A 60948-nucleotide genomic window follows, 5' to 3' on the forward strand; every position below is an offset into this window, starting at 1 on the left:
ATAAACATCCACCTTCATTTCCTGTCAAAACAATCAAGAGTCATCCTTGTGTGTCACCAACAGAAAATTTCCCAATTGAGTTGTTACTAAAAAGACTCGTCTCTTCCTAAGTGTTGAAACTTAAAGGTCATTTTCACAGAATGCATTATGTCATTGGCCTTGTTGGCTTTGTTTATGGTCGGTATGGTGAGATGTACTAGATGCTAAACTGCAGGCATCAAACATGACATCAGGTCTACTTTTCTGGCAACTGAAAATCTGAGCTATTTTTGATTTTAATTGTTCCAGTTCAATTGAAGTGAGGGAGCCATCCTTCTGTATGACTCATGAAGGTTCCATGAAAATAGATAGAGAATTTTCAATGTAGCTTTTTTGCTGTATTCATACTGCTCACAAAAAAAATGACAAAATCCAGTCACACATAGCAGAAGTGATCGTGCTCTTTAAGCAAAACCTAGAAGGTAGATCTGAGGTAACAAACAACTACTAGTATGAGGTCATCTACATGGCAAGTAAGTATTCCACTCAAAATAAGTCTTCATCCAACCAGTAATAAGCTTGATCTCCTTTATTATGTTATACCAGTAGCCTGATGCATCTGTAAGACCCTCACTCATTTCCAGAATCTACAAGCTTTCCTTTACTTTTTGCCTCAGTAGTTGGACAAATGCAAATATTATAAGACATTGTTGTAACCTTTAGAAATGCACATTTAATTCCGATGAAAAGAAATTTCCGTTGTCTGACAGAATCACAGCCAGAGGAAGGTGAAGTGAATCTAATTCACGTGTTGGAGAATCATTTTGGAAGCCCATTTCTGTACAGCTTCTCAAATTCTGTTCAGGTCCACTGTAGCAATGTAGATATATTATTAACAATTTGTTTTTTGAATGGGCTCCACCATTTTGGGGTATGTTGCTGGGACGCAACACTTTAGAAGTTAATTCTACATGTTTTACAGAAAGTCCATCCATCCATCCATTTTCCAACCCGCTGAATCCGAACACAGGGTCACGGGGGTCTGCTGGAGCCAATCCCAGCCAACACAGGGCACAAGGCAGGAAACAATCCTGGGCAGGGTGCCAACCCACTGCAGTACAGAAAGTCTCTTTACTAAAAAATCTATTTGTGTTAATCTCTTGGTACGATAACATTTGCTTTCAAATTTAGACAATGGTTTTGGGATTAATTTTCTGTTTGCGATGAAAGTATAACAGAAATCCAAGTTATGAATTTGGCTAGTTTTTTGGTTACACGCTTATCTTCTGGTCCTCTTATGCACCCTAGTGGCTTGCCACTGTCATTTTAAGTGGTGTAACACTTGCATCCAGGCATGATCCTTCAAAGTACATGCCCACTTTGTGGAAACACATTCTATCCAGCGTTTTTAACCAACTCAAAAGCACCATTACTTCTCCAGTTGTTTATTTTTTTCTTGCTTTGCTAACTCACATGACTTATCCTGGATTTGAAGCACAGTATTTTCTGAAAAATGAGCCTCTGTTTCAATGTACAGACGATCTACATGTAAAATGTCAACAGATATTTTTGTATCTGCAATATTGCCAGGGTCCAGGAACTCCCAAGTAGTACTACTTTATGTTTTCTCCTAATGTTTTGCCAGCCCACCCTACTTTAGCTGTATGTTGGATCTCCTACTATTGTCTTTCCAAATATCTCGCAGTGTGACTTTTTTTTAGGTTGACACAGTGACTCATGAGGATGCTCAATTTCAACATCCGCCTTGTCTGTAGAGTCTCCCTTTTATTTTCATTGTTTTCATTATTTGGTATTGTGTCTCATGAATGTCTTTTCTTAGCTATATCATACCTGACCGCATGCTATGTCTCAGCTTCAGTGTTGACTTTATGCGGTCTAGAATGGCGCACCCTCACCCACTTCCATCACAGCTCCATCCTGCCCAATGACAGCTCCAGCTCATTTCCATTCTGAACACTCAACTCTTTTGTAGTACACTTAATCTACTGTCTCAGATTTCTTGCCTACAGTTGCCTCCTGAGTACTCTCTGTATTCTGTCAGAGTATGCAGCTTCAAGAAGTGCTGTAAAAGGTTCTCCCATTGATGCAGTCCTAGTGTTGCTTGCTAGTGCAGGTGGCCTGTCTACGAGAACAAAAAGAAGATTTGGATTTTGGCTCAATAAAAGCAGATATGGCCCATAGCCATAAATGTTTTATATTATATTTTTTGCCATTAGCATCCAATCCAATGCCATTTCTCAGTCACATCCATTGCTTTTAACTTTCAGTATTATTTTCTTACTGTGAACATCTGAATGTGTCTTATAAATAGCTGATTGCACACACCACTGTTCTTTGTTTCAGTGTTAAAATCCTGGTTGCTGTATAGACCCTGATCTGCTCCATGTTCGTGAATCAATGGACTGTTTTCACAATTTCTGATGGTTTTCCTTGCATTTACAATGCTTCCAGAACTGAAATGTATGAATGCCTTGCCCAGCACAAGTTCATGTAAGTCCAAAGCCACAGTTTCATTGTTTTTGGAGGCCAGCAACTAGAAAACAGCTGGTCTGCATTTCATTTGGTCATGTTTTTTTCATGTCTCACAAGTGTCAACAATCTGCTGAAGGATGGGAACACACACTCTGCCTTCTTGGTTCCTGAGCGATGGAGGAGTTTCTGTAAGCTGCCCACTGAAGCATGTCCAAATTACAACTGAGGTGTCTAAATGACCTTCTCTCCTGTAACCATGTGTTGTGAAACTGCCTGCATCACTTTTTCACAGTGGCTCTCAATTTTGTCTAAAACGTTCACATAGTAGTGACCACATCAGGTTAAATCAATAGTCATAGGCTGGTTAAGCATCACTGGTTTAACATGTTCAAAGTCCAGAACTATTCCTGCCCTTTTTAGAGATACTTTACTTAAAGGTGTTGGGATGTCATCTAGAACAACATCTTTTTCAATGATACATTGAGTCTGTCCGGTCTTTGCAGGAATGTTTTCTTGTTTTTCTATCTCCAGTTTGAAAGCTGTGTTTGCTTGGTGTGTTTGCATTCAGCATTTTTTTTTACTTCATTACTGTTCATTTTACTGATGTAGTTCTTTAACCATTTCTCTCTTGACTGTGCATGTTTCAATCTTAAAGATTCTAAGAAAAAAGTCCCTATATTTGAATGTGATATTGTATTCTTCAAGGCCATGCAGCTTAACATTATCTTTGGGTATTTAAACCTGTCCATTCTTAAGTGGTCAATACTCGACCCAGTGATAGGTTCTCTGACAAATAAAGCATTTTGATCTCCTAACATATTTGTCTGCTAGATTTGTTCCTGGCAAAAGTGACCTCTTCTGGCTGTTTTGCAAATGCAACATGCTACATTTTTTTTGTTTTTTGTTTTTTTTTTGTTCTGTGAAATATCCTGTTTTTGACTGACTACTGCCCATTGTTATCTCAGCTGTTTTTTCTCCAAAAATCCTCCTTAATATAGATTTTATCAAGGTAGAGGTAAGTTCAATGTCAGTTGTCTTTCATTTGAATTTAAACACGTAATATCCAACAGCCTAAAAACTAGCATTGCATCTGGGACAACCATGTTGTATTTACACATTTGGGTATATTGTATCACTGCTTAAATTAATTATATTATCCACCACCGAAACTGTGCAGCACAGTGATGCAGTGATAGTGCTGCTGCCTCACAGTAAAGAGACCAGATCCCAGGTCCCCCCTGTGTGAAACTTGCATGTGCATGTTCTACCTGTGTCTGCGTGGGTTTGCTCTGGTTTCCTCCCACAGGCCAAAGACATGCAAGCTGGTGGTTTGGCAATACTACATTGGCCCTAGCATATGGCTGGGGTGTGCGTTTGCCCTGCGATCTTGTTGATTCTCACACTGATCTATAGACACGCCACGTGTCTCTTCTCAATGAGCCCCCAAAAACAAAGCCAAAATGTCCTTGCTGTGCACTAGTTAACTGCTACCTGCCCGGCTTTACCTTTTGTTCTATCTGAGAACCCCTGCTGCCTAGAGAGTGGCCATAACAAAAGCTGGAAAAAATCCTTCTACTCCCAAGGGTAAGCAAGTGCCATGCCATAAAAGAATAGATGTCAATCCATAACAGAGCTTGATACAGCTGCTGTGCAGAGTCCAGCCTCACTAAAGGATAGTGAGGTACACAAGTAAGTGAGAACATATGTAAAAGCAAAAATCACCTGTCAAAGGGAAAAAAGTTGACTGATCACTGACTCAACAGCAAGGATATACTTTATATGAGGAGAACTGAAACACTGCATGCAAAACCTCATAAGCCTGTAACTATATATAACTAGCAACCACCAAGAAAGGAGAAAATGATCTGGACTAAGACAGACCAAGTACACTGAACATCCTTCTATGTATGCCACAGAACAGCTAACCATGAATAAATTAGCACAAAGCACTGTCTTTACTCAGAGACTACTGGAATCAAACAGACAAGACACTTTACTTTTGATTCTGAGACTGTTGTTTATACTGTAACATCATAGTTAGAGCAAAGCCAGAAACTTATAAACTTGTGTGATTCTGGTAATTGGTATTTCTGTAACAGAAAGTATATGAAAGAAAAGTTTTATCTTTTATAGGTTTCTGGTCATAAACTCCATAGGAAAGCTAAACTAACCTTCCATTAACTCACAGCAGCATCAGTCACACAGCTGTTTTAAACAGTGTGTGGCACGAACACATGCAAATCCTTGCTGAGAACCTCGATGTGGCACCAAGTGCAGAGGAGCTATTAAGGAAATCAATGCCACGATAAAAAAGACCTTATAACAAGCTGAAAACTGATCCATCCTACCATCTGAAAGATTAGAATTTAAAAGCTGGTTCTGAATGAATAAGGTTATTCAGATAAATATTAAGGAAACAGAACTTATGGATTTTGTGCCTTTTTTATAGAAGAGAAAAAGATCAAGCAAAACTACATTAGATTTATGTTTTGTGGTGTTCGGTATTGGATATACTTGCATATGTCAGTCTTCGATTATCCTTATCTTATGAAAAAAATTGTATTATTTTATTTATTCCAAAAAGCATGTCTGGGTTATTTGTTGAAAAATAGTCTATAACTTCTGTAAGAGCCATGAATTATTTCTAACCCTGTTTGTGTTAGTTTTTCACAAAAGGCACTATATAAGTCTTTTAGGTCTTTTTTGTAATTGCTGAACAGGTAGTGTCCTTAAACAATCCCTTAGCCTATTAACCTTGAGTTACATTCACATCCTGCAGTACATGCCTCTGGAAACCTCAACAGTGATATGCTGGATGCGTATGGGACTACGGCTTTGAATCAATCATTCACCTTTCCTTTGGCTTTCACCACTACAAAGGCTGCACAAAGGCATATCTTTGCATTCCTGGAGGACCTGGATGAAGTAGGAAAGTGACCCTTAATCCCTAAGTGACTGATAATATCAGTGAACATGAGGTTCTTAGTGAGGTTAAAACAAACTTCATTTCATCTTAACCTGTATGTGTTTATTTTGCATATCTAACACTAGGAGTTAAATAAATGAAATCATACAACCCAATTGATTTAAATTAAAGTCCACATAGCAAATTTCATATTAGGTGGTTTTCTCTGAGCAGTCATTGTTGCTCCTGATCGTTGAGACGCTGTTGTGTCAAAAAAGTGTAGTCAAACTGTTCCTGTTTTACAATGCCTCGAAGAGACCATTCAATTATAAAAGAACTGGTGAAACAGGATGACACAACTAGTCACACAGTTTAAGCAAAAATTGCATCATACTAAAATGGGAGAACTAATGCCTTGATAATGGTGTTGCTATTCATTAATGAGACTACTCTGATGATTACCTTATAGCCATGAAGGTTATAGTCAGACTAACCAGAAAAAGTCCCAAACACTTATTTTATATCTTCTTTGATCACACAATAGTTATTTTATCTGGGCATAAAGCTCGCACATTCTATAATCATGGCACTATAAAAACATTTGCTTTTTCATCTGCATAAATCCTATCAGCCCTCAGGCTGCTCCTTATCAGTAATATGCACACTACTAACATCCTGCATAAAAAACTTACCCAACCCAGTCATGTCAAACTCCTGCCAAATGCAACATCAGTCACAATGTTACTCTTTCCATTATGAGCTCTATTTTATTTTTATACTTTATTCAATTAAATACGGCATCTCATCTAAATAATCTGCTATTCCTATATTAAAACACCATGCAAATTTCAATTATTTTTTCCACATAACTTAAAAAGCATTATTTTAACCTCTTTACAACAGTGTCTGATCCACAAATTGAGAAACCTAAGGATGATTTGCATAGATATTCACCAATTTATACAGTAAACATTGGTCTTAACTTTGTTCATAAATTGAAGCAAATCTCTTCATAATTCTGGCATACTGGCAGTAGCATGAAACAGAGATATCATACACATCTGTCCATTATCAAACCCATTTAATCCAATTTAGGGTTGTGGGAGCCAGGATATATTTAGCCCCCCACACAACCATGAATTCCCCTGTTTGGGTTTTGCTACATAATCAATGCATCAGAAAATTTAAATAATGCATTTTACAAAATCAAATGAAAAAAGTTAAAAGACAATTCAATCAAATTAGAATTTACCTTACATGTTGGAGTATTGCATTATATTAGCAAAATGATCTACTGTATATTCTGTCCTAGGATAATGCACTGTTGAAAGGCATATGACACATAAATATATCCCTACTGTAAATTATATACAATTAAAAACAGAAAAAGGATATGAAGGGAGAGCAACTTTAAACCTCACCCTGACAGCGGTACTGAACATTGCTGATTTTGTAAATGGCCAAATATTAGTTCCTGATTTCTAAAATATGTGAATTCCAAGTTCCTACCGTTTCCGATTCACGGTGTGTGTTTCTTTTCATACAACCAAGTCAACTTGGATAAAAGTCACTAAATCATATAAAATACTCATAGTTAGAGAAAGGGCAATCTGTGCTATGATTGTATTTCTAATACTACAGAATAGTGTGCCTTTGGTTATTCAGTATGGCCTAGTCATATGTGTATCAAGACCAACCTCATTCATATTCTACAATCAAGACATGGGGTGCAGAATTCTATTATGGCAGGATATCTATCAAAAACTGACAAAAAGTTTAGCCAACACTGAACACTGACAACAGAAAAAACACTACACCATTGTGGGGCTATCTATAATGGAGAATGAAAGAGTGATAATGCACAAGGTGGCAGACACTTTAAGTGATTAGTTATGAGTCTGTTGAATGAATTCTTCATGAACCATTAAACATAAACAATATCTATGAAAATTGTGTGTCCAGAATGTTGACTCCTGTAATAAAGCATTACCACATCCAATGTTCCAATAAATTCAGATTAGGACAAAACTGGATGTCACTATGAATCTAAACAGCAATCAAAACAATGGAAGTACTGTATAAGGATACTTCCAACATCAATGTAATTCACATGCTTGCAAGATCAAATGCATAATTTGTTTGAGATATTGACTATGTTGATTAAATGCTTCAAATGGTCAATATTATGCAGAACTGCTTTGCTGTTTATAGCAGCAAATCAGAAAAAAGTACCAAAGAAAGCTGCTGACCATCACTCTTCTGCGTCACAATAACGCACTCTGTCACACTGCCCTGTGAAAATTCGGATTCTAAGAAGATGACACACCATATTCTCCAGACCTGGCTCCATGCGACTACCATCTGCAGCGATCTGAAGGACACCCCATGGGAAACACTAGGAGATCAATGACGAAGATGTCTAGTTAGCTACATAAGAGCTTTATTAGATTGGGCAGGCTGTGCAATTTCGGGCTAATTAGGCGGTTGCCTAAAGCGACAAAATTTGAGAAGTATTTTAGAAACACAAAGACTCAACATAACTGGCCACCCCCTATTAACCTATGTTACATTGCTTTATATTATTTTGCATACTATTAACTGTATTGTCTTAACGTCTGATAGCCTGCCTCTTTGTGGGTGGTCTTCCAAGTCCCGTCTGTACGCTGAAAACTCACGTTTCATCATTTGCCTGAGGTTCAAGTTTGTAGGTTTATTCTCATTTTAGTACCACTTCCCTTTCATCACGTTTGCTCGTTATATACTGTAACGTCCCGGCCAGGTTGAAGGCCATTGGGAGAGACTGTTGGGCTTGACTGAGGGAGGGCGGAGTACAGCGTGGAGGACTGACAGCAGGGTATGATTGACGCTGAAAGAGGGCGGGACCTAGAACGGAGGGGACTGAGGCAAAGTCTTGGGGGGAGGTCTCGAAGGAAGGTGTTGTTGCTTTACGAAGTCGGCGTTTTTCTCCGTTTTTTATTTGGGCTAGAATAATGAGAGATTCATAGGCAATTGTAAATAGTTCAAGTTCAAAGACGTACTTTTTTTTGCTGCTCCAGTAAACTGTTCTCTGATCCCTATTTCGTCCTTCTGTGTTTCTTCATCTTCGAACCTGACGTGGAGGTCGCTACAATATTTTTGCCATCCTTATTTTGACACAGGATTATGCAGATCTTGCATACAGACATATACTGCATTTTTGCAAGCACAGTGCGCTGCCATTAAAAGCAGTTTTAAAAGGACTGCGTACGTGCCTGTTACGAATCCTCATAATAATTAACCCTACCACAAGACAAACAAAAATACTCCAAGCCAGCAGTTCGGCCCAGTCGCTGGACAAGATGGCATACACTTCACAACCTTGACATTTCTTGAATTTCATTTTTTAATCATATTTTATTTGTTGTTTTCATTTTAATAACAGCCAGAGACAAAATAAAATGAGAAAATGCCATTTTCATGTCATTTCAATCCACCACATCCAAAGTATACATATTAAATCTTCACGTACATGAGTTTAACTAAGCGTTACACAGACCTCAAGTATGTAGTTACCTGATGACATCATGCAATCCTTAATTTATGTAAACCTTAAAATTAAATTAAATACACATAATGTTATAAGTCTCTATGTTCCATGTACTGGAATATCAGACTAGCCTCAAAAGAAGGGTCTATATAAGCTGTTTACTGTATATTCAGCTGTACCTCGCGCTCTTTGACGCAGCACACATAACGTGGATACTCAATTATATTTCTACCCGTCGATCTAAAATAACAAGTAATCGCTGACTTAAATCTCCGAGGAAGACCATTCCCCGGGTGGTAAGCCTGTGAGGTCTTAATCTGGTCTTTCTGTAATTAATTTCCCAATTAGGTAAATGACACAGAAGAGTTGCTACTTTTCATTCATATGCTCCCAGCTTTTCCTAATAATCGAATTAATCCAATAGTCACTAAATCGTATAAAATACCCATAGTAAGAGAAAGGACAGTATTCGTAAAGAACGTCTCATCGAAGCGCAAACTGCACAATAGAGCACATGTGATGAGTACATATGATGAGAGAGCTCATATAAGATTTGGTGGGCACGCCCAAAGACACCTCCACGACACTCCGAAGGAATACATGGAAGAAACTGGCAGCATCTTTCAGTGCGCACTTTCTGAACCTGCGGCCGGGCAATTTTTTAATTAGGGACGCCAACTCTGTGTTTTTTTAACTGAGGATTAATCGCTAAATTTACGTTTATACGTATTTTTGTTTGTTATATTCACCTCATACTGTTCTATTCCATCAGAACCAGTGTGGTGCTGAGGTGTCTCCCGTTGCACGGCTGCACTCTGGTCCTAATTTGGTATCCTGAGGTGGTTCGATGTGCGGTGGGTGCGGCAAGGCAATTGTACCAGCGCATGCTCCCAACCTACTGGGTGTGTTTATATTCTGCAAGTGTTGCTATCCATCACTTGTCCTTTTCGGTGGCACTGAATTTAGTATATTTGGTTATATATCACGATATCTCCTTCAGTCCAAATAAAAATATAAAATATGGTTTCCATATTTTAATGATCCATAAGTTTGTTTGATGCTTGCGGAATTCATTTTATAACATTACCCAAGGTAGTAGGTTCTTGAAACTTGCTCATTAGGTGGTCTAAGTTAGTAGGCAACTTTGATCTCCTTCTCCGACTCCAGGTAGCACACTGCACCTATACTTTGTCTTAGCCTTGATCCGTGACTATAGCGCTGCACCCCTCCTGTTATCGTAAATGCGTACTATGAACAACACTGGATCATCTTCCACTAATACCATCCTGCAACTGACTCAGCATTATTTTTTATTTTTAAAAACTGGGTTGCACGGTAACGTAGTGGTAGCGCTGCTACTTCGCAGAAAGGAGACCAGAGATTCGCATCCCGTGTCCTCCCTGCATAAAGTTTGCTTGTACTTCCCGTGTCTGTGTGGGTTTGCTCTGGTTTCCTCCTATCGTCCAAAGACATGCTGGTTAGGTGAATTGACGACACTAAATTTTCCCTTGTCTGTGGTTGGTGTGTGTGTGTGTTTTCACCTGGCGATGAACTGGCACCCGGCTGTTCAGTGTTTCTTTTCCTGCCTTGCGCTCTATGCTAACTAGGATAGACTTAAGTCGCCCCTGCCACCCTGGTCTGGGTTAAGCGGGTTACTGAAATACATGACTTTTTAAAACTAGTATTCTGTTTATAAAATGAACCTGCCATTAGGCTATTAACTGATTTATTATTATGTTATATTTGTAAATTATTATAGTTGTGTTTACACATTTTGTAAATAAAATACAGTACTCAGTTTTAAAATGCTAAGTAAAATGTATATTGATTAAAATATCTACAATTTTCTTTTTTTAATTTACCAAGAACTGTAAAAATTCCTTAAAACGTATGTATCAATAGTCTACATAAACAGCATATATCTATTCATTCACCCATCTTCCAAACCCGACCATGGACGCGGGGCAGCTGGAGCCAAACACAGAAAGCATCGGGAGCAAGGCTGGAACAACCTCTGGACGAGGCGCCGGAACATTACAGAATAAATGCACACACTTCCATGCACACATGAATGTGAATATATAAACCATTTAAACTACCAGATTACAAACAAACTGTTATTTATCAAAGGGTAAAACAGCAACAACCCCACATATATAAAGCTCTTGTCAAAGAAAGATTCATATTTAGTGGCAAAGTGTCTTCACAGGGATTATGTTGAAAAATAAAAAGTGTTTGATTTTACCGGGGATTCTATTAAAAAGGTTCAAACCTTTCTGATCACCACTCATACTTCTAGAATTTGCTGTCTGACCCCAGCAAGTACAGGTGTCCGCATTTAAAGTCAAGGAGAAGGATCATATTTGTATCTAACCAGGTCAGCCTTGTGACCTGAAAATCTGTTTTGCTTATTGTTTATACTGCATGCATGCATATGCATGTTCTTGCTCAGTGTGATGCTTCTCAAGTTTATACAGAGGGATGATTCTGTTGACAGTGCAGTGATCCATGCTTCTGCCGAGAACATTCTGCTCCTGCTGGACTGTGGTGTTAATGAAGCTATACAACACCTTCCTCAGATCGCTGCACTCACTTTCTCTCCTTTTGCCCTTCACCCATTAATTATAAACTCTGAGTTATGAGATGACTTCATAATCCACCCCCTGAAAAAAACAGGTCAGTTACATCTTACATTTGCATCACAGGATACTCAGACTGGCATGTTTGCTTTTCTGTTTCTGTTGTTCTCTCTTCGACTCTGAAACATTTGTGCCTGGATGATGTATTTTCATCACAAACAGGTGTCTTTTCCAGAAATATATTTATTCTCTCTCTTTACTCCTCCTCGTTTTCCTGTGTTCCATTTCTTTTTAAATGTGCCTCCTACTTCACAGCTGCAATTTAGCAGATGGAATTTTGCTTTTGTTTCGTGCTGTTTGTGGGCGTCTAATGAAATGGGGGAAGAATGAAAGGAAAAGCTCACCGGTTCCTTTACACACGCAAACTCTGCAACGCGCCTTCTTAACGCTGCTGCTTCCAATCCATCACACGTACTCTGGCTCAACCCTCTGCAATAGCGGAGCACAGAGCACCAATTAATACCCTCAAGCATGATATCACGGCGCCCCTTCGAGCGAATGCTGTTACTGCACTTTACTAATAAAGGGCAATAAATGAACATTTTTCTTAACACCTTCCTCTCCAATCAGCAATGAAAAATAACAGCGTTAATTACCACGTCATATCCAATGGATGGAAAGAAAGTAACAAAAACACAATCCACATGTTACCCTTAAGCCGTTGTGATTTGCCCGGCTGTTAAAATTCTACTGTTTCATTGATGTCAAGGCCAACAAACAGACCACCTATCGAATCAGAGACAAGAACGTACCCTAAATCCCACCCCATTGGTTGTCCATCAGGAGTCCTTCGCCAATCCTAAGCAAACTTCTCCAACTACTGTGCAGCTTATTCTTCAATGCGAAAGCATCACCGTCAATCAACCCGTTTTATACGCCCTCTAAACATTTCTGACCAATCACGAATTGAAGAAGCTCCCCCATCCACTCGTTGGCCGTCCCCAGATTCTGTCTGCCAATCAGGAAAGAAGCTGCGCAACACGGCTCTGACGCGAATGACTGTGGGGCTTCTGCAGAGAAAAGTGAAAATAAATCGTCCAGATCTCGGGGACAGGTAGGCATTTTGACAAGAAAAGAAGATGTACCCGCTTGTGCCGGGAAAGGCTAGTCTGTTTAGAGTACTTCTGGGTGGCTGTCTTGTGCTTGTGCGCCTCCTTGGCCTGTGGTCCCCTGGGAACCGCGGTCTTGACTGTCAAGACACGGCGCTTCAGTAGCTGGCACTCGTTTACTTACAAATAACAGAATTGAGTATGCGAGGAAGTGGTGTAGTACGCTAGTCTTTTTCGCCTTTAACTGTGTTTCTTAAAAAATATATGAAGCGTGTTTGTTTTTTAATCCCCAAGCTTAAAGTCGAGCGTTGTGGTGGTATATCCAACCATCTAAGTTAATAAACATTACATGGAAAGTAAAACGAGCCACTTCCCGTAAATGACCCAGTAGTGGAGTCACGTGGTTTCATGTTGTTTCTGTGTTGGTAGGTTGCGTGTCTCCTGTCGGTGACAATGTCCGCTGCCGAGGTCAAGGCGGGCTCACAGAATCTGGAGCAGTTCCTGCTTTTGGCCAAGTCTACGCGTGGTGCCGCCCTGGTAGCACTCATTCATCAGCTGCTGGAGTGTCCAGGGGTGTATTTGTTTGGGGAGGTGTTGGACATGCCCAATGTCCGGGAGGTGAGCAGCAAACGGTGCATGGGTGCATTGTGGGAGAAGGGTCCCCATTGAAAGCAGCTTTAATATTTGTTGTGATTTTTCAGCTGGAGTCTGGTCCACATGCCCCTGTCTACCAACTTCTTAACTTGTTTGCCTATGGCACATACTGTGACTACCGGGGTAAGTGTATTTCAGTCTTTTTTGCATCGCTGCTGAAGTTACTTTTGCCCAATGTTTGTATAACGCATTTCATTGAGAACTGGACTGAAAAGTTATTCACAGCACACGAAAGTGCAAATTTAATAAAGTACATGGTAGGTCAGCAGCAGCAACAAAATCAAGAAGAAGGTGGATGGATAAAATACGTTTTAAAAGCCAGTTTTAAAATCTAAATTTAAATGCTAGGTCAGAAAGAGCTTCACAGACAAATATCAAGAAGAAGTTCCATTAAGTTCCAACAGTAGGGTACTATGTCAGTTCAAAAATGTAATATGGGGAAACCTTGGTACAAAGGAGAAGATTTTTGCATAGCAGTAACATGTTGTTGAGACTTTTAGGATTAATGTATTAAGCTAGTTACAATTTATGGATTATAAGAACTTTTAAGTTAGACAAACATTCACCAAGCAAGTGAGAATTTTGAATGGAAATGGGCAGCTTGTTCCACCAGCTAGGAGCTACACATGAAAAGAATCTGGATTGAGACTTGATGCCATGCTGAGGTGGCATCATCAGACCTGAGTGGTCAAGAAAGAGCATAGGACCTCACCAGTGTTTCCATATATATAGGTACTGACTTTTGATTACTCTGTAGGAAAGCTTTAAGAATTTGAACCTAATAAATATCTTAGAAGGAAGCCAATGTAATGATCTGAAAAGAGGAGTGACATGTGTCCTCCTTGGCTGGTTGAACACCAGCCATGCTGCTGCATTTTGAATCATCTGCAGTGGCACGGTGACATATGGCGATACTCCTGCCAGTAGAGAGTTTCCGTAGTCCAGATGTGACATGAGAAAAGGCCTGAACCTACTAGAGTAGGTTTTTTAGAGTAGGCAGCAGTAAACCCTTTTTACACCCATTGTATTATTTCTTTCTACTCAATAGAGAATGCTTCATCACTTCCGGAACTTAGTGAAGCTCAGAAGAACAAACTTCGCCATTTATCTATTGTCAGCCTGGCTGCCAACTTGAAGGTAAGGCTATTGAAATATCTGGGAAGACATGCTTCTACATTTTGGGTGGTTTAGATCAGGTGTTGGTAAAGGCATGGCAACTTCATGAAAGGAAACTTTTTCTTTCTTTTTCCTTAGTGCCTCCCTTATTCACTGCTTCTTAAGGAGCTGGAAATGAAGAATGTACGACAACTAGAAGACCTCCTCATTGAGGCTGTCTATGCAGACATAATACAAGGCAAGCTGGACCAACGCAACCAGCAGGTGGAGGTTGACTGTAGCATGGGAAGGGATTTGCGAAGAGGTGAACTAGCTGGCATCTCTCAAACTCTGCAAGAGTGGTATGTTTACTGTGAAAGAGTATCTCATAAGAGCATTTTAGTGATTTTTTTTTTTTAATTTATATTTTTTTGGGTTTTGTTTTCATGACGCTTTTTAAGCTCCCTTTTGTTGCTGGACAAACAAAATACCTTTATTAGCAAGCACTGTGCCAAACATTACAAGTACAGATATGCAGCCTAGCTATTTACAAACATTTTTTCATAGCTGGACAGAGGCAGGTGAAGTGACTTGCTCGGTTGGAGGTAACAAATAGACTGTGTTAACCGTGTAGTTTTGGAGTATAATTTGTTAACCACTACATTACACTTTGGCTTTCCTAGTAAATACATAATACTTTCTAAAGTAATTCCAATTTTGTATTTCACAAAAATGTGTTTGAGACTGTAACGCTTTTTGTTTGTGAACTAACAGACTTTTTTTTGGCTATTTAATGATTAATCAATTGTTCTAAACATTTTGGCTGGCATGAGAAACACGCCTAGTTAGGTGCATCTCCTACATTAATCCCAGGCACTTCTGCTTGCTGAATAAGTTCTTGTCTGTCTTCATGCAGTATCTATATAGTTACTGAGTGGCTTACTGCGCCTCAGTTTTTTACTTAAACCAACCAGTTTGCAAGCCTGGCTTTCTAGTGCATTGACCATTATGTTTTTCAGGCTGGTATTATACAAGACACCTAGCTGGAAAAAAATAATTTTGATTAATTTTTCATATTCCAGGTGCTCGGGGTGTGAAGCAGTGCTTGCAGGGATTGAGGAACAAGTTACAAGAGCAAACCAATACAGAGAGCAACAGCTGAAAGTGAAACAGCAGGTTGAAACAGAGGTAAATCATTGTGAAGTAAATAACATAATATATTTTATTCACTATTGTTTTAATTCTTTGTAATATATAACAGCACACTGTAAAGATATTTTGAGAGTCTTAGTAATTTACATTTGAAGTTTGTGCAGGTTCCATTCGTATTTTACAGTATGGCACAAATTGCAGCTTCATCCTCACAATACATAGAGTGAACATGGGTTGATATACATTAAAGGTAAGTCTGATTCACCCCTCCTAATTATTGAGTCTAGGTGTTTCAACCTGCCCGTTTTTAGCTGGTGCATAAAATCAAACCCATAGCCATGCAATCCCCACTGACAAACATTATCAGTCTAATGAGTAGAATGACTTGGTGACTTTAAACGTGGCACTGTCATTAGATGTCACGTACTGACTTATGACAAAGATCACATTTCTGCTCTGCTAAGTCTGTCCTGGTCAATTGTAAATGCTATCAATGCGCATCTGAAACATCTATAAGCAACCGTAATACAGCCATGAAGTGGTTTACCATGCAAACTCGCAGAGTAGGATTGCCAAGTGCTGAATGGCATAGCATGTAAAAATCACCTGTCCTCTGTTACATTGCCCATAAGAGAGTTCCAAACTGCCTCTGGAAGCAACATCAGCTGCTTCATGAAATGGTTTTCTATGGCTGAGCAGCTGTATACAAGCCTAAGATCACTATGCGCAATGCCATGTGTCAGCTGAAGTGGTGTAAGGCACACCACCATTGGACTCTGGTGCAGTGCAAACATATTCTCTGGAGTGATGAATCACACTTTCCTGTCTGGCACTTTGATGGATGAATCTGAATTTCGTGGATACCAGGAGAATGCTACTTTGTGGACTTCATACTGCCTACTGCAAAGTTTGGTGGAGGAGGGATAGTCGTCTGAGGCTGTTTTTTAAGAGTTTGGGCAAAGCCCTTTGGTTCCAGTGAAGGGTACTCACTACATCACACAAAGACATTTTAGTGCTCCTGTGCACAAAGCCAAGTCCATAAAGACATGGTTTGACGAATTTGGTATGGAGGAATGTGAGTGACCTACACAGAGCCCTGGCATCAACCCTGTTGAACACCTTTGGGATGAATTGGAATGCAGATTATACACTAGGTCTTTGCATCCAACATCAATACTTAACCTCACAAATGCTCTTTTGGCTAAATGGGTACAGATTTCTACAAATGTGCTATAAAATCTTGTGGAAAGTCTTCCCAGAAGACTGGAGGCTGTTCTGTTTTTTATTTCTTTTGGATGTAATTCCATATCAATGTCCATAATTTTGAAACTCATATAGGTCTGATGGTCAGGCATCAACAAAAGTTTGGCCATATAGTGTGTTATGCTTCACAATATCTAACACCTTCTTCATTTTTTGTTTCTAAATTAGGCAATCTCTTTAAGACTATGACTTTATAGTAATAGTGTGCAGATTTGTTGGTCAGTGAACATATTTTTTATTTTTATTTTTTTTTACTGTTATTAGCTGTGTTATTTCACACCTACTTTTGTTGTTACCACTTGGCACAGTATCCAACACCAGAAGTGGCATGTATCATTGCAGAAATTCTGAGATTCTAGGTTTGTGATAAAAATGGGCAAAAAGAACCAGTTGCAGTATATCAAAAATTGTTTGTTTTAGCACTATATAAGGACAAGACTATGTAGTAAAGTACTAGCAGGGTCCTCAGGACTTGTTGCAGTGAACAGCAGAAGGAGATCATGGCTTAGTTTAATTAGTTCACATCTAGCTTGGTTGTGGACTGGTGTTTGTCATCTGTCCATCAGCTCAGAGTCTGATTGACAACCTTGTGAACCATACCTGGATGAACTGCAGGATTATTGTAAATATTATTTATATCAGGACTTAAAATATTGAATCAGGAATTTAATGATACAGTATATTAGTGCATGCAGTCTTTATGATGAGTTGTGCTAACCAGTAAAACCCAAGGTAAATTCACTGAACGAGGCACTATTATCAACAAATAGTACCTTAAGTAAGTGCAGGATTAAAAAAATACAAAAAATAAATATATGAAGAGTCACAACTTGATGAGAATTTAGCATGTAATTAGAAATACATAGTAAGTCTTATTTTCCCCATGTTTGTTTTACTGTTTCTCAAACTTTGTAGATAACACAGAAAGGCTGGTGAAATAACTGTTTGCCAAGTCCCTGGTAATGTCGATTCTTTTCAGCTAATGTGCCCATAGCTAAACCACCAAAGGTATATAATACCTCAACAGATATTGGTAGCTCTTCATAAAGAATGTTTAATCATATCATAAATTGCACACAAGAACACAACCTCTATGGAGTTCATATTGTGGAATATTTTATTATCCGTTTGTAATATACCCACACATACACTTCCACAGTGTTAAAAGAAAGATGATTTTCACATTATCTTTCTATGTGCATTTTACTAAAAGCCTCATCAATATTGAAGAACAAATAACAGTTAAATGGCAATCCTGTGTGGTCCCCCCCCCACAGTGCAATCTGAATTGATCAGTATTGCTTTCTATGACACTGAGTTCAGAATCTGAATCAGAATGAGTGGTGCTGGATATATATGTTTTGTGATTTACTTCTTTTGTAATAGTTCCAGTTTATGTTGTTGTTCAGTTCATGAAAAAGCATGTGTTTTCAATCTGTGTGATGTAGTAAAAGGTGAAATGATCACTCAGTCAATTAAAGTTTTTGTCTTTGACAATGCTAGTAATTAAGAAAATAATTTGGTAAGGCACCCACTTTATTTTCATTTACCTTTCTCTGTAGGAGGGTGTCTCCAGCTTTTAGACTTAATATCAAAGTGGCTGAAGCAGACTCATTTTAAAAAACAGAATTATACAATTTATTGATAAACACAAGGATTAATGTGTATGTATGGTATGTATTTGTGTGTGTGTGTGTATATATATATATATATATATATATATATATATATATATATATATATATCACACACACACACACATATACATACAAATATACTGTATATAACTTTTTTAGTCTTTAAGGATGATGGCCAATGTTGTGTGAGGTTGCTTGTTGTTGTTGCTTCTGGTTCAACTGGAGAATTTTTCTTGCATTGTAGTACACTCTTTATCTTGTCTGTGTGGTGCTTTGTAGTGTGCTATGATGCTTTTTTGCTATGCCCTCTGCAACTTCATAGAGAAAAGCATTACTCTTTCTAGAACAAAAGTTTACTCACTAAAGTTACCTTTGTGCAGTAATGGCTAATTCTCTGTCTTCTCAAACTGGCCTCAGTCACTGGTACAGAGCTTGGCTTGGCAGAGTGGATTTTAGAGCTAGTTCAGAGTGTCCAGCTCCATGAGAATGTGCCTTGTCTGCTTTTGGCTCCACAAAGAGACTATTGTCAGCTTACAGAGAGAGAGAGAGCTGCTCATCAGTTTTCAAACAGTGAGAAGAGAGGAGTGCAGCTAGATTTTGAAGAAAGGTGTAACCCCTGGTGATTTGGTCAAGGTTACATCCAGTTACAGATACAGTGCTTATTTATAGGAGCATTATTTTTTCCATCACATACAGAAACAGTTCAGCTTTCAATTGCAAACCTAAGCTGAATGTCCATTTAGGCACCTTAATGTCTAGGGAACCTCTGCAAAGGCTCCTTTGTTATCAGATGAAGTACAGGGCTAAGCAAGTGTGGTACGAGATGCAGTTCAGCCTTTCGTTCTGGAATGTAAGTTGGGAGAGATAAATGTGCAGATAAATTTCTACATTCCTGTTAAATCTGCTGGTTTAACAAGTCTTGTATGGCACTAAGTGCCTAACAAAAATGGAAGTACCCATTTTACAATGCAAAAAAATGTGTGTGTGTTTGGGTATTCATTTTATAACTTTCATCACTCTACTCAGTTGGTTAGACCAGCTTATGAGAACATTTTAAATGTGCTAGCTCAAGATGCACACCGTAACAGCACTTCATATTGGTGCTTACCAGGTCTTGATCTGCAGTTATTATGCAGCACAAGTGTACCCTGTTACGATGCTAAACCTGACAGAGAGACTTATTACCATAAATACATACTCGGATGATCCCATGCTGAATCTGCACTGCAACTGACCATATATTTTTTTTTTTTTTTTGCTATAAATAAAAGAAAGTTACACTGAGGAAGATATAAAGTGTTGGTATCCAAAAAACATTTGTTTGCTTATTGATTATGGCACTGGAGAGTATTAAGTCTTGGAAGTAATAATTTCACTGTCATCTGTACATGTGACAAACAAAACTAAATTATATATGGGACAGACATCTGTTGCCTTAAATCATGAGCTGCTAACGCTCCTCTTGCAAGTCTTTTGTGTACTGATCTTGACAGTGAAGGATCATCAGTCTTATATTTGAGTAACTCTCAAGAACAGCAGGTTACCACAGTAACAAATGTCTGTTTATACAATAGCTACATGTATATTAATGTATAAAATGCAGTATAAAAGGAGACAAACCAAACTGCAAATGCACCTTGTAGGCAAGGCTGAGATAGAGAAAATACCTCTTTTCATTTCATCCTTATGATTTTTAGGAAAAAAAAAAGCCTGTGCTGCTGATTTTTTAAAACTGGTTAGCCACACATTACCTGGCTGTTCAGATGGCTGTTTGAGTCAGACTTTGCCTAAAAGAGACAGTTGTAAATAATGCATAACAAGTCATATTGGGCTTATTTTTCATAGGTTCCATCATAGAAAAATCCCTCTGTACTTAACAGGTTTGCAATTTAAGTAACATTTAAAAATCTATTTCAGTGATCTTCAAAGACTTTCCTAATCCAGTGAAATAAATACAGTACATGTCATAATAAAGATCATTAAGACAGATGCTGAAAATTAAACTTAAAATCTCATTTTTAAATCAAAGCAATTACCCACCAGTGGTATGCATGTATTCAGTGAAATATGATCTGCTACAGAAGACATTCTTTTTTCTTGGAATATAAAGTATTAGTGATTCTGAGTTTAAACGTTTGGCACAATGTTGTTTTAATTGATAGGTAGAGTATAGAAAGGTAAGTTAAACTTTGTTTATGTATGCATGTATGAGGTTTGCTGTAAACAGTTTCTACACTTCAGTAAAAATTAACATAAAATGTCTGCAAGTTATTCTGTGGTTGATTTGTAGCGAGCGCCCCTTACTGCTGCAGAACAAGAGTCTTTCCTAGTGCATGTGTAGTTGGCTGTCAGATTGGCATGATGTGGGGATGTATATTTTAAACAACATACTGTAATTAATTTTTTTTATGTCCGAAAGAGATTCAGTAATGAACATTCAGTGCTGTTGATTAAAACAGTGTTAATTGTTGAGTCTCACAAATGAAAGATTATGAGAAAGGACATTACTCATTTCTCTGGCTGGCCAACAAATACGGTCACTCTGACTTTGCTTTAACATGGTATCTAATGGAAGCATGAACAACTTTTATTAAAGCTTTACAATATTAAAATGTGTTTAGGTTTTAGGTTCCACAAAGCTTGAACTTTGCAGAAAGAGGTATGTTCAGATTTTGTCTCTATTTATTATGGATTACCACTGTGGATATGATGAAACTTTGAACTAAACAACAAATGACTCTCAATTAAATGGCATCATCCAGATTCTTGGAAGAAGTTGTATAAGGTTACCCCTTTAGCAGACAAAGTCACGGCCATTGTTATTTGAAATGCAGAAGAAATTATTTTGGTATGCGTTGTGTCTTTGATCAGTTTGTATGTAGATCTGTATTTTTATTTGTTTGTTTGTTTGATGTATTTATTTATCTATTTATCAGACAATTTATCCATGGCAACATAAGAAGGTGCAAGCATCAAAGCAACAGTGAACAATATTAGAATTCCTAAAACATTTCAGAGTTATTAAGGGTGAGTTGTACCTGACATAAATGCTTTTGAAATTCTCCATCAACATGACAACAGAACACCACACAAAGAAAATATATGAAGTAATTACTAAACTTGGATGGGTTGTTCGTCCCCTTCCACCCTACGGCACAGCTGTTGCTTCCTCACGATTCCACCTCTTTCAAGCCTTTAAAGATCCTATCTGTGGCAAAAGTATTGGAATTGATGACCAGCTGATTGAAGAAGTGAATTACAGCTGTTGTGATTCAAGTATGAATGCTGATGTTTTGAATTAGTACTAACCAAAACACTTGAATACTTCTAAAGAGGCCTAAACCATGCAATCATTTAAAAGGGAGAGATGGAACAGTAAAATTAAGTCCCAAAGTAATAAAGCCGTGAACTTTGTTTTAATTCTCTGTTAATAAACTTCAAAAAGATCCACAGTACAAAAATTCAGAATCTCAAAATACCCTAAAAAGCAGAACAAAAGGGCAATTCCACTGCAGTCTATGGGGAAAAATTAATGCCTTAGCAGTTTGCCTGAAGCATGGTGGGTCCTTAAATAGGCCTTAACAATCCACAATATTAGGAGTCCTCCACCTTGCTTTTAACATACAAACTAAAATAACATAGTTAACAATTACATATTGATTGAAAATAATTAAAGAAATAGTAAATGCAAAATAAATGTTGAAAGCATGTAAACATTTACTTAGAGGAACATTACAAAATAATCAACAAAAAAATTGGTAAAAGTGACTGAGATCATGGCGGAAGCAATGTTAAAACCCTGACAGTGTGATTCATACTTTATCAAGAAAGCAATACATGCTCTTAATTCTCACTAGTGCAAGACTTGAAATTAACAGTGATTCTGTAGAAAAATTAGGAGAGCCGGCGGTGTAGTAAATACATGTAGTTATGAGTATAAACAAACAAGTCAGTAAAAATTTTCTAAGCAAGCCTTAAGTAAACCTCTTATTCAAAATGAAAAATAACTGCACTATTGTACACAGTCTCCAGTTACTTCTTTGTTCTATGAAAAGACCTACCACTTTTTATTCATACATACAGTAAATTGGACAAGTGCATGTTTATAATTATTGCCTGAGCAATTATTTATTTTAGTGTAGTACTTTCAGCGCATTCAAATTGAAAATGAAGCATAGTTTAAGGTATGTATGAACAAAATCAATAATGCAGCAGTACTGAATGTTTTAGTTACTGATTTGTAGCATCTGGTGGCTTGGTGGTGTAGTGGAAGCACTGCCGGATGGCAATATATAAAATGAAGTCTGCATCCAAGGTGCTCCTTGTGTGAATTTATTTATGATGAATTTGTTTTCCCCTTATCTCCTCTGGCTTCCTCCCACAGTTCAAAGACATGTCCTCATGTATGTGTGTTCGTTCATATTACAATAGAGTGGTACCATGTCCAACTGTGGTATTCAGTACTCCTGCCCAGTTGAGTACTGGAATAGACTCTATGTGCTCGTAAATTTGTTTGGTAGAATTTTGAGTATCAAATGACAAATGCTTTTGTATTTTTTAATGCTGTTCACAGTAGTATTTAGTAGTTCACAATTTAAAAAAATCTTTCACTGATGATTGATTGATGTAATGATTGATTTTATTTGTAATTTTTAAAATGTTTTTTTCCAGTGAGTGTACTTGGTTATTAATTTACATTCCTTGTCTTTTGCCATATTTAAAACAAAATTCCATGAAAATCACTGTAGTTAGACCCATAAAGCATAGCAATGAATTCAGGCTAGGATAACCTGACATCCCTGCCATATTGTGCTAGTAGTATTTTCAGTGACACAATGGGGATGTGTTTGAATCCCTACTGATTGTTGTTTGTATGGAGTTTGCAGTGTCCCCTATCTGTATTTGCTTTCCTTTGGGTACTGTGATGACTTCCTAGAGCTTCAAAAACATTCGGCTGAATTAGTGAACCTGTATTAACCCAAGTGTGAGTGAGTGTTTGTGTGCACTTGTGTGAACTTTGTGATAAACTTTGTTTCCTGTCTTGCACCTGGTATTTGCCCATTTCTTCATATATATATATATATATATATATATATATATATATATATATATATATATAATATATCCATCCATTTTCCAACCCGCTGAATCCAAACAGGGTCACGGGGGTCTGCTGGAGCCAATCCCAGCCAACACAGGGCACAAGGCAGGGAACCAATCCCAGGCAGGGTGCCAACCCACCGCAGGACACACACAAACACACCAAGCACACACTAGGGCCAATTTAGAATCGCCAATCCACCTAACCTGTATGTCTTCGGATTGTGGGAGGAAACCGGAGCGCCCGGAGGAAACCCACGCAGACATGGGGAGAACATGCAAACTCCACGCAGGGAGGACCCGAGAATCGAACCCAGGTCCCCAGGTCTCCCAACTGCGAGGCAGCAGCGCTACCCACTGCGCCACCGTGCCGCCCGTTATATATATTTTTATATTCAGAAAGTTTGATAAAGCACTCGGTGAAAGGAATGTGTGATGTTGATCAGTGCAAGCAGGCCCCATTGTTATAATTGTGAGTTGTGTTTTAGAGCACATGGAATTCTAAAAATAGATATTCTTAGTGGCTATGATCATATTATTGTAAAACTACAGAGTTTTGCAAAAGTATTTGCCAAAGTTAACTTATTTGAAATTGTGTATTTCTATAACTGTACGCTTCATTAGTGCAGAAACAGCATACATTCATATGAAGGGTGTCTCTAACAAAAAAGCTGAAAACAATAAAAGTTTCTGATGCAGCATAAAAAAATATTTTTTGAGTTGCACTATGATATTAATCAGTTATTCATCATTTGCCGTGATACACTGTTTAGTACTTTTTCGTTTTTATAGGTTGGTTGAATAATTTTTTTTTTTAGTTTATTAATGTTACAGGAATTGAATTAAGGGATAAGATGTTGAGCCTTCTATCATTTGGTTTATCATTGTATATTCAGTAAAATTGGCTTTCCTATTGTAGTTGGATTCTACAAGTTGTTTTTTTTTTTTTTTGTGTGTGTTATGTGCCTACTTATTCTTACATTAGAATGGTGAAAGGAAAATTGGATTTTGCACTATGGGTAGAGCTTAACTGAGAAATTTTCTAATATGCTTTTCAGATTTACTTTCAACAGTATTAAATAATTAGAGTATTCTTAAATGTACTTAGTTTTGGTTTTACATGAGATAACATACATCAAAAACTAACAGTTACGAAACAGTGCAGTTATTATTCTCTGGACTTAATTACTTCATATGTGATTGAACATGGACACAGCAAATTAATTATCTCCCAGCTGGTTGATTTTTCAAAGGTGCAGTATATGCTTGGGGAAGTTAATATGATGGATATGATTGCTCCAAAGCAGAAAATTGCTCCTGCATTGACATTTAAAACTGCTTGCCTTCTTTTTTTGTGTTATTTATATAAGTATTCTTTAATAATATGAATTATTCTCATTAACTGATCTGCCTTTTTTTTTAAAAAAAAACTAAATTGGCAGCAGTACGACACAGTAATGACAGTCAAGGAGTGGAAGATAATTTAAGGAATTTTAATTTTTGCAGTGACTTGAAAAAATCGGGAGTCCTTTGCCTGTAGATTATATTGGAACATTTTTAAAGAATGTGAAAGACGATATTAGAGGGTCTAAGTGATGTACTGTAGCTCATCACGAGCCTGCTTCTCTGAGATATTCTATATAAAATACTTTTTTGTTAAGAAAATGATTGAAATCTTGTAAGTACAAATGTAAATGAAAAGTTTGGACAGTCGCCAAAAGTAATTTTTCATTTATTACTTATTAAAGGCACATTCAAACAATGTAGATGGGCATTTTAAGTGAATTATTCTTATAAATATTTCAGGTATTAACCTGAATAATAACTTGCATGTTTATATACAGTATGTCCAAAATGTGCTAAAATTTGTGTGAGTCAGGGTCTTGTTTAAAATCATCCTCTCTGTAATTACACACATGCAGGAGAATTGAGTAGCACAGTTTTTGAGCCTCATTTTTTTGTTTTCTTGCATATATTCTGCTATAGAACAGCTGTGCAATAGCAAAAGTTGCCCACAAACTTCAAGTAGAGTATGTTGTAAAAATATGTCACAGTGAGAAACTGGCAGCATGTAATTGGCACTTTATGTAACAATAGCTACCAACAGCAGTGACAGTGGCAAAACGATGATTGTATTTTAATAATTGTGATGGTCGTTTTAAGTTGCCTTGACTAATGAGTTCACTTAACTCCAGAGATGGAGATTGAGCGTGGGTGGTAATGGAAAGCACTCTAAGAAAGTATTTGTTTGGCTCCGATAACAGAAATTCTAATTTGTAATATATATTTTTATTTATGAACACTACCAGTCAGTTTTAGAACACCTTTTAGTTTTTTCCAGTTTTTCTTCAAATTTAATCAATTGAAATGCAATAAATGCTCTAAAATGGTAAGAAGTACACTGCCAGAGGCTAAATTTTAAAATTTAGGTTAGAAAAACTGAAAAAAGGAAATTTTAGAATTTTACAAATAGGCCTTCTTCAAGGAATAACTAATAGGTTAAAGTAAATTTAAGCCTTGCAAGTTGAAGCAAACAATTTACACTGGTGTCCCAACATCTGTTGATTACTTAAAAACCCTCTGTCTAAAAGCAGAGTTGTAACAGACTGTGTTATTACACCCTCTAAAGTACTTCTTGGACAATATTACACTATAGAAAGTTGTAATTTCCAGTGATAATGGCAAGAAAGCTGCAATTAACAAATGAAGTTAGTCAAAGCATTATTACCCTTAGAAGTGTAGGCTTTTCATTTAGAGAAATTGCAAAAGAAAAAAAAAAATCAAATCAAATCTATGAAGAGATCTGGCAGACCCAAAGTCACAACCCAATCAGAAGACAAGTTTTTTAGGGTTGCATTATAGGCATTTCACAGTACAACAGCTTCAAGCACAGCTTAACAGTGAAAAAAATAACTCTGTTTTTACTGTGAAGAGGAGACTTTGTGCTGCAGGTTTGACAGAGCATGTGACCGTAAGAAAGCCATTCCTTAAAGGGCAAAATAGGGCCTTGAAATACTGCCTCTGAAGTACTGCAGACAGATTGAAAGTCTAATGGACAGATGTATCAAAATTTGAAATCTTCAGTTCATCACGCAGGGTTGTCTGTATGCCATTGAGTTTGTGAAAGGGTGGTTCCTCAGTCTGTCAAACATGTAGGTGGAAGTGTGATTGTCTGGGGTTCTTTTGCTGAAGGCAGAGTTGGTGACTTGCAAGTGAAAGTCATTCTGAATCAAAAGGGTTACCACAGTTTGGCAGTTATATCGGCAACTTTAATGAATCAAAAATTTGAATGAAATTTTGTATGCTTAGTGATTCCTTGATGGTTTCTGTTTTTTGCGCTATTGTTTATTTGTTCTACGTCTTGATTTCATGAAACATGACATTAAACCGAGTTCATTTCTGAAAAAACTGAGGGGTTCTAAAACTTTGACCAGTAGTGTATTTGTGTGCCCTTCTGGTTGCTGTGTCTCTGTTATTCCAACAGATCATGTAACACAAACATTTGCAGTAATAAAATACATTTACCATTCCAACACATAACAAACATTTGTAGTAATTAATTTTATTACAACATGCATTACAAAATTTATTCCAGTAGATGGTGCACTGCAAATTTTAACACTGAGGTCCTTTGTTGATTATTTTCAATGATTCTTAGACGGGTAGCACAGGTATTGCTTGTGTGTCCGTACACATATATGTGTATATAAATAATATATATATATATATATATATATATATATATATATATATATATATATATATATATATAAATATACAGTGCATCCGGAAAGTATTCACAGCGCATCACTTTTTCCACCTTTTGTTATGTTACAGCCTTATTCCAAAATGGATTAAATTCATTTTTTTCCTAAGAATTCTACACACAACACCCCATAATGACAACGTGAAAAAAGTTTACTTGAGGTTTTTGCAAATTTATTAAAAATAAAAAAACTGAGAAATCCCATGTACATAAGTATTCACAGCCTTTGCTCAATACTTTGTCGATGCACCTTTTGGCAGCAATTACAGCCTCAAGTCTTTGCTTGGCACACCTATCCTTGGCCAGTTTCGCCCATTCCTTTTTGCAGCACCTCTTAAGCTCCATCAGGTTGGATGGGAAGCGTCGGTGCACAGCCATTATAGGATCTCTCCAGAAATGTTCAATCGGATTCAAGTCTGGGCTTTGGCTGGGCCACTCAAGGACATTCACAGAGTTGTCCTGAAGCCATTCCTGTGATATCTTGGCTGTGTGCTTAGGGTCGTTGTCCTGCTGAAAGATGAATCGTCGCCCCAGTCTGAGGTCAAGAGTGCTCTGGAGCAGGTTTTCATCCAGAATGTCTCTGTACATTGCTGCAGTCATCTTTCCCTTTATCCTGACTAGTCTCCCAGTCCCTGCCACTGATAAACATCCCCACAGCATGATGCTGCCACCACCATGCTTCACTGTAGGGATGGTATTGGCCTGGTGATGAGCGATGCCTGGTTTCCTCCAAACGTGATGCCTGGCATACACACTAAAGAGTTCAATCTTTGTCTCCTCAGACCAGAGAATTTTCTTTCTCATGGTCTGAGAGTCCTTCAGGCGGGCTGCCATGTGCCTTTTACTAAGGAGTGGCTTCCGTCTGGCCACTCTACCATACAGGCCTGATTGGTGGATTGCTGCAGAGATGGTTGTCCTTCTGGAAGGTTCTCCTCTCTCCACAGAGAACCTCTGGAGCTCTGACAGAGTGACCATCGGGTTCTTGGTCACCTCCCTGACTTAGGCCCTTCTCCCCCGATCACTCAGTTTAGATGGCCGGCCAGCTCTAGGAAGAGTCCTGGTGGTTTCGAACTTCTTCCACTTATGGATGATGGAGGCCACTGTGCTCATTGGGACCTTCAAAGTAGCAGACATTTTTCTGTAACCTTCCCCAGATATGTGCCTCGAGACAATCCTGTCTCGGAGGTCTACAGACAATTCCTTTGACACACACACATATATAATATATATATATATATATATATATATATATATATATGTGTTTATTTATATTTATTTGTTTGGCTGATGCCTTTATCCAAGATAGGTTATGATAATTGAGATGCAGTTGGTTACATTTTTTTCAGTTGTTTCAATTTGGAACACAGGCAATTTAAGGAACTTGCTCAGGGTCACGCAGAATCAGAAATGAGGTTTGATCTCACTATCTCAGGGTTTCATCTCCAAAGACTTTACCACACAGATACCACACTGTCTGTTAAATACTAACTAACTACTGCTATTGCTAGAACACTACCATTTTCAAGAGAGAGAAAGAAAAAACACTGACCTCTTTGTTATACACACTTGAGGCTGTCAGTTCTGCTGTCTCTTCCAGCTCTCCCTGTAGAGATAATTGTACAAATACATGAATATATTGCATTATGGTTTTGTTATATTTGCATTGTTACATATGTTGCTAATTTGAGCTACTGTAAGCAAGTGCAGTTATTTCATTGAAAACTTCAGAGTTTTTTGTTAAGGACATTTTGTATGTATATAGTTTGTTATTTATTGATAATAAATCAGATTTTACAGTATAATAAATGTTGTTTATTCAGTCTGTATTATTAAGATAGATGCTCTATAAAAACTAAAACAGTAGTAAGAAGTTCTATATCATGCTAAATATTGAATGATCAGTACAGTAAAAATAATCATGATGTCATTTTTGGCTAAATGGCACAGCTCGTAACTGGAAAACACTGACAACTTTTGGATTTCATGCTTGAAATAATATGGGAACTATTAAGAAAGGAGCAGTTCAGTGTCTGTGAGAAGTATGCACGTTACATAGATTTTTTTCTCTTAAGTATTTCAGTGTTTCTCCCAGAATCCAGAGATGTATATGTTAAATTAATTGGTAAGTTGAAGTTGGACTGGTATAAGTGAGTGTGGGTAGTTACATGTGTTTGTATGGCTCTCTTTTACCCCCACTGGTATCAATATAGGCAGTGCTTACCTGGAAGAAACCTAACTCTCCTCTTTTAAGTCAGTGGGTAACTGATGTTTTATATTATTTGAAATTGGAAAAAATCAAATTCTCACTTAGAGGATCTGTGCAGAACTTTTTCAAAACCTGGCAGGATCTAATCAATAATATTTTAGAATAAGCTCTTAAAGCACTGAGGAAATAGATTCTCTCCCCATTTCTTTTTCTTCTCCATTTATCTTTATCCACCTAATAAACTCATCAATTTATTTATTTTGACTATTTTAAGTTTTATTCCGTTGGCCATGCTCTCCTTCTCAGGGGTGGGGGATGATTTGTTTTTAATCCTATTTTTTTGTAAAAATTGATATATATATATATATATATATATAATAGGCAGTGCTTACCTGGATGAAAGGGTTAAAAAACTAGGGCGCTTTGCTCGCCAACCCCTGTGTTTGGTTATTGGATATACAATTTTAAAAGCTTTTTTTTCCTTTGGAATTGTTTCAATTTCATTATTTGCACTTTTACTTTAAAGCTTCAGTAAAAACAATATTTGGAATTACCTTTTCTTCAAGATCGCATTGAATTTTGATTCCGTTTTTGGAGATACATTGTGACAACGCAACATATAACTGCCCGTGAGTGAAATATTGTTTCTTTTTCTCTAATAAATAATTTTCTCTTCTTCTAATGTTTGTCCCTGTGATTTGTTAATTGTCATAGCAAAAGCTATTCTCACAGGAAACTGTAAACATTTTAATACAAATGGCATATCAAGATCTCCTTTGGTGTCTAATGTTATTCTATACTACCTTTCTTGTCGCCTGTTAAAATTTGCATTGCTTCTCCGTGATCATAAATATACACCTGACCAAATTGTGTTTTCTTCGAAATTAAACTTGTCGTTGCTTTAACTGTTGCGGAACCACAGATTCTCATAGTGTATTGCCATTATTGTGTAAATCTATGTTTGGAGCATTGAGTGATGTGAAAAGATTATTGTAGACTTCTACTGTATATTTTGCCTGTAGTGTTTGTGGATTCTGCGGTGGGCTGGTGCCCTGCTCAGGGTTTGTTTCTAACTTGCTCCCTCTGCTGGCTGGGATTCTCTCCAGCCGACCCTCGTGACCCTGTTTTCGGATATAGCGGGTTGGGAAATGACTGACTGACTGTTTGTGGATTTCACTTTCTCCAAACATCAAATCTTTTAATTCTATTGGATACGCCGCCTCCATTGTGTAGAAACACTACTTTTTCCTGATGGCAACACGAATTAGACGATCTACAAGTCTCTGACTTAAACTTCAAAGCCTTACAATATTTCCATACTTCTGACATATCACCTATGTCCATATATTCGATCTCTATTCGCCTTTCCGTCATTTCACTAAGTAATAATTTCTCTTTTTTAGCGCCACTGCGATCTATATCTTTTTTTGATACTTTCGAATTTTACTGCTTTTATATTCTGTAACTTGCTCTGCATGTATATCGTGCCTACATTTTATTGTGTCTTTTGAATTCCACTGTTTTCATTATCTCTAACCTGCTCTGCAAGTCACCCCCCCCCCCGTTTTTGAACTTCTTTATGATGTTTTACTTTGTTTTCTACTCTTTGTCTTTTATTTCTGACCTCACTTTGTCCTACTATTTTTTCAATTACATCTGGTCTGTGATGATTATTTTCCCTTTTTTCGAGTAATAATTTCCTTTTGTTTGTGCTAATGCAATCTTTACTATCTTTTTTTTTTGATACTGTAGCGACGTTTTAAAAAAAAAAAAAAAAAAAAAAAAAACAATAGACAGATGTAGTAAAGTCTCACAAAAGGTTTACTTGAACAATCAAGAAAAAGAACGCTGACTTTGTAACCCCAAACACAACCATCTAGCACCCTCTCCAACCCCTCCTCCCATCCCGGTCAGTCAGTCTTCCATGCTATACTCTGCCCTCCCTCAATCGAACCTAACAGTCACTCAAAAAAAACAATGCTTCAACCTGGCTGGGATGCTACAATACTTTCGAATTTTACTGCTTTCATATTCTTTACCTTTCTCTGCATGTGTATTGCACCATCATTTTTATTTTTTTTTTGAGCCTTTCAAATTCCACTGCTTTCATAATCTCTTATCTGCATTTTTTTTCTCTCAAACGCTTTTGGGTCTCTTTTCTCTGCGCTGCTCTTTCTTCTTCGTTTAGTTGTTGACGTTTCATCTAGAAACTATTGTCCATTTACGCTGAGAGCACAGGATCTGTGTCTGCTACATGCCTTTACACGACTGAGTGTTTTGCTGCCTGTGGTCTTACTTGATATTGGTTGTAAGTAGTGCGTGACTTGCAAGAATCTCATGTTCCACATCTCCGCGAGACAGTCCTGGGACAATCTCTTGGCTCCAAGTCTCATGTTTACGGTCCCCGCAAGACGCTCCGTGGCCAATCTCTTTCATCTCGCGGGTCTTTTAAGTGTCTTCCAAGAAAATCACGTCTCATCTCCCTGGTTTTCCTTTCCAAGATTTTTTTTTTTTATAATAGAGAGATGTAGTAGTCTTATTTTGCCATAAACTGTACTAAAGTGTGGAAAAATGTATTCCTTGAGTTTGTTTTAGTTTCATTTTATTACATTTTGGTTATCTTATACATCCCAAAATGATGTTTGTTTTAGGTTAGTTGTAATTAGCCTCTTGAGAATTTGTAAGTGCTTATGTGGCCTTGTGGTGGAATGGTGCTCAGTCTGCCGATTTCTGCCGTAGCAGAATGCCCTCCAACTTCCCTGACCACAAATTGAATTAAGCAGACTTGACAATATTCTGTTTTGCCTTTTTTGTGAAAAAGTAAGCCTGGTTGATAACTTTCTAGTTTTAAACTATTTTATACTTGAATGCCTAACACTAGTTATGTTATGCCTGATCAAATAAATCTTATTATTATTATGCCATCTATGAAATGCTGCATTAAATACTTGCATTTATGAACTTGAGATTACTTTGCTTTCATGCACATGCCAAAGCTATAACAAATATTCCTATACTTTGGTCCTTTTTGGCATGTTTCAATTTATTCTATTTTGAAGTAAACATAACAGCTATTATGACTTATTTTAAGTGATTATTTCAAATTTATTTTGAATTAAATTCAAGGACGTCAATGTGTAATGAAAATGGGGCACACAGTTCTACAAGTTGAACTGCATCCCAGTGTATCATAATGCAATTTATTTTTATATTCGAGTCTTGCTGTATTTATGTGTAAGATAAAAATCTTAAATCTGTCTTCCTGTGGTAAATTGAAGACCACGGCTGTTTGCCATTTTAAATAAATAATCGCTGCACTCGTGGCTTAAAGAAGGAGAGTAGTAGTGTGGCGGGAGCGGTTCCCGGGCATGGTAAATGGGCATGGGCATTACAAAAGTTTTAAAACTTTGGTACGATACTAAGTTTAAGTATTGGTTTTTGATACCAAATATATAGTTGAATTTTAATGCAATTCAATAAAAAAAATTATTTAAACAAATTGCAGTTCTGCATGCATAAAAATCTTCACATTGGTTAAAACAAACAGAAGTGTTACTCATTAAATGTAAATACTTCAAGTATTACAATCCTTTGTAAAAGGTAAGAATAAAGTTCTGTAGATAGTAAAAAGTAAATATGTTTTTTTTTCCTTTGGTGAAAACGCATACTATTAGTACATTGAAATATTACAATTGTTATTAAATGTTAATTGAATAAGTATTGCAGTATTTTGTAAACAATACAGTAATCCCTCCTCCATCGCGGGGGTTGCGTTCCAGAGCCACCCGCGAAATAAGAAAATCCGCGAAGTAGAAACCATATGTTTATATGGTTATTTTTATATTGTCATGCTTGAGTCACAGATTTGCGCAGAAACACAGGAGGTTGTAGAGAGATAGGAACGTTATTCAAACACTGCAAACAAACATTTGTCTCTTTTTCAAAAGTTTAAACTGTGCTCCATGACAAGACAGAGATGACAGTTCCGTCTCACAATTAAAAGAATGCAAACATATCTTCCTCTTCAAAGGAGTGCGTGTCAGGAGCAGTGACTGTCACAGAGATAGAGAGAAAAGCAAACAAATCAATAGGGCTGTTTGGCTTAAGTATGCGAAGCACCGCGGCACAAAGCTGTTGAAGGCGGCAGCTCACACCCCCTCCGTCAGGAGCAGACAAAGAGAGAGAGAGATAGAGAGAGACAGAGTTTGTTTTTCAAGCACAAATCAATACGTGCCCTTCGAGCTTTTAAGTATGCGAAGCACCGTGCAGCATGTCGTTTCAGGAAGCAGCTGCACAAAAGATAGCAACGTGAAGATAATCTTTCAGCATTTTTAGACGAGCGTCCATATCGTCTAGGTGTGCGAACAGCTCAATCCCCCTACGTCAGGATCAGAGAAAGTCAGCGCAAGAGAAAGAGAAAAGTAAGCTGGGTAGCTTCTCAGCCATCTGCCAATAGCGTCCCTTGTATGAAATCAACTGGGCAAACCAACTGAGGAAGCATGTACCAGAAATTAAAAGACCTATTGTCCGCAGAAACCCGCGAAGCAGCGAAAAATCCGCGATATATATTTAAATATGCTTACATATAAAATCCACGATGGAGTGAAGCCGCGAAAGGCGAAGCGCGATATAGCGAGGGATTACTATATACTTATTTTTATAACAGACATTACTTAAACATTCAAGTAAAAAGAATGAAAATGTCTTTTGTAAACAAGTGTTCAGAAAGTAATACACAGACTACTGACACATTTAAAGTCTTTGCATAAATGCAAACAGTGCACATTGGATTTTTGTGTGAATAATCTACAATGTCTTTATAACTTCCAAATTTTTTGCAAAAAGGCCAGCAAGTCAACTTGCTCTTTCATGCTTTTGTTGTTACAAATGAGCCCTGACATACTAAATTCACACTCTAAAGCATAGCTGGAAATATACAAGTACACGGAAGTGTGGTGCCCCTGTTTACACAATTGAGTACAGAAAATTTACTGCACCTTACATTACATAGTAAATGTGATGAAATATAATTTTAAAGTTGCATGTAATAAAAGAATGGAATGTGTTACGGCAGCACACTTCACGGCGACAGTTTAAAAATCAAGGGAGTAAAGAAGCCCCAGTTACAAAGACTGTTGCCCCCTGAATGAACAGCACAGAATAAAACTGGCCCGCAGTTAAAAATAATTGCAGAACCTGGTCTTAAAGCCTTAAGCATTTAACTGACTATAAAATGCTTTAACCTATATTACTGCCTTTAAGTGTTTGTCTGAATTGATCGTGTAATCCCTAAAATCTTTCATACAAATTTGTATGTTATCATGTGGTTTTCTGTCCCCAATTGCCATAAACCCAAAGTTATTCCAGATGACACTCCAGCTACCCTCTTTGAAAATGACTAATTAAAGTTCCAGCAGGTGAAAAGCAGGTGAAATTGCCATATTAACACCTGTGAGACAATGGAAATCGGAGCTGCAGTTCTATCCATGGTGAACTGGAGGTGCAATCGTAATGCAGGCTACATATTATATACCATAAAAATTAGTATTGATTTTAAAATCTTAAAATACTTAATATTGCTATACTTTTGACCGTGCTAGTGAGTAGACACTGTCCTGTTGGAAAACTGTGTTATGCAGACCTGCTGTGGAAGGTTGTTTGTCCATCTATCACCTTTATTGCAATCCTGAAGCATAAGCTTCTCATGGCATTCATTAATGTCATAGACTTACAAATATAATCATTGTCATAACTGACCATACTGATACAGTATCTCTGCCAGTTTTGATGCAAAGGAGTCTACTGCTTCTGAGTGCAGCATGTTTCTTTATTTCTGGATCCAAAGTAAAACCTATAATGCATTAATATTGGAAAATAAATAAAGGTGATTAAATAAAGAACTTGGTGATTTGAAATACAATGTCAGAGTGGAAATAAGCAGAAAAAAATCACAGTCCCATGAAAACATTTATTTTTTTTACTTTGATTTTCCTTTTATCAGGTATCAAATCTTCAGAAGACACTGAAGGCCACAGCCACGCCATCCACATCTGGCCCGGCCTGCACAGCGGGTACTCCCAGTCAAGATCCAGACCAACATGCAAGTGAGCTCCGAGATTCTGCCCCTTCCCAAGATGCCAGGCAGTCGGGCAAGAAAAGCTCTAAAGTGAAAGGGTAAGAATTGTTGTGGTGAGTTGTGTTCAGCCTGCCTTTTTATTGCTTTATACTAAAACTGTATAATTCAATGAAATATGAAACAATAAAGCACTCAAACGTAGGCATTTTCACTTTGCTTTTATCAAAGGGCATCTATAAATCAGATAAGAAAGTATTTGTACTTGCGGAGTTCTAGCAGATTTAGGTAGTGACTGATTTTACCACCTTGTTGTTTGTAACCAAATAACTATGTTGAACATTCATTCATATGCTTTCCTACTCATTTTAGTATTTTACACACATTTAATATTTTAGCATGAGTGATTATTGGAATATGTTTCAGTCCTGGCACCACATCTACACAGTAATTCCTGTTGCTGCTGCCAGGATAGACTTTAGTTTCTTGTGGCCATAACCAACAAAAAGTATAAAAGGGAACTAGTTAATTAATTTATAATAATCTTTGTGTTTCATCATAAGTGACCTTGTTAATTAGCAAGATATTTTAAAAATGCCTTCCAAATGGTAATTGCTAAAGAAATGTTCTCGCAATGTCCATTTTTGTGTTGAAAGTAATAATTACCCAAAACCTAAGCATGCCTCAGATTTTAGAAGTGTTTCTGGCTGCCTGAATTTTTTGCATGCTGACACATTTACCAAAGCTGCAGCCATATGCTTTGTTGGTTATCGATTATGGTATCTGTATTTGAGAGAAATTTCCTTTATTCTTATTTAAGAGTATCAATTTATTCCCAAAGGAAACAAAAAAACCTAAGGGAGAATATGACTTCATTGAATAAACTGAACATGTAATTTTTCAAGGATCTAAAGGATATCTGGTATTTTTCAAGTCAAAGTTCTTTATTTACAATCATATTATTTGCTACATAAATGTGTGTTCTAAATTTTTTATAAATTTTAAAAAACTTTTGTCTGTTATAGCAGCATACAATGGAACTCTATTGAACCTCACATCCATAAGTGATAGAAAAGTCTCAAAGCTTACCAAATATATCAATTTTCCAAGCCAAAAGTGCTTTTGAGTATTTATCAGCATTTTTGCGGCACAGTGGCGCTGCTGCCTCGCAGTTAGGAGACCCGGGTTCGCTTCCCGGGTCCTCCCTGCGTGGAGTTTGCATGTTCTCCCCATGTCTGCGTGGGTTTCCTCTGGGTACTCCGGGTTTCCTCCCACAGTCCAAAGACATACAGGTTAGGTGCATTGGCGATTCTAAATTGTCCCTAGTGTGCTTGGTGTGTGGGTGTGCGTGCTCTGCGGTGGGCTGGCGCCCTGCCCGTGGTTTGTTTCCTGCCTTGTGCCCTGTGTTGGCTGGGATTGGCTCCAGCAGACCCCCGTGACCCTGTAGTTAGGATATAGCGGGTTGGATAATGGATGGATGGACATTCATTGAACAAGCTCATTTTTCTAAGAACAGTGAACTTAACATAACGTATTTGCAAGTGAAGAACTTGGAACGTGAGCTAGTTAAGTTTTATGTGACATTCTGGATCTGGTTTAGGTCCATATTAAACGTTTTGCCTTCCCCTGTAATGTAGGGATGGAGCCGAATACGGTATTCGGATAAGCACAAATAGAGGATTTTTACAAATTTATTTCGTATGAATTTTTTTGCCATTTATTAGTATTTGGGGAAAAAATAAGTAAAATCAAATAGGCACTGTTGGTGTCTGCCTGATTTAAGCTGCACCCCCGCTGATACAAGCACACAGTGAAGCTCTGCTTTCGCTTTTAGGAAAACGCTGTACTTCACAATACCATTTTATATTTTTTCCCGTTGGACATGCAATATGTGACGCAAATTTTGACCGGCAGCATAATCGGTTAGTTCACCTACATACTGATTCCACAGCCACCATTTGTGTCACACGGTTAGAAATAGAGTGGTAATTTATATGTATACTTGCATCTATTTAATTTCTTTTTTGACCGGGAGAATATTAGCATATATGATTTTGTGTGTGTGTTGCTGGGTTTAACAACAACAACAACATTTATTTATTTAGCACATTTTCATACAAATAATGTATCTCAAAGTGCTTTACATGATGAAGAAAAAAGACAAAGTAAGAATTAAAATAAGACAACACTAATTAACATAGAATAAGAGTAAGGTCCGATGGCCAGGGAGGACAGAAAAAACAAAAAAAACTCCAGATGGGGTTCCAGACCATGAGACCGCCCAGCCCCCTCTGGGCATTCTACCTAACATAAATGAACAGTCCTCTTTGCATTTAGGATTAGAAGGACTTGATGATGATGGTCATGTAGACTTCTGGCTTTTAATCCATCGATGTAGGAACATCATGGTGCTTAACTCAATAAACTGTATTTAAATAAAAAAAAGTCTTCATAATTATTGTATTTTATTCAAGAACACTGTAATAGCCTAATATAAGGCATGCAAAATTGCAAAAAAAACAAAAAAACTCATGGGTCATTTATTCTCACTCCTTAAAAATACAAAGTGAACTGAACATGAACTACAGTGATTCCTCGCTATATCGCGCTTCGCCTTTCGCGGCTTCACTCCATCGCAGATTTTATATGTAAGCATATTTAAATATATATCGCGGATTTTTTGCTGGTTCGTGGATTTCTGCGGACAATGGGTCATTTAATTTCTGGTACATGCTTCCTCAGTTGGTTTGCCCAGCTGATTTCATACAAGGGACGCTATTGGCAGATGGCTGAGAAGCTAGATTGCTTACTCTTCTCTCTCTCTTGCGCTGACTTTCTCTGATCCTGACGTATGGGGACTGAGCAGTGGGGCTGTTCGCACACCTAGACGATACGGACGCTTGTCTAAAAATGCTGAAAGATTATCTTCACGTTGCTATCTTTTGTGCAGCTGCTTCCTGAAACGACATGCTGCACGGTGCTTCGCATACTTACAAGCTCGAAGGGCACGTATTGATTTTTGACTGAAAAACAAACTCTGTCTCTCTCTATCTCTCTCTCTCTTTGTCTGCTCCTGATGGAGGGGGTGTGAGCTGCCGCCTTCAACAGCTTTGTGCCGCGGTGCTTCGCATACTTAAGCCAAACAGCCCTATTGATTTGTTTGCTTTTCTCTCTATCTCTGTGACAGTCACTGCTCCTGACACGCACTCCTTTGAAGAGGAAGATATGTTTGCATTCTTTTAATTGTGAGACGGAACTGTCATCTCTGTCTTGTCATGGAGCACAGTTTAAACTTTTGAAAAAGAGACAAATGTTTGTTTGCAGTGTTTGAATAACGTTCCTGTCTCTCTACAACCTCCTGTGTTTCTGCGCAAATCTGTGACCCAAGCATGACAATATAAAAATAACCATATAAACATATGGTTTCTACTTCGCGGATTTTCTTATTTCGCAGGTGGCTCTGGAACGCAACCCCCGCGATGGAGGAGGGATTACTGTAGTTCAAAATTGAAATGGTAAACTATGAATGTGAATTTATTTCATTTTAATCTGTGTTAACTGAACTTTGAGCTAGTTCTTATGAGGTGTGAACTTGCACAACACTGATTACACACATATTGCAAACAGCATGTCCATGTCATTTTATGAAGAAAAAAATCAAACAGCAAACCAATACTGTGGGGGAATAAAAGCAAAAAGGAGGCCATTGTTGCAAATTAATATATACCATAATTACTTGGCCTTGAAAAACACAAAACTTTATTTAACTGTGCCAGACTTACTAAAGAGATAGTGGGTGCATTAACCCTGTAAATCTACAGAGCGTGTGTGCATATTTATTAACTGTTATCAGAAAAAAACTGTGATGACCAAGATAAACAGTCAGCAATGCTAGAGTCCCTGCCAGAACTGATTGTCAAATAAACATGCTTAAAAGTGAAACCATTAATGAAATGTTTTGCTAGCTGGTTTATGAGACATACCTCCAAAATGAGTAATCTTGTGGTGACAACTTTATGCTTCAAGATTAAAGCTGACAAGTAAGACATGGATTACTGAATCTAGAAATGTCATGAGAGTGATAAAAGGGAAAACAAGATATTAAAGTAATTTGGAGCTCAAAAGACAGGGTGCACTTTTGAAGAATAACACACTTTGAGTGCAGCAGGGAGCACAAAGTATCTCACTGAAACACTTAATGTTTCCATGTTTTTTGACCCTATAAGGATACAGAGTTATTAAATAATCTGTCATCTAAGTCTTAATATAGTAAGGGCAATTAACTGGAAAGAAAGCAAGTAAATATACATAGATACAAAAGGCTGATTATTGTAGCTGTGTTAAAGAAAGATAATCTCCATAATTCTGCATATTTGAAACAAGAGGGAAGGATCAGTGATCTACTACTTGTCCACAAGATAAGGTATGGATAATGTTTTGTTTTTTTTTTAATGCAGATCTATTGCTATTTCTTTACTGAGTTAAAGTGCGCAATAGGTGGAATGCACTGTAAAGTAAGAAATTATAACAGTATGTGAGAAAAAGCATTAATTTATGCACTGACATAAAGAAGGTTAATAATTTTGGATATTCAAAATCAACAATCGATGCAGGATCATCCATAATTTTTTTTTTTTTTAAATATAAAGCCAGTGCGGGAAGTGTACATGTACAGTATGTAAGAAGATAAACTAGTGGCTTATGCACCTAATGTGACTAGGGCAGGCATGGCTTCTTGCAACCCTGATCTGGATAATCAGATTATGAAACTGATGTGGTAATTGGTGATATTGTCAGAATCACCACTAATGTTTTTGATTTTCAGAGGTAAAGCACCTAATTTAACTCTGTTTTGAATTCTTCCAGAATAAATTGGAAAAATAACTATGTGCATTTATAAAAAAGAACAAAGGGGGGGGGCGTTGACTTGGATGAGTGGAGTCACTGAACAATCATTAATATAGTAAGGTGGGGAGCTGTGGTGTTAGCGAGTACAATCAGTTTTAGAATGCAGTCATCTTGGGAAAGTGCAGCAAAGCTGGAGGGAATGGTATGGCTTAGTTCCTATGCTGGTGATGATTTTCATGGTCGGGTTGTCAGGGCGCAGAGGTTTGGACAGTATCCAGATTGAAGAACTGAGTTTGCATCTTTGCTGTTTATGAATGATAGTGTCCTCATAGCATCCTAAAACATAGCATCCTAAAACTGTGACATCTGATGCAGTTTGGACCATTTAAGAGGTGGTTGTGACACAGCCAGAATGGGAATCGAGTCTTCCATATTTGAGACCACAGTCTGTTGCTTTCTCTCTGTTGGTTAAAAAGGAAAAACTGCTCCAAGGGGAGGAGCCATATACTTTGGGGTCTTTTTCGCAAGTGGAGAGAGAGAGGTTGGTAGTATGCACTGATACAGTGCATTGCTGCACCCATCATACGACAAATCACCTTAGTACAGTAATCCCTCCTCCATCGCGGGGGTTGCGTTCCAGAGCCACCCGCGAAATAAGAAAATCCGCGAAGTAGAAACCATATGTTTATATGGTTATTTTTATATTGTCATGTTTGGGTCACAGATTTGCGCAGAAACACAGGAGGTTGTAGAGAGAAACGGACGTTATTCAAACACTGCAAACAAACATTTGTCTCTTTTTCAAAAGTTTAAACTGTGCTCCATGACAAGACAGAGATGACAGTTCCGTCTCATAATTAAAAGAATGCAAACATATCTTCCTCTTCAAAGGAGTGCGCGTCAGGAGCAGAGACTATCAGAAAGAGAGAGGAAAGCAAACAAATCAATAGGGCTGTTTGGCTTTTAAGTATGCGAAGCACCGCGGCACAAAGCTGTTGAAGGCGGCAGCTCACACCCCCTCCGTCAGGAGCAGAGAAAGAGAGAGAGACAGAGAAAAACAAACAATCAAAAATCAATACATGCCCTTTGAGCTTTTAAGTATGCAAAGCACCGTGCAGCATGTCGCTTCAGGAAGCAGCTGCACAGAAGGTAGCAACGTGAAGATAATCTTTCAGCATTTTTAGACCAGCGTCCGTATTGTCTAGGTGTGCGAACAGCCCCCCTGCTCAATCCCCCTACGTCAGGATCAGAGAAAGTCAGCGCAAGAGAGAGAGAAAAGTAAGTTGGGTAGCTTCTCAGCCATCTGCCAATAGCGTCCCTTGTATGAAATCAACTGGGCAAACCAACTGAGGAAGCATGTACCAGAAATTAAAAGACCCATTGTCCGCAGAAATCCACGAACCAGCAAAAAATCCGCGATATATATTTAAATATGCTTACATATAAAATCCGCGATAGAGTGAAGCCGCGAAAGGCGAAGCGCGATATAGCGAGGGATTACTGTATCCCAAATTAGGACCCAAGCACAGTCGTGCTATGGGTGACACCTCAGCACCACACTAGTTCGGTTTTTTACAGTGGCTTAATGACATGACGCTAAGGTGTTGTAAGTAGAACCCCTGATTCTCTGAATTGAGAGGAGTCAGTTGAGGTGGTTGAGTTTGTAGAAATAAAATCCCTTGGTTGCAGTGGTCATTGCCAGATGCAAAGTAAGTATATTCAGTTTGCTTTTGTTATAAGTAGTAAAAACATTTGGTAAGAGCTATTGTGGTTTGCCAAACTATAAAGGTTATTTCTTCTTATTATAAATATTATTTGGGAAATTTTAATGTGATATTATAAGTGACATGAATGATGTAGCCACAGCATGCCTTAAACAATGTAAAAGGGATTAACTGCAGCACCTTCAATGTTACTGAGGTGGAGAATTACTTTAATTTCCTACTCATTTATTGTTTTTTAATGTCACTGTTCATAGTCCAGTAAATTGGTTCTTTTCTATAAACAGATTATTAAATTATGGAATTAAAACAAAAAATAGAACGGAACATTGAAATTCTAATTATATAAAGAAGTGCAACTTTTGCAGGTTGGTCATGCATGCAGGTAAGAATTTCTCTGTACTTTGCACAAATGACAAACTTGAGCTCTCCCTGCCCATTTAATTGTCATTTGTCTAGGCTGCTCCCCCCAAATCTTGGGGAAACTGAAATAGAATTTTTCAGTCAAATGCTAATCCTGACACTAACATCTTTAGCCACATTTTTACAACACACAAAAAGGACAGTGACCTTATTCAAACTCCAGGTTATAAGAGTGAAGTGACAAAGTTGAATATGAACTTATATAAAAAAACACATGCACTATTATGAAACTATATACAATACGTAACTGTGGGCGAAGGAGGGATTGAAAGTAAAAACTCCAGTATGATGTATGTTTTGGGGAAATTAAAGAAACTTTGGCACACCTAGGTCAGCATTCCATTAGGCCTTTTCTTAGATAGTACAGTAATGTGATGGTTTTTATGTGGAGCTCGATGTTCCAGTTTTGCCACAAGTTTGAAGCACCGCATGTACAGTAATGCAGATGACTGGCTGTGGTCTTTATCAGCTTGTCAAAGAAGCAGTCAGTTTGAGAGAATTCAGTAATGCTAATGGAGAATTGTGCCAGCCAAATAAATTATAAAATTACAAGAGTCAACTGGTATGGAAGAAAAATCTGCTTTGTCTTATAAATTAATTGTTGTTTAATATGTGTAAAGTTCAACTGTGAAATTCTCATCTCTCAGTTGCACAGTTTATGAATATTTAAAAAAAAAAAAAAAGTACCCATGTTTTTTGTTCAGTATGAACTGACTGTGAAACTGTACAAACTAATAAATTAATGAACAGAAAGTGGGGCAGATTAGGTTTAATTAGTTTTTAACAGACATGAAAAAATAATTTAACTCATCATATCACATGACCTGAAAATAAAGATTTAGATAAACACATTATATAATGTATTGAGTGTGAGCTGTTCTGTTTATAGTGTTACAGTTCAGTGGTGTCAAGTAAGAATTAACTGACAAATCCGATCAACATTATTGCACTGCTTTTACAAATCAAAGGAAATGAAAATCTTTAGTGAGGCACTCGGGAACTCCAAGTTTCAACTTTCAGTGACTGTGGGACATGTGGTTAAATACAATTCCATTCCACTTCACTTGCCCAGTATTGCCTGAAGAGTGAGTTTTTTAATTTTAATGTTGCTAGTCTAAGTAGAAAGATGCCAGCAAAACCAAGCGCCACGTATATAAGGGATGATCGAAAAGATTTGAGACCGAACCTAAAAATACATATTCTAAGCTGTAGGGCTGGGCGATATGGACTTAAATTGATACTGCAATTACACTGGTCTACAAAAAAATATTTTTTGTTTGCTTCTGGGAACTTCACAGCATCTCTTTATTAAGTTTTTTACACTGATTTCATATATGAAATTGGAATTAAGCTAGCATGTCAGGTTTTGAAATACACATCATTGACGTTTTGACACTTTTTTGAATATCAATATAATATATCAACACGATATCTGGAGTTTGGACTATGTCCCACCAAAATTGTTTTAATGTGTTTATTCTGAAAGCAAACCAGAAGACTATACCAGAGACACATTAAAGCATGTTTATGTCAATTTACCTCAATATAAAAGTGAGGTCAGCATGCCCAAAAATGTTGGAGGCACTTGCTTTTGTGCTTGTACTGCACATCCGTCTCTCTTTGCAAGAACCAACAGTAGTCACCCATCATGCTCAGAGTGAATTTTTCCCAATATCAGTTTTCCATCACCTTAACCTTTCCCCATGCTCATCACTGACATCACTTAGATTTGGTGAAAAAAAGTCGAGATGAGAATGTAAAAAATGCATCTTCAGTGACATTCTGGCTCCCCTGAGCTAATATACTTTCAACATATTCTCCACAAGCTCAGTATAATTCTCTGCTCTGTGACTGTCAAGAAAATTCTGGACAACCTTCACGAATGAGTTTGCTGATTCTGTTGGCTTCTGTTTCCTTTTGAACTCATTGTCGAGCATCAGTTCACGTATTTCAGGGCCAACAAAACACCTTCCTTAATTTTGACTTCACTTTTCACGAGACCAAACATTTCTTAAATGCTGAAACGCATTGCCTTTACTGCCCAGTCACCCTAGTTGTCCAAGACCTGGAACATCATAACTAAAAAATGGGACGTGCTGGACGAAGACGGTTTTCAGATTTGGAGTCAGCAAGTGAAATTTGTTAAAGTACAGATGAAAGAATCCCAGTAGCAGAATTCTTGTTGACCAGTGTTATTTTGAACAAAAATCAATATTCAGTATATCTTCAAATGTTGTCGAAACAGTTTTATGAGTAAAGATCAGCACCATATATACCATAAACCTGGTATATTTTCTCACATTAATAATATGAAATATTAGCAAAGGAAACTTTTTTTCGCTAATGTAACATTTTCACGAATTAGCCATGCCTCAAAGAAATATCTCAAATATGTTTTCCCAAAACATTTTTCTTTTATGTCTGCTTAACTTATTTTTGAAATTCCATTGTATGTATTGCATTCAAAACCTTGCCTGCCTTGCAGTGCCTGTCAATCAGTAAACATGGCTATCTTATATCTGTCTCTCTCCTTCTCTCTTTCTCTCTCCATTTAACTGTTTTTTATAACGAAAGACAAAGCTCTTAATTCATTACCTTGCAAATCACAAATCATTATACATGTACACGTGTATACTGTTCGTGTATTATTTTAATGATTTACATCATTTGTAATGGTTCCGTATTATGTATTTTTATATACATGCTTTTTCTGACTTGGGTCAGAGAGTCAGAGGAAGATGATGTATCTAATTGTTCTATTGAGTATTTTCTAATTAGAAAGAAATCAAGTTCTTTAGTCTAATAACATTAATTTGTATGGGTGGTCTTAAATAATGAAACAGAACAGATGAATTATACCAAATCATGAGTAAAATGCACTATCTTTATGGTGCTTTTGACAGCTCAAGTTAAAACAGTTTTGAAAAAGTTATCAGACAGTTCTTCAAACAGAATTACAAAACAAATCTAACAATTAACAGAACCTGTAGTAAAATAATTTGCATTAATCTACAAAGACACGCGATGAAACACTGTATCACAGATGCTGCCACATGCCATATTTAAAGATGTGAATGAGCACTTGCTAGAAAGGTCATGTACAATTAAAGACAAACATGTTCAACATTATACAGTATAGACATTAGCGATTCTTTTAGGACGACTGTGTGTGTGTTTTTTTAACTATACAGTTGTGTTCAAAATAATAGCAGTGCATTTAAAAAGTGAATAAAGCTCAACATCCTTATAATAACGTTTATTTCCATACACACAAATGCATTAGGAACACTGGACATTCTATTCCAAATCAAAACATGAAGAAAAATTTATCAAATTTATGTTATTCCTTTACAGAAAGTGAAGAAAAGGGAATATTAGGCTACTCAAAAAAGTGTGATGTGAATTACTGGCTAATGTAGTTATTTGGATACTGACAAAGTACAAGTGTTTTCTGAGTGAAAGTAGATAAAAATGTGTTTTGCAATACAGCAGTCACTGCAGCTCTTATCATTCCCTAAACCTCCACTGCTGCCACTGCTTGTCTGCTCATATGCTATGTAACAGAACAGCAAACATTTCATGGAACTTTGCTTAATAGGGATTTGTTTTGCCAGGAAAGCAGAAGAGCACATTGTAAGCACTGCATGTGTTGGGATGGATTTTTCATTTGAAGGAACATGTTTTATCTTTAGATGCTGTACTGCTTGAACTGTCTGTCATTCTGGAGTAAAGTGTGAGGTGGAGTACACTTACAGTATGCATGTGTGAAAGTTCTGGGCATTCATGATGCAAATTGGACAGGTAGTACAGATTGGGTAGTAACATTCCTATTGAAAATGGCTGCTATATCTCTGTCGTGCTGTCCTTGCAAAGTGTCATGAGGCATGGGGGAAGAAAGGCTACTTGCACACCCAGCAAATTCACATGCAAAAAATGCTTTGGCTAAATGTTTCTTATTTCAGAACAAAGTCAACTTAGATCCTGAAAGCCACAGTATTTAGTATTGTATCTACTGTATCATTGAATTTTTAATGATAAAGAACAATACACGCTTCGAAGATTCTTTCCTAGTCCACGTGTTTCAGGATGAATCACTTTGATATGCCACAGTCAAGAGACGGTCTGCAGTATTCTTTTGTTTCAGGATGTCTTTTGAAGAGAACCAAAAGCTGAGTGACCTTTGAGATAAGCAACAGAAGAATTTTTAACATTGTGGATTAACTTGTAATGGGTAATTGAAGGGTGACAGTGCATGTGAGATACTAAACGCTATAGGGAACAGATATGGGTGAAACCCATTCTTTATAAAAAAAAATTTTTTAAACGTGTGCATGTTGAGCACCCAGGGTATATGAAATAAATTCTCATTACCTCCAGTATTTCAAACAGAATATCAAAGTAATGGTTCAGGCTTGGAGAAATGTAAAAGGTGTATTATAATTGGGTTATAGTGATGCATCCAAATTTCCTGCACAAAGCTCAAAAGACATTCAGAATCCAGTGGAACCTCGGGTCACGAATGTCTCGGACCACGTACAAATCGGGTTACGGCCAAAAGGTTTGCCAAACTTTTGCATCTGTTCACGACCACACACTCGGGTGACGAACAAGCCAGTTTCCCTTCTGGTTCGTACACGCCAATTATTTCCGCACGTGTTCAGTCTCTCCTTATGCATTCTCTGTGCAGCGAGAGAGAGAGAAAATATATACAGTGGTGTGAAAAACTATTTGCCCCCTTCCTGATTTCTTATTCTTAATAATAATAATAATAATAATTCATTACATTTATATAGCGCTTTTTCTCAGTACTCAAAGCGCTATCCACACAGGGAGGAACCGGGAAGTGAACCCACAATCTTCCACAGTCTCCTTACTGCAAAGCAGCAGCGCTACCACTGCGCTTTGCATGTTTGTCACACAAAATGTTTCTGATCATCAAACACATTTAACCATTAGTCAAATATAACACAAGTAAACACAAAATGCAGTTTTTAAATGATGGTTTTTATTATTTAGGGAGAAAAAAAACCCAAACCTACATGGCCCTGTGTGAAAAAGTAATTGCCCCCTTGTTAAAAAATAACCTAACTGTGGTGTATCACACCTGAGTTCAATTTCCGTAGCCACCCCCCAGGCCTGATTACTGCCACACCTGTTTCAATCAAGAAATCACTTAAATAGGAGCTGCCTGACACAGAGAAGTAGACCAAAAGCACCTCAAAAGCTAGACATCATGCCAAGATCCAAAGAAATTCAGGAACAAATGAGAACAGAAGTAATTGAGATCTATCAGTCTGGTAAAGGTTATAAAGCCATTTCTAAAGCTTTGGGACTCCAGCGAACCACAGTGAGAGCCATTATCCACAAATGGCAAAAACATGGAACAGTGGTGAACCTTCCCAGGAGTGGCCGGCCGATCAAAATTACCCCAAGAGCGCAGAGATGACTCATCCGAGAGGTCACAAAAGACCCCAGGACAACGTCTAAAGAACTGCAGGCCTCATTTGCCTCAATTAAGGTCAGTGTTCACGACTCCACCATAAGAAAGAGACTGGGAAAAAACGGCCTGCATGGCAGATTTCCAAGACGCAAACCACTGTTAAGCAAAAAGAACATTAGGGCTCGTCTCAATTTTGCTAAGAAACATCTCATTGATTGCCAAGACTTTTGGGAAAATACCTTGTGGACTGATGAGACAAAAGTTGAACTTTTTGGAAGGCAAATGTCCCGTTACATCTGGCGTAAAAGGAACACAGCATTTCAGAAAAAGAACATCATACCAACAGTAAAATATGGTGGTGGTAGTGTGATGGTCTGGGGTTGTTTTGCTGCTTCATGACCTGGAAGGCTTGCTGTGATAGATGGAACCATGAATTCTACTGTCTACAAACAAAATGAAGACTTTGGAGTGGCCTAGTCAAAGTCCTGACCTGAATCCAATTGAGATGCTATGGCATGACCTTAAAAAGGCGGTTCATGCTAGAAAACCCTGAAATAAAGCTGAATTACAACAATTTTGCAAAGATGAGTGGGCCAAAATTCCTCCAGAGCACTGTAAAAGACTCATTGCAAGTTATCGCAAACGCTTGATTGCAGTTATTGCTGCTAAGGGTGGCCCAACCAGTTATTAGGTTCAGGGGGCAATTACTTTTTCACACAGGGCCATGTAGGTTTGGATTTTTTTTTCTCCCTAAATAATAAAAACCACCATTTACAAACTGCATTTTGTGTTTACTTGTGTTATATTTGACTAATGGTTAAATGTGTTTGATGATCAGAAACATTTTGTGTGACAAACATGCAAAAGAATAAGAAATCAGGAAGGGGGCAAATAGTTTTTCACACCACTGTATTTACATACAGCTCATAAGGTCTGGAACGGATTAATTGTATTTACATACAATCCTATGGGGGAAATTACTTCGGGTTCCACTGTACTAGGAGTTATATTCCATCACCAAATAAAATTGAAGGTCTAAGGCAGTATCTGTGCATAGTTTTGTTTTTATAATTTTTGAAAGTGTAGTCCGTGTTGATTATATGCCTTAAAAGGCTCATGTGACCAGTCAATATTACTCTGGTTTCTGTGGTGTTTGCAACAGTCAAATCAGGGAAAAGGGACAAGAAGTGCTGTTTACCATCTCTTGTGTACTTCTTATCAGTGGCTGCACTTACACAGCATGAGTTGCAGCAGGCGCTCTCTGAAATGTGTATTCAAAGAGATGCCACACACAACCCTGTTCTCTATACCTTGGCTACTACCTGTTTGCCCGTCTAGAGGCTTCATTCATGGAATGCACTATGCCAGTGATGTATGAGATTAATTAGTTTTCAGTTGAATGAGACTGTAAAATAAAATGTGTCTTATAGCAGGGTATGCTTAAAACATTTTGCTCACCCGTTGTATATCCTAATTAGCAGTAACTTTCCTGGGCAGTTCAAGTGTTAAAGTGTAATAGTGCTCTCACCCAAGGTTTGTAGATACCTGGCCAACACTTTGTTGGCTTGTGGTTTGTGCGGACTGTTCTCTGTGTACACCATTTCCACAGGCATCCTGGTTACATTCATTAACCACTCTAAATAGTGTCTAAATGGCACCTTTGATGGGCTGGTATACTATCCAGGGTTGTCCTCTGATTTGATTTTTTTTGGCCTCATTTCTGCAACCCTGTATTGGAATAAGTGTGTTTGAAACAATGGCTGGATTACATGGATTTAGGGAGTCTTCTTACTGTTACTTTATTTGCTGTCATGCTACTGCATTTGCCCTATTTGTACTTCTAAGGCATATACTTCTGGGCTAGCAACAGATTTTTTTTCTTTTGGTAAAAATGTTGATTTCCTTACTTATGATCTTGCCTTAATTCGTTTACTGTGCTTCAGATAGATTAGAAAGACTCCATCTCTGCAGTGTAGCCAGTGAGCTGTATTGGCAAAGACACAGAATGGTTCACTAGTTTACTTTTTGCCTGTTGTTCACAGATCACCTAACCTGCAAGTGCACCAAATATTAAAAATAATAGAAACTGTCTTATTACAGAACTACGTCCTGTACCTAACCCTCAATCACATGAATAAGGTAGATAATTTCTTTTTACATTCTTTTATAAAATTTACACAATATTAATTTATTTCTCTAATATATTTGAATTCTTTATCTAACGGAGTCCCCACTCTTTTTGTTAGCTTATGTCCTTAACACTACTGTACTTCTCAAAGAGTGTTGCTTTAATTTTGTTCAATTACAAATTGTCTACAGCATAATGATTTAAAACAGTAAGAATGAAGCATTGTATTCTGGTAGGTTACTGTACATTTTTAGATATCTCAAGAAATGATTAATTCAAAAACCCATAGAGATTTGAACATTGCTTCAGGGAAGACCCTTCACCTACAGCAATATGATTGAAGAGTACTGTAGGAGGAAGGAAAATCAATGTTCAGCCCTGCAGTCGTTGGTGTTAATGTGGAGGAGCTGTGTCTGGGAAAGTTTGTTGAAGATAAAGTCAAGATGTGCGCTCAGTTCAGCCGTCACATTGTGACAGGATTCTTCTGATATGCTTTTAGGCTGTCAGGATAGGTTCATGTATTTAGAGCACCAAACTAGCGCTTCTATTAGTGCAAACAGCAGGAAAATTAATGCATTTTCCTAACATGACAGTATAAAAAGTGGGTGCAGATGACTGATTTTACTTAAAATTAAGTATTTTACATGCAGAACTCATTCAGTTGTATTCAAGTTTTAGGTCTGTTTTCTTAGGCTTGTTGTATATTTTAGCAGCCACTTGATGAGGAGCACACTTTATTATATGTTGTAGCAACATTTAAATGGTCAGTTTGATTAAAATTTCAAAATTAAGAGGTAAAGATTTTTTTATCTACCAAGTGGATTAAAGTGAGCATAAAAGGTTAATAATTGTTTCTATCTCAAGATGGAAGTAGGTGGTTAAAGATGAGTGTATCTCTCTATTATAAAAAAAAAAATCCTGGGAGAGAAAGACTAGGGAGACGAGACGTGATCTTCAAGTGAAGATCACGGAAGACACTTAAAAGACCCACGAGATGAAAGAGATTGGCCACGGAGCGTCTTGCAGGGACCTTAAACATGAGACTTTGTTCCAAGAGATTGACTCAGGACCGTCTCGCGGGGATGTAGAACATGAGATTCTTGCAAGACATGCCCTACTTACAACCAAATAAGATCACAGGCAGCAAAACACTCAGTCATGCATAGGCTTTGAGCACACACAGATCCAGGGCACTCAGCACATATAAAGCATATAAGGACAATACATTATAGATGAAACATCGACGACTAAGCGAAGATGAAAGAGCAGCAAAGAGAAAGAGACTCAAAAGCATTGGGAGAGAAAAAAAATCCAAAAAAGAATAATGTAGGTGCAAATTCAGAAAGTAATAATCAGCCCGGAACAAGCGGAATTGAAAAAAAGCACGTCCAGTCAGGCCCAGAATTAAAAGACAAAGAGTAAAAGACAAAGTAGAACTTCATAAAGACATTCAAAAACGTTGGCGCTATACACATACAGAGCAGGTTAGAGATTATGAAAGCAGTGGAATTCGAAAGGCTCAAAAAAAAAAAAAAAAACTGCTGGTGTGATACACATGTAGAGAAAGTTAAAGAATATGAAAGCAGGAAAATTAGAAAATATAAAAAAAAATAAAAGATCGCAATAGTGGAAAACAAATGGAAATTATTACTCAAAAAAGGGAAAATAATCACCACGGACCAGGTGTCATTGAGGGAAAAAAAGCAGGACAAAGCGAGGTCAGAAATAAAAGACAAGGAGTAGAAAACAAAGTAAAACATCATAGAGGTTAAAAAACAAGGGGGCCAAACACATGCAGAGCAGGTTATAGATAATGAAAACTGTGGAATTCAAAAGACTCAAAAAACATAAGTGCGAAACACATGCAGAGCAAGATACAGAATATGAAAGCAGAAAAAAACGAAATTGTCAAAACAAAGAAAGTAAACATTGCATTAGCACAAACAAAGAGAATAATTATTACTCTGAGAAATAACGAAAAGGCGAATAGAGATCGAATATGTGGACATAGGTGATATGTCAGAAGTATGTAAATATTGTAAGGCTTTGAAGTTTAAGTCAGAGAATTTCAAAAAACAAGGTTTACCTTACATGCATTTATTGGTTACTTTGCAAAAAAAATAATTAATTTTTGATGATCGTTTTGTCTGTGCTGAAATTCCAAACAGAGAAACCTATCCTGAATTATGGTACAAAGTCATTAAACACGTCTCACAGACCTCATTTAAAAGATTCAGCATGTTGGGACTCGAAAGTTTCCAAATATTGTTTTTGCCAAAGTTGTGAAATAAAAGTGAAACTAATGAAATAGCAACAATTCAAAGGAAAAAAAATCTTAAAAGTGTGTATCTGGAAAATCAAACAAGGGGTTGGCAAGTGAAGCGAGCAGGGGGCAAAGCCCCCTAGTCTTTTAAATAATCATAACATTGTCCTGAGTAAAACAAACTGCAGCAACAACTGAGCCTGTAAACACCTAGTTGGCAAATGAGAAATTTGTGTCCATAATAAGTGGTTTCTTTTAATAAATAAATGCATTGAATTGGTACACAAATTTTTTAAATTTAATAGGCAGCCAGTTGGTGAATAAGTTGCACGTTGTAATGACATCTGCAAAACCACTACAATAAAGGAGATCCGGTCATTTTTAAACATTTTACACAATAACTGTTTGTAGTTTTCACTAGAGTACATTCTTTTGTAGTGCTGATGTTTCTTTTTACATTCTAATTCACTGGGTTTTTTTTTTTTGTTTTTTGTTCTAAGTATATTCAATTGAAACTTTCTTCCCTGGTGAAGTTTTTACAAATGACTAAAGCAAAAATGTTGTTGGATTTAATGCACTTATACAACTAGGAAATGTTAGCTAAATTCAACATTGCTCAGAATTTGGATATGTTTCGGGGGAGATCAAAAAGTTTTGAGCCTGACCTACTAAGACATGGGTGTCGAACTCCAGTCCTGGAGGGCCGCAGTGGCTGCAAGTTTTCATTCTAACGACCTTCTTCATTAGTGACCAGTTTTTGCTACTAATTAACTTCTTTTGCTTTAGTTTTAATTAACTTGACTCAGGTCCCTTAGTTGTCTCTTTTTTAATTAGCAGCCAAACAATTATACACAAAACAAGCCCACAAATGACCAGCTCACCTGTGCCCGTCACATAATATCTGAAAATAAAGAAAAGTGAAGGTCTCGGTAAAGTTGATCTCTCAGGTCACCAAAACATTTTGACAAACAGAAAATCAACAGTTTTGGAAACGTCTGTTGTGGCAGAATGAGAGCAGCAACAGACCACTGAATTAAATAACGGGCTTAATTAACAGCAAGAATCAGCTTCTCATTAGATTTGTTGGAGTTTGAAATCCCAGTTTAGCTGCTCATCTGTTGGCTCGTTTCACGTCTCATTTCTGTTTGGCTGCCATTTCATGAAGAAACATCAGTTCAGAGGACTGAATCCTTAAAAACAGGGCTATTAAAATGAAGGGAAAAGGAGTTAATTAGCAGTGAAAACTGGTCACTGATTAGGAAATGGGTCAGAATGAAAACCTGCAGCCACTGTGGCCCTCCAGGCCTGGAGTTTGACACCCCTGTACTAAGAGAACACCAGTAAAAGCACACATTTTATTTTTCAGCATAATCCTTGTGAACATTAAAACACTTGTTGTTAACAAATCTTGTCAATGCCACTGAAATAAATGTTTGTCTTGCTTTTACAAACCGTCTTTGAGCTAACTTAACATCTCCGTGACTGGCATGACATGTCCCATGGAAGTAAACCATCAGATTGGGAACAGGTGGTAGTCCTGAGGAGCCAGTTCTGAAGAATATGGTTAGTGATATATCCATGAAACCACAATTTCACAGAACAGGCTTTGAAATAGCCCATTGACTATGAGTGAAAGCATTGCACAATTTATTTATTTTTTTTAAGAGTAGCAAGAAAAGATTTCAACCATCCTTCTGCCTCAGTGCTAGTTTTGACCTTGGGTATCTTTGGTATTGGAGAATCACCATGGTTCCATATTTTAATTGTTGTTTGGACTGTGAAAGCTGCTGTTTTTACTCCTTTCTGCAGCATTGAAAAATGTAATGCACTTGTGTGATTCTGCTGGGCTGAATAAACACAATTTGTTATGTGAAAGTGTTCAAAAATCCCTTCTTCCAAACCTAAGTCTCAGTTCTGCTGAGTGGGATAACCCCCTATAGAGTCTGCTATCTCAAACACCCTCAGTCTTTGATTCTCCATTAAGATTTGCTCCATAACATCAAACGTTTCTTAACCCATTGATGTCAAACTCCAGCAAGCCCTTGGGTCAACTTCAAGAGACATCCTGCATCAATGTGATTCTGCCATATAAAGAAGACAGGTCCTGGAATATGTTGACTGGGTATATTGTTCTCTACCATTAGACATGATGGTATAATACTTTATTTTGAATTTTTCTGACAAATATTAACTTGCATCTGAAACGGGAATCTTCACTATAAACCACATTCACAATAAATTTGTAATTAACATATGTTAGTGTACATGAGCCCATATTTGGCCACTATAGAATACCCTTTCATTTTCAGGTTCTGATCACCCCTTGTAAATGTCAGCATCTTAAACCAGACAGTTTTTAATTAAACATGTGTTTTAATTTAATGACAGAAAGCAGCCTGATATGGAGCCAGTTTTACAGCAAATCTGATTTGAGTTCCACAATGATATGAGCCATGTGGAGTTGCCTAATAATATCTAAATGGAAACAAATTAACACAAGTTTTTCTTTTTGTCTTTTTAAACTATTATTATAGTTGATCTGTAGATGACTAAGAGATCAAAATAATTACACAGACTTGCAGACAAATACCTGAAGATTTGATACGGACTAAATGTCATCACCTTTCTCTCCTCTGCCCTTTTGTGAATGCCCATTTTAAAATTGCTGACCATGTTAATAGGACACTTGGTGGGAGCTGGCAGCCGTCCTCCTTGCAGACTGCCAGGACTATTTATCCGCTCTGTTTCTCTCTGTGACACTTTCACATGTCTCGCTGGGCCTGCACCTCCTGCAACCTGTTCCCGCAATTAATAACCTCCAATATTCTTCTTTGTCAGTTTGGAAAAATGGAAGCAAACCAGAATTGCACAGTTTTCAAAACAAAAAATTATAATGGCAAGTTATTGTTTCTCGATTACACAGTTGCACACTGATTATCCCTGCAGTTGATTTCAAATCTACCCCAGTTTTTGTCTTAACAAGTACATCCCAAACAAAAGCCAATTAGACTGATTGTTTATTTTAAATGTATATGTGTGTGTGTGTGTGTGTATATATATATATATATATATATATATATATATATACACACACACACACACATACACTTTGGGTACGGAAAGTATTCAGACCCCCTTCAATTTTTCAGTCTTTGTTATATTGCAGCCTTTTCTTAAATTCATTTAAATTAATTTTTTCCCTCATTAATGTACACACAGCACCCCATATTGACAGACAAAAAAAAGAATTTTTGAAATTGTTGCAGATTTATTAAAAAAGAAAAACTGAAATATCACATGGTCCTAAGTATTCAGACCCTTTGCTCAGTATTTAGTAGAAGCACCCTTTTGAGCTAATACAACCATGAGTCTTCTTGGAAAAGATGCAACAAGTTTTTCACACCTGGATTTGGGGATCCTCTGCCATTCCTCCTTGCAGATCCTCTCCAGTTCTGTCAGGTTGGATGGTAAACGTTGGTGGACAGCCATTTTTAGGTCTCTCCAGAGATGCTCAATTGGGTTTAAGTCAGGGCTCTGGCTGGGCCATTCAAGAACAGTCACAGAGTTGTTGTGAAGCCACTCCTTCGTTATTTTAGCTGTGTGCTTAGGGTCATTGTCTTGTTGGAAGGTAAACCTTCAGCCCAGTCTGAGGTCCTTAGCACTCTGGAGAAGGTTTTTGTCCAGGATATCCCTGTACTTGGCCGCATTCATCTTTCCCTCGATTGCAACCAGTTGTCCTGTCCCTGCAGCTGAAAAACACCCCCACAGCATGATGCTGCCACCGCCATGCTTCACTGTGGGGACTGTATTGGACAAGTGATGAGCAGTGCCTTGTCTCCACACATACCGCTTAGAATTAAGGCCAAAAAGTTCTATCTTGGTCTCATCAGACCAGAGAATCTTATTTCTCACCATCTCAGAGTCCTTCAGGTGTCTTTTAGCAAACTCCATGCGGGCTGTCATGCGTCTTGCACTGAGGTATGTGTGGAGACAACCAGGCACTGCTCATCACTTGTCCAACTTTCCCAAGAAGACTCATGGCTGTATTAGCTCAAAAGGGTGCTTCTACTAAATATTGAGCAAAGGGTCTGAATATTTAGGACCATGTGATATTTCGGTTTTCCTTTTTAATAAATCTGCAACAATTTCAAAAATTCTTTTTTTTGTCTGTCAATATGGGGTGCTGTGTGCACATTAATGAGGGAAAAAATTAATTTAAATGATTTTAGCAAATGGCTGCAATATGACAAAGAGTGAAAAATTGAAGGGGGTCTGAATACTTTCCGTACCCACTGTATATATATGGAAGCGAAGGTCTGTGATACAGTTTGCATATTAGCAGCTGGAGATCCACAAAGGGAGAAAAAAACGAATCACGTATCATAAAGTAGTTTTTTATTCCTGAGCTTTCAGCCCCTACCAGGAGCCTTCATCAGAGGATAATGCTTAGATATACAAGAATCAAAGGCAATATATAGCAAAATTAGGTGTGTGGGAGGCTATTGGTCGTAATGTTTTATTTATTATGAATATGTTGTTCTTAAGTTTGCATATACTGTCCAAATGTCTGTTAATGGCGTTTTTGTCTGATAGCCAAGATTCAGCCAGTTCTCTGGCACTTTTAGTACTGGCCTTAAATCTTACTCGTACGTTGTCCCAGTTAAATGTATGTCCTGTTGATTTTGTATGCGTATAGATCTGTGATCGTGAGTCCTTCCTTCTAACGGTGTTACAATGTTCGTGTATGCAAGTTGCAATTCTTTTTGATGATTGTCCTATGTATACCACTGGGCAAGAACTGCATGGAATGCTATAAACTGCGTTTTGCGTTTCTGCTGTCGATTTCTTGTTTTTAGCCTTGAAAGGACAGTGTGTAGGTTGTTTTCTAGCTTGTGTGCTATTCTGGTGCCTGACTTGGCCAGGATGCATGCAGCACCTTCAGACACACTGTGTTGATAAAGAAGTGTGTACCAGGTAGGATGGGGGGGTCTGGTTCGAGTCAATTGTTTGCTGAGTTTTTTGGCGTCTTCTGTGTAGGCATTGTTTAATGTATGTCTTTGAGTATCCGTTTGAAGTGAAAAGATGGAAAATATAGCGTCTTTCATTCGTTTTTGTTTCCTTCGTATTGCAATAGGTGTGGACTGTGTGTGGAACCAAACCCACACCTAATCTGATGAAGGCTCCTGGTAGGGGCTGAAAGTTCAGGAATAAAAAACCACTTTATGATACGTGATTAATTTTTTCTCCCTTTGTGGATCTCCAGCTGCTTATATATATGTGTATATATATAAATATATATAAAATACTGTACACACACACAAATACAACCATATGCTGACTTGCAGCTCCATTTTGGGTGCAGTGATTTGGTTGTGTGTCATATTGGCCATATGTGAGTCACAAGGTTCACAGGTCATAGCAATTGATGCTCTTTTGGTCATTAGTACACATACTTTAACTGACAGTATGGAGTATGGAGACTGAGCTTTACATCTTGGCAGCTGCAGACTGGGTCTTTGTAAGGCAGTGTTTCTCAACCACTGGATCGCATTGCTCACAGGTTGCCATCATTGGTTTGTGAGAGGCTCATGAGGGTTTCCCAAGTCAGTGTTTCACAACCACAGGGCCATTACCTAAGTTTCTACTGGTTGGTCCAGGGTTGCCATCATTGGTTTGCAAGTGGGTGACCTAAGCAATCAGCCATGCTGCACATTACATTTCCCTGCTCCTACAATGGCATGTTTCACTAAAGGGAAACACCTGATCACGCTCGATTTTCCAAGGTAGCAGTTTGCCATTGCTGCTAGTGGGTCATCAATGAATGTCGTGTAGGACCATAAAGACTGAAAAACATTTGCGTAAGGAAGGCAGTGTGAGCTGAATGCTTAAGAATTTGCCACATGAAATAGCATGATTAAAACAAACCTTAAAGGGCCCTCCAAGAGTCAGAAAAAATATGAGCGCCTGTGAAGAATTAATTATAATGACAGATTTATTACTTCAGCTGGTTTTCTCAATTTCTAAAACATTTTCATCCTATTGTTTTCCTATGGCCTTTAGCCGTAACTATGAAACTCTTGAACTTGGTCTGTTGTAAAGCAGTGCACACAGTAAATCAGTGCATGCCTCTGTGTGTGTGTGATTATAACATCACAGTCGTGATGTTCAGCTGAGATCATCAAGTGATGTCACATAAAATTGAACACGCTGTTAATGGCCAACACAGCTTAACTTAGCACATACCAAGCAGTGCAGAAAAGAGCACATTGAATGTGATTGTTGTAGGATACAGTACCTGCCCTGTTACTGACTTTAGCAGCCATGTTGAAGTTTATGTAGCACAAGTAGCTCCAATCCAATCATTTATTTAATTCAAATGGCACTTTGCCCAGTGTAACTGTCTCTTTTATCTGTCCACCAGGTTGCGAGGCAGTGGCAAGATTTGGTCCAAGTCCAACTGAAGATGAAGAAGGTTGGGAAAACAGAAAGATGTTAGTCATATGGAAGGTCTGGGGCCTGCAATCTCATTTCATCATGTTAAAGAGAGGAGCCTTGTGCTTCTGCCGCTTCTGATTGTGAGAGGAGCGTTCACAAAACGGACAGGATTACATTGTTTAACACAGTAGCACAGACGCACAGTGTGCTGTGTTGTGGGCTTGGGTGCAACCTGAAGAACTTTAGTGTTAAGCTGCTTTCTGTCATCAATAAAATGCTAATAAAAGCCCTTTCTTCTCTTCCAACATACATCTGCAGAGTTAATATTGAAAATTAAAGATAATTTATTTGTTTTACTTTAGTGGCTTATTTTGTTAACCATGCAGAATGTATGAATTGTCGGTTTTAAACCCTTATTTTAGAAGTAGGGTTTTTGGCACTTGGAGTGGACAACAGTCCGCTTCAAGCCATTTCGGTGTTTGTGAGCCCTTTAATGAACACCAGGGCCTGCCACCATGGTTCTCAGACTGAAGTGTCGGGGTGGGGGGCAGCTCTGTGCTGTTAACCCTTGGCTCAGGTCTCTTTCAACAGGCTTCACTTTTACTTTTCTGTAAGAGCGTCACTGCTGTTGTGCTTTGCTTTGGTTTCAGTTTGTAGTTTTATTTATATTGCCTATAAAAGTATTCACCACCCCCTTGACATGACATTTTCAATCCCTCTAAATCTAGACCAGGGAGCAGGGGGGCAATTGTGTCTTCAATTCACCTATCCTTTGTCTTTGGGAGGAAACTGGAAACCCACGTAGACGGGAACGACATGCAGAGTCCATGATGGGAGGACCCGAGACACAAACCCTGGACTGTGCTGCCCCATTCCCCATTGAGAGAGTTCACATTTTATTATAATACAGCAATTCATTTAGATGACTTGCAGAGATCCATTTTCACTTTGATATCAAAGGGTCTTTTTATGTTGGTCACTGATTTAAAAAAAAAAAAAATGAAATCCACGTTTTTTTTAATATTGTATCATAATAAAACGTGAGCTCCCAAGGGGGTGAATGCTTTTTAAGAGACACTGCAGTTTAGCCTTCAGCCAAGTAACCGAACATACATGGGTGCAATAACAGGTCGACTTCCAGCAGAGCCCCCCAATCATAAGCATTTTCAGTGGTTTATCATGATCTTATTGTCTTGAGATCTTTAGACCATACATCCTTTAAAGAAGAAGTACAGGAGTGCATTTAAAAGCTAAACCTACGTTAGTCTTCATGCATTGTTTGTAAGCCTACACTTATTTTACGTTTGTAGCCGAACAGCAGGCTGGCACCGTGGGTAGTGTTGCTGTCCCCCACAACCGTCATCCTGTATGTGGTTTTCATTGGTGTGGACTTTGCAGTTCTCTCCACATCTTTGTGGATTTTCTTTCGCAACCCCATAGTTGTGGTGGTCGGGTTGAATGGAATACAAACTGGCCTGTGTGTGCACAAATGAGACCTCATCTGATTCCTGCCTTGTGCCCAGTGCTGACAGCCTAGGCTGCTGCCCCCTGAGACCCCCGAAGTGGGCTTCAGAGTGTTGTGCTGATACGCAGTTTGATGACTTACCAATCCAGACATTTTTGTACTTATCCGTGAGGTGTTTCTTTAGCTTTTGTTGCAAAGATTTTCAGTAAAGCAGCCGACTTTTATTTTTGTAAAGTTAGGATAAAAGGTGCGTTTATTCTTTTTTTTTTTTAAAAAAAAAAAAGGCCTCAAAAATGGCTCACTTACTTGGTCTTTTAGCAAAGATGATATTTTTACTCCAGAGATCTCAAAACTACACCACAGTGCCTCATCCAAACTTGCGCAGCAATTTTTTGTTGAACTCCACAGCTTTCAAAATATGAGAGAGCCAACCTCACTGACTTGAGTGTTTTACAGGGCAGACATTTAGGAAAGCAAACTGCAAACATGAAGGTGGCTCTGCTAAAACCGGCACCTGTCTGCTGCTAAAACAAAATACACGGCACGTTTTTGAGAAACATTAAGCCAACTAAGTGTCAAAGATGGACAATAATCCAGAAAGTATTCCAAATTAAACCTATTGGCCAACAAAGCTCCCCAGATTTAAGTGTAAGAGACTGCAACTTAAGCCTTTTTTGTATTTTGAGTC

General features: G+C 37.7%; 1 protein-coding gene across 1 annotated transcript; it reads left to right on the forward strand.

Annotated features, from left to right (window-relative positions):
- Positions 1 to 12452: 12452 nt before the first annotated feature.
- On the forward strand, positions 12453 to 59151 carry cops7a (COP9 constitutive photomorphogenic homolog subunit 7A). Its single transcript, XM_028809915.2, has 8 exons — positions 12453 to 12596; positions 13021 to 13209; positions 13293 to 13368; positions 14294 to 14382; positions 14500 to 14702; positions 15423 to 15528; positions 35466 to 35638; positions 58782 to 59151. The coding sequence occupies exons 2-8, from the start codon at positions 13045 to 13047 to the stop codon at positions 58819 to 58821; spliced, it is 852 nt and encodes a 283-aa protein (XP_028665748.1). The 5' UTR covers positions 12453 to 12596; positions 13021 to 13044; the 3' UTR covers positions 58822 to 59151.
- Positions 59152 to 60948: the final 1797 nt, after the last annotated feature.

This window comes from Erpetoichthys calabaricus, chromosome 9 (assembly GCF_900747795.2).
Source record: "Erpetoichthys calabaricus chromosome 9, fErpCal1.3, whole genome shotgun sequence".
Taxonomy (NCBI): Eukaryota; Metazoa; Chordata; class Cladistia; order Polypteriformes; family Polypteridae; genus Erpetoichthys; species Erpetoichthys calabaricus.

What these genes read in the sequence shown, in the direction of transcription:
- cops7a (XM_028809915.2), top strand. Translation starts at nt 13,045, where the DNA reads ATGTCCGCTGCCGAGGTCAAGGCGGGCTCACAGAATCTGGAGCAGTTC. An exon ending in CACATACTGTGACTACCGGG is followed by an intron (nt 13,369 to 14,293) that starts GTAAGTGTATTT and finishes TCTACTCAATAG; the next exon opens with AGAATGCTTCATCACTTCCG. An exon ending in TCTCAAACTCTGCAAGAGTG is followed by an intron (nt 14,703 to 15,422) that starts GTATGTTTACTG and finishes TTCATATTCCAG; the next exon opens with GTGCTCGGGGTGTGAAGCAG.